Source organism: Lampetra fluviatilis, chromosome 6 (genome assembly GCF_964198595.1).
Source record: "Lampetra fluviatilis chromosome 6, kcLamFluv1.1, whole genome shotgun sequence".
NCBI classification, from domain to species: domain Eukaryota; kingdom Metazoa; phylum Chordata; class Hyperoartia; order Petromyzontiformes; family Petromyzontidae; genus Lampetra; species Lampetra fluviatilis.
The window spans coordinates 3273834-3345922 of NC_136280.1; the positions used below are offsets into that span (position 1 = coordinate 3273834).

The 72089-nt window shown below is 48.5% G+C and overlaps 3 protein-coding genes across 4 annotated transcripts; 2 read left to right on the forward strand and 1 right to left on the reverse strand.

Moving 5' to 3' along the window:
* The first annotated feature begins 16013 nt into the window (after positions 1–16013).
* On the forward strand, positions 16014–22964 carry LOC144933047 (uncharacterized). Its single transcript, XM_078857520.1, has 3 exons — positions 16014–16879; positions 20440–20549; positions 21899–22964. Exons 1-3 carry the CDS (start codon positions 16053–16055, stop codon positions 22117–22119), a joined length of 1158 nt encoding a protein of 385 aa, XP_078713646.1. The 5' UTR covers positions 16014–16052; the 3' UTR covers positions 22120–22964.
* A 351-nt stretch (positions 22965–23315) lies between these two features.
* Positions 23316–35709, reverse strand: GUSB (glucuronidase beta). 2 transcript variants are annotated; one of them, XM_078857519.1, is made up of 12 exons: positions 35258–35709; positions 33874–34020; positions 32787–32968; positions 32027–32169; positions 30980–31179; positions 30191–30343; positions 29719–29897; positions 28013–28159; positions 26514–26598; positions 25850–26026; positions 25026–25161; positions 23316–24444 (listed from the first exon to the last, which is right to left on the reverse strand). In XM_078857519.1, exons 1-12 carry the CDS (start codon positions 35483–35485, stop codon positions 24278–24280), a joined length of 1944 nt encoding a protein of 647 aa, XP_078713645.1. In that variant the 5' UTR covers positions 35486–35709; the 3' UTR covers positions 23316–24277. The 2 variants fall into 2 exon arrangements, with proteins under 2 accessions (XP_078713645.1, XP_078713644.1); XM_078857518.1 differs by having other exon boundaries at positions 33832–34020; positions 35258–35707.
* Positions 35710–55907: 20198 nt separating this feature from the next.
* On the forward strand, positions 55908–67031 carry LOC144932896 (galactosylceramide sulfotransferase-like). The gene is made up of 2 exons (XM_078857284.1): positions 55908–56041; positions 65522–67031. The coding sequence occupies exons 1-2, from the start codon at positions 55908–55910 to the stop codon at positions 67029–67031; spliced, it is 1644 nt and encodes a 547-aa protein (XP_078713410.1).
* The last annotated feature ends 5058 nt before the right edge of the window (positions 67032–72089 follow it).

Here is a 72089-nt window from a genome sequence, read left to right on the forward strand (position 1 = left end):
ACAAGAATAGCTGGCTGGGTCATGTAGCAGTAGACGAAATGTAGCCGAATCTCGCCGGTGAAAGATACCGTAACGACGTATTATTTTTCCGTGGAAAGTCTCACCGAGACTCTCAATATTCTTCGTTCCGTGGGGGGATTGTTGGCCAATTCCAATGAATTCGTGATTCGTGGGAGGAAACCAGAGGAGAGACTCACGCATTTGAGCGGTTATGCAACGGTGGTGGTCGTACATTGAACACAAGCAAACTGGTGGAGGGCTCAAACAATCTCAAACAAAGCTGGCTTTAGCTACCGTGTCCAGATCTGACGAAATCCGGCGTATTCAGGGTGATCTGGTCATCATGTGCACACGTGGGTTTTACGTGGGTTTTACGTGGCAACGGGAGGATGTTAAATCATGTGGTGTCGTGGCAGAAATGGACTTTATCTAATCCATAAAAAATGTACTAGAATAGAAATACTGTATATTTACGTTGTCGGAAAGGGTGTTTCCGATGGGGTTTTAAATAAACGATGACGGTATATACGGTATTAAAAAAAAACACGTGGTACGGTGTATATCTCAAACTAGATTCGAAGCTTTCGTGACTGCAGGAATTACACTTTGGTTCTTTCGGTAAAGTCACGTAGAAAATCAAATCAAATAATAATAGAATCCGACGTTTCGGTTGCAACACAAGCAGCCATCATCAGGTAGGAATTAATGATAAAACACAGACACGGGAACATGTTGATGGTTTCTCGTTGCAACCGAAACGTATTCTATTATTTGATTTTATTTTTTACGTGACTTTACCGAAGAACCAAAAGGTGTAAATCTCTTTAAATGTTAAGTATCCTACACGCAGTGTAATACAATATTTTACAATCACGTGTATCGGTGTGCCCCGCGTTCTACTTGTAGTAATTCTGGGTGGACAGAGACGAGGTTACAAAAATAAACTCGCCCATTATTTTAACTACCGCGCCAAAGGGGCATCTATTCGAACCTGCGATCTCGAATGTAGGGCTGCAAGTCCAGCACTGCATTGATAATTAAAACCATCAACACCGCCACATCATGGTATCATTTGGCACTGGTCGCCATGCCGTCTCGTGACCCAGATAATGTTTGTTAGTACCGCAAACACAACTGCAGGATAAGCCATGAATTGTGGCTATTCATCGAACTCGGGCGTCTTGCCATCGAACGCGCCCGAACGATGGTTTCTGATTAAGATATCTCGCCTAGATATAAATAAAGTTGATCGGGACCATAGCTTCGTCTTATTTTCTATAGTTTTTGTTAAATAACACCCCCTCCCTCCCTCCCAACTACTTTACCCGTACAGGAATAGAGATTTGTAACAAACATATACGTAATGCGTTTTTGCAATCCGTTCCAAATGTAGGTCATTCATTCGTGAGTCTGTGGGCGGCACTTGGAAGGTAACGGAGCGGTGGCGCAGCGGTTAGCGCCACGAACCTGGGCCTCCTCCCCCTAAGTCGACTCAGCCTCAAATGAGTACCCGGTACGGTGTGTGAACATCGCCGGGGGGGGGGGGCGGGGGGAGATGAAGGCGGCCGGAGCGAGGTACTGGCCACCCACCCCCTCGCGTGTCGTTCCGGCCTTCGTAGATGCTCGCTAGCAGCACTTGCCCCAGCAGTCTGTTGAGCCTACACGGGATCCCTTTGCCTTTGGAGCTTGTACTGTGGACGTGGGGTGGGGGTTGTGGGGAGGGGCGAGTTGGAAGTCGGGAGGCGGGGCGAGTTGGAAGTCGAGGGGCGGGGCGAGTTGGAAGTCGAGGGGCGGGGCCAACCCCAAATTGGGCGGCGCTCGCGCGGACGAGTGGGAATGTGGCCCCGAGGGGGGGAGGGAGGGAGTGGTAGAGAGTAGAGGGGGGCGGGGTTACTCGGAAGCCCATTTGAGTAGGCGGGGCCTATCTGGGCGGAGCCAAACGCCTCCGAGCAGCCAATCGACTCGCTTTGCGCAGTCCACACCGCCGCGCCCATTGGTCGAGCCTGTTGCTGGGCAGAGGCGTCCTCGAATTCTCCAGCGCGCTTTCGCCGTGGCCGCGATTCTGATTGGTGGGGTGCACCTCGGTTGCCGGTGGGGAGCCGTCGCGCTATTGGCTGGCGACCGACAGTGCGCGCTACGTAATGCAAAAAGCGGGTTACTGCGGTATATTTTTTTGGTTGTTGTTGTTGCCGGCACTGGTACTACCCTGCATATTTAATGTTATTTACTTGCCTTAGAAGCAACGCACAAGCACACTCGCAATGAATAAAAACGGCACGCGAATGCATTCACGAAACAATGTGTTCCGCGCGCTTTCGCTCGAGCAAAAAGCTTAAGCTGGTTGCCAAGTGTCTATGCCCAATGGTCGAATAATAACTCATGCCCCACTTGTATCTTGACTTAAAGCTTTCGTGACTGCAGGAATTCATATTCTTTGGGTCTTGCGGTAAAGTCACGTAGATAGGTTCAAAGAAAATAAAATAACGACGTTTCGATCACAACACAAGCGGTCGCCACTTGTTTTAGTGGCATTAAAGTTCCCGCCAAAATGTACATGTGCATTTACTATTGTACCTTGTTGCAAACTATTGTACGTGTAACATATATAATCTATCATTCCTGGTCGTACTTTCCCTCAAAATAGGGATGTAAACGTTATTTTGTTCTCCAATTTGTGTGGTTTAGCTTCAGATTTAACTAACAGATAAGCGCAAACCACATTCGTCAATCTATGTCGTCATTCTCTTCATATTTGTTTAAAGAAATAATAAAAACATGTTTGCCACAAGGGATTGGCTCTTTCGAATGCTTTGTCTCCACTACCGCCTGACAACAGCGTTGCTGAACGTTAATAGGTTAGCTGTGGTCGGCCTAATTAGTGCGGATTAACGCACTAATTAGACCAACCACATCTTTATTATTTAATACTGTCGTGATAAGTCGGTAATTCAATAAAACCGGCCTCTGTTGACAAGAAAAGTCAACATATTTTGAGAGTGGTGTGCACAGGACTCATGAACAAAGCCCTAAGGGGAGAATACATTGCAGTATGAGTGATTATTAAAACACGTTTTAATACTTCTCAATAACCCTAAAGTCAACCAAAAGAGCGCTACTATGCCATATAAAGAGTAAATAACTGCACTGTAAAACTATATAAGATTTACAGCTCACACAACACTAATCTCAGATAATTATTTAGCTTGTGGTACAATTTGCTTGGTTGAGAACTCCCGGCCATTTATGTTCATGTGACATTCAACATTTGCCTCAATATGCTGTGCATGAAACATGAATGGCCAGATTTAAATAAAGATAACACGCAATATATATACTGGACTGGAAGCCAATGTTACGTGGCGGACTCTAATATACTTTTTTTAATGCAACTCCATTCCATTTGTTTTGAATGACTAATGCTTTTTTCTATGTATAGAGGGTGTGTGTGGCTACTTGGAAATCGATATTAATGAGGTTTATCAACCCACATTTTAGGTTTATTGGAATGTGTCCCACAAGTTGGATTCAAAAGTAAAGGAGACGGGAAAAAAATGTGCTGTCGGATGTTGGCCACGTGTTAGTGGTTTTCTTTTGCTGTTACAATTTTGTTCCAAAAGTGTGCGTATGGTTACGCTTGGGTTGTTTATTCATAAAGCAGAGGTGGCATTTGTTATTTGCCTATGTGACCAAATCTAAACTAAACCAACATTTTTTTAAATTTTACCAGATAAGGCTCACTAAGCAAAATAGCTCTTTTTCAGAAGCGACCTGGCCACAAACGATAGGTTAACGAAGTGTCATCATGTGAACAATGATACTCTTAAGCGCATGTTTCTAAATGTGGGGAGAACATGCAAACTCCAAATATACAGCAGGCGTTAGGGTCAGGATCGAATCCATGACCTCCTGTATACCTGGCGAGGCAGGTAACATCTCCTAGCCCCCGTGATGATGAAGAGAGAGAGACACCTCCAACTCCGCATATACAGCAGGCGTCAGGGTCGAATCCACGACCTCCTGTATACCAGGCGAGGCAGGTAACATCTCCAAGCCACCGTAAAGGTGCCCAATCTCGTCAGATCTCAATAGCCAAGCAACGGTGAGCCTGGTTAGCACTTGGATATGTGATGACCAAGGTCTTCCAGGTGATTTAGGGCAATCACCGTGGCGAGATGTTAACTACCTCGCCTGGTATACAGAAGTTGTGGGTTGGATCCCGACCCTGACTCCTGTTTATTTGGAGTTTGCATGGTCTTCCCCGTGGTCCCGTGGATTTTTCTCCAGATCCTCCGTTTTTCCCTCCACATTTAGAATTTAGAATCAACATGCGTGAATGGTATTTATCTGCTATAAATTTCCATCATAACCCACTTCGTCGAGCTATTGTTTGTGGTTAGGTCGATTCTGAAAACGAGCTATATAGCTCAGTGGGCCTTACCTGGTGAAATACAATTTTGTTAAGTTTCGTCACCTTCTTGTTTGGGTGGTCAGGTTTTGTCTGGGATTTGGCCAAGCACCTCAGCAATGGGACAGTTGCACTCCTGCTCAAATAATCTGGTGACGAAGTGAGCCTTTCTTACGTAAATGATTGGCATTGCTAATTCATATTCCGGCAATACTATCTTTAAGCCACGTGTCCTAAAATTATCGCATTACCCACCTTTCCATGTTTACCAATAATCTTATGTAATGCACAATTTAATTTAAATCTCTCTTGGATTTAATGTAAGTAAATAAGTGAAAGTCACGTCGGAATGAATAGTAATAAAAAAAATTGACTTCAATGGTCGAATAATAACTCATGCCCCACTTGTATCTTGACTTAAAGCTTTCGTGATTGCAGGAATTCATATTCTTTGGTTCTTTCGGTAAAGTCACGTAGATAGAAAAAATAATAATACAAGTTCAATTAAGAAATAAACTACGACGTGTCGATCACAATACAAGCGATCTTCTTGTGTTGTGATCGAAACGTCGTAGTTTAAAAAAAAAATTTCTACGTGACTTTACCGAAATAACCCAAAACATTAAACCTAGTACTAATAACGCAGCCTAAACTTAGATGAACCGCACACAACTGAAGGACAATGAACCAATAGGTGCAAACACATGAACCGCATTGGCCTCGAGCAATAAATGTGGTTAAAAACAAGCAGCATATGCTGGTGTTGAGCACCGTGGAAGGAGGGATACATTAACAAGAGTAATGGATGTCAGAGGAAAAATACTGTTGTAAAGAAAAACAAATCCATGATCGGTTCGGGAGGAATAAGTGGGTGCAGGAACTGAATACTATTTTAAAATAGCAAATGTAGGCGGTATCGTGGTTGACATCACCACTCGCTTCAAAAAAGGATGCGGATTGTTTTTTTTCAACGAGCAAAAATGATTTATGAATGGAGCGATGGCACCAAATGCCAAGTGTTTTGCGAGTGGCTCTTGGCTGCTGAGAAAGCGTGAGGTGTGGCACTGTGAGGAATTGTGACAGATTGGGGATGCCTTCATCTAGCAGTTGAATGACTGCTACTGCTGTTGGTGAAATACGATCAAACAACCGCCATGACTGACACAGTCTGATGGAGGCCCTCATCTCGCAATGCATTTTCAGAGGAATGTAAATGATTACTAATTATTGAAGATACAATTATGGACAATGAGACAAAGTTAGAAAAATATCCATCCAAGTAAGTTCTTTTTAATTGGGTTTATGTTGCAAGTTTTGTAAAAACATGCAGAGTGAATTATACTGTTTATAGGTGAGTGGAAAAATGGCATTGGAGCGATGATAGTTTTTTCACACGAGATATGACACGCGAAATGAATGTACTGTGGAGATGGAACGGGTTTGACGAGGCCGTACTAGTCTGGGGATAATGAAATCTGCTAGCTCTGCTTTAAGAGCAACGATCACAGAAATAGTAATATCACAAGTATAGTGACGAGAGAGTGTATCGCCACCACTGATTCCATCACCTTGCGAGAGCTAACGTGAAAAATATTAGATAAAACACTAAACACTGCTCTCTCTAAAAACAATGTCATAATAGTCCTGGATTGTTTCAAGAGTGCGTCAGAATGCATTTTTGTTCTTGACTATATTCCCACATCAATGCACCTCGCCTTCACCAACCCACTCTGGTGAAGTATGGTCAAACAGTCCGCGCAGTGTGGGGAGGCCCACATCAGGCGGTGGATTGACAAAATTGCAGTAGGTGAATTGTTCTACCCTTAGTCTAAATATTTCTAAGATAATACTGATGAACAATACTTTGTTAATCCACTGGTTCCATCTCATTGTGGGTTGGTGGACCCACAATGAGATGGTTCCATCTCATTGTGTTCCACCAACCCTACCAGAAAGTCACCAGGCTACAGATGTGTACTCTTTGCACTAAAATCCGCTGGTGGAACAAAATGCATTCCCTTCTGCCACAGTTTGGAGGCTGTATTCACCGCAGGCCATCGGAGACTTCTCCGGTTACGCAGCCGTCGCTTTTTAAAATTCTAACAGCGTACGCCCGCACTGTGAATAACATGTTTTTTGGGCAAAGGTGGGCAGGGAGTGGAAATTTCCAAGTCGACATCAAAAAAAGAGGCGAGCTCTCAAAGAAACCCCGGGGGTCTCATTTTGTTTTTTGTTGTTGTTGTTTTGTGCAGAAAACACTTGCGAATTTAATGCCGAGCCAGTCGTCACGGTTCACATCAGAAGTTTGGCAGCTCGAGGTGGCGATCATGAACATGGACCAAGCAATGATGGATACGAGCCACGGAACCCACACTGCCCGAGCTTGTTTATTCGAATGATTTCATGGTGTGAGGGGACACACGCTAACACGGACAGGCTGACACATCTCACCGAAACGAGGCCCTCTGATATAACAGCAGCAGCTAAGCGAGAGGCCTAATTATCTGGCGAAAATTGATTCCGTGACGCAAATTTCCTAAATCACGAAACGCATTTACAACACACTGATCCGCCGAGGTGCTTTTTTGCTTGCAGGGTTCAGTATTTTAACTCTTACTGTGCGGTAAATGACTTCCAAATCATTCGTCGAGGGGAATTTTCAAATGAAAAATGCTGCGGCAAATTTTGGACGGCGACAATCGATGAACGATGCCCCACTCTTGTGAATAGTGTCACAGGCTATTTAATTTCCAAAGTAATGTAGCAACACATTCATCAACAAGACTGCTCTATAAATAAAAAAAATAGGTGACGTTTCAAGCAATGACCCTTCATAACACATCTCAACATCGCCGAACATTTTTTTCTTTTTAGGGCGGTCTTATTATTTCTGGTTATGCACCCCTGCCAATGCTGCATAGCACACGAAAAAAGCAAATATGTAATGTAATGTAGATTATTACACAGATTTATTTTCTAAAAACAAATTACCGCGTCATATGTATGCCGATGTCAGGGGAAGCTGTATGAAAATACAGTAATGTAATAAATGCCTGTTTACTTTTAATATCCATGTCTCCAACCTTCTAACCGCCTCTCATAAATATACAACGCAGTTCTGTATATTATCAACGTACATTACCGCTTTATTTCTACACTTTATACATTTGATTAAACAATGACGTAAGCGCACGTTCTTCAAATCGAACAACCGTCAGTGGAAGATTAAAATCACGAAGGAACGATCGGCCAACCCATTCGATGGCTTTTCTCTTTTCAACAAAATACGCAATTTTTTTTTTCAGAATCAATATATGTACTGTTTGTGAGCCAACTCAAGTTCAAGTTCATTTATTTGGTGTAGCCCTGTGAGCCATTCGGCTCTTGAATCGGGTGCAACCGCAACAAGCAAAAAAATTAACAAGAAAACATCTTAAAGTGACTATGTGCAAACAGAAAATCCAAGAAAAGACAGCAAAATATTACAGAAAAAGCACCGTACACCAACAGTGTGCAAAAATCCCAGTGGGATGCAAGTCAAACAACAACAACCACAAGACAACTTAGATTAAGGCTATCAGTCTAACTCTGTACTACAACAAACATGGCCAAACCAAAAAACTTTTCGAAAATCACCAAAATAAAGCCATAAAAGCAATGACACAGTGATCATAGGAACTGTGGCCGAATTTTCACAATAAACGACGTAAACAACATGTACTACCAAACTTATGCAGCCATAGCTGGCTGCATGAGTCACTTCACAACATCAGGAGGAACTCGTGGTAAAAGCCAATGAGACGTTGACTATGCCAGTTATGTAGCAATTTTTTGGGTAATCTCGCAATTTTCAGGGCGCCAATAAGGAGGGATAAGTTTATTACATAGGCTTTCGTGACCAATATTCATAATAAAGGTTTTTGGGTTAGATCGCGTAAGTATAAATGTGTTGTAACCCTCCACCACCCGACACAGCTAGGAATATTCTGGAAAATCGCCCGATGATGCTGGATGTAATTACCAGCGAAACGTCGTACTCAAATTGTAAATCATGTGGCTTTACTCTACAACACACCGGTGAGCTGAAGTCATAACTAATTGCTGCGTTTTGTTTACGTTACAACCCTTACTGGCTGCGTCGGGTGGTGGAGTGTTACGACACATTTATACTTCACGCGATCTAACCCAAAAACCTTTATTATGGAAGGAAAAGATGCACTTCCTGGGAACATGAAATACGGTACTCGATTGCGGAGTATGCCTTACTTTGCCATCGGTGCAAAGACGCATCTAATGCTTTCACCAAATCTTCATACCCCCTAAAAAACGATTTCTATGAAACTTACCACGCTGCGCTAACATTGCAAGTGCAAAAAATATGAAGAGTTTTGGGGCTGCTTTATGTAGTTTGTTGTCCTTCCCCCAGCACCTTCGATTAACATGGTTGGCCGTGCAGGGTGCGAAACAAGTTCTACGTACGTGCATGCACCATGAACATACCTTCCACAGAGCATGTTTTAACTTCAAAACAATTCACCCTATGCTGCATACCAGTGCGATCAGCGTGTGAGAATGCGTAAACCTGTGGTGCTCGTATGTCCACATGAAGATTGCATCCATTCTGTGCGTCCGTGAGTGTTTATGTGCTCAGAATTCGTTGTGCTCAACTTAAATGGAGGCCCACTGTACTGCAGTGTAAGCTTCAGACCATGACAAAAAATGGCCTGATTCCAGTAACTATGCCACTTTGGGCCAACTTTGGCATTTGGTGGGAAACGTTGGCCCAACGTTCCATGTTTACTGGAATCTTGAGGAGCGATGCCAAAAGGTCTATGACAGAGTGGAGGGGTACATAAAATGTAACTATAAACTATATACTTTTTACCACCAGGTAAAGGCCACTGAGCTATATAGCTCTTTTCAGAAGCGACCTGGCCACGAACAATCGCCCAACGAAGTGGCTTATCGTGTGGAAATGTATAGCGACCAAATGCTCTAATCGCATGTTTCTAAATGTGGAGGCAAAAACCGGAGGGCCTGGAGAAAAATCCATGCCACCACGGGGAGAGACAGAAAGAGACATGCAAACTCCAAATATACAGCAAGCATCAGGGCCGGGATCGAACCCACGACTTCCATGTATACCAGGCGAGGTAGTTAACATCTCGCCAATGTGACGAGACGGTCCAGAGGTAGGAATCAAACACTTGTGTTGATGCAAGCTGGCTTGGAGACCACAAGGCTATCAGCCGTGTAAAATTAATTATTAACGCAATTCTGTGCAGTTAAGTTGGGATAAGGTTTCCTAGAATGCTTTGTGCAATAACTGGGTTGTAAATGGATCATTACAAACCCCACGGGGCTCTCAGATGCCGAGAGTGGCCACTGTTCTTCAGAAAAAAAATCTCCAGCAACACCCATGCACACATTCTTTATTTAAACCAGGTGAAAACCAGTTGAGAGCAAAAGTCTATTTTTTTCCAAGTGACCCCCGAGGCCACAAAGCAATACAGTGCAAAGTTTCCATGCAAACAAGTCTAATCACAATCAGAAATATAAAATCCAAACAATCAAGAAAAACGCAGTTGATGGTTACAAAAATAAACGTAGCTTAATTTTGAAGAGGATAAAATTGGTGTAATGTGCTATGCAGAAGGGCCACTGCCCAAAACGTTACCGATCATATTTTTGTTTCTTTCTAAGGCCACAATGTGTTGAATTTTTTTTATTTGATAGCATAGGTTAAAGCTCAGACAACTTTAACCTATCTGTTCAGAATAACCAGACAATCGCTAGAGCCCTTTTGCAAAACGTTTCCAGTAGCGATGTGATCTTGAAATATAAAAACACGCTGGGATTCATGTTTGACTATTTAAAGACACCTTGTTACATTTCCAGCACGGGTATATTAAGAATACACTTGCTCATTACGGTACAGGCTAACTGGGAATGAGTATTTCCTTTACATAACAGATATGGGACGCTCCTCCCATGAATGAGGGCCATTTCGGTAAATAATAAGATTTACAGAATTGGGGTCATTATTACATTTGGGAACTTCTTTCGCACCGTACGTAGCCAACCGCGCTAATCGGGAGGTGCCGGGATAACACGCACATTTTGAGACCTCGTATTAAATTGTGTGGATTTAAACGTAGCACATATTAACCGGATGGTAATTCGTTCAGCGGCTCCGTCCCAATATCTTGGGAGGATCGGAGATTGCTCTGCAGCCACTTCCACGCGGTTCGACATCCGTCGCTTCGGCTGGACATATACGTTCCACCAGTCATCGTTGTTTTACGTCTTATTTGGACAACCTCGACCAGCCCCCCCCCCCTCGTCTAACCTTCGACAACAACCTTCGTTCATAATCGGTGATGTTGATACACCGGAGAAGCGTCCAAGTCAGGTGCACATGCACCGGGGGAGGTGAAAATCCCCATGTGTATTTTACGTACATCCTCCACAATGAGGATTTTGTGTTGTGATATCATATCGGTTTGTGTTCAACTGGGACCCAGATTGAAGAGAGGGTCTCCTCGCCAAAACACATCTGGCAGCCCACCTGCACAGAATCTGCTGATGAGACCAACGCTTGTATTCATGCTTGTATTTAACCAATGCTGTTGAAATTATGCACTCCCAGAAGGCCTTGTGGCTGATGAGATTTAAATAAACCCACTTATTTATTTTTTATTGCATGTGAAGGAGACTTATTGTCAACTCATTTGTTTTTCATGATATTCATAATAAACGTTTTTGTTTTTGCTAATCCCTTCCAAAAAGCTGTCTTGGCACAAGTCTCCTGAAGGACGCCACTATCTGTTCTTTTCTTTGCCATCCTTGGAATTCTCAATGGCCATATAGGCTTTGTAGTCACTTATTAGGAATTGTTATCGGCGGTGACCTTAGGCCTTCTTAGTGATAAACAGGTGGACTGATGATGATTATATTTACTTCACTGTATTATTTGTGTGTGGACAGTGATTACTGAAAGGCCAGTGGTGGGTGGAAGTGTTTAACCACCACTGAGTAGCCATTCGTGCTGCTCTGGCGTTACGATTAGCACACTGGACTTGATATACACAGGTCTCCCAGAGCAACAGTTAAAACAATGGTGCTGTTCACGTGCTGTGAAAAAGGGCCGTCTCTCGAAACGTCGCCCATTACACGCTTGCTTTGAACGCCACGGTGTTATTGACGAACGTGTTGAGTCTGTGGTTGTTGGAATTAGTGCTTCTGTCCAATTGCCAGTGCAGAGATATCACCGAGTAATTTGTTTTAGTTGAAACAAATGTGCTCGTTACTTAAAATCCCCCCCCCCGTCCCCGCCTGTGTCCACCCAGCAGTTCAAATGGGTTCACCGCAGTGTGGTTTGGAGAACAAGTGTGGGTCCTCTCCACCTCTTCAAAGACGTCTGGTCAACGTCGAACAGGAGAAATGACCCGCCAGAGGGTCTCTCTGAAACTCCCTGCAGGCGGGGTGGCCACCAACCCCACCCCACACCAGCAAGTGGCGTGAGCAAGCAATTTCAGGGCTGCACCTGAAGCCTTTTGTGCAACCTTTACCTGGTCGTCTGCGACTGCACGCTAGGATTTCACGATGAGCTCAAAGGTGGCTTGGGTGCGGACACCGGCGGCTCCTCTCAGGTGTCACCGTGGCACCTTCTGCGTCGCAATCATCGTTAGCGTCGTCGGCAAAGCCCTCGCCTTCGCGGCGGAGTGCGCGTTTGGCTACGAAACTTCGGACTTTACACCTCAGATTGTGGTCTCAGCCAGAGCCAGACGCTGGGGCATTGGGTTTATTCCTGAGGGACGAATGTGGGGGCTGATACTTTGAGAGGCAGACAAGGGTGGGCTTTTATTTCTTATTCATAATCAGTGGGGGTTTTTTTGCATCGAAAAGCGTAGTTTATGCAAAGTGCATCTCAGCACGTTGCACAATGCGCACACACAACCGCGCCATTGGGCCCTTCTTCGTAGCACATTTCAGTTTTCATAAGCCACAAGTGAGAGATTCCATCCGAAGGCAGTTAAAATCCGGACACTATTGCACAATGGACAAAACCAGCGTTGGGATATGCACGGAAACAATTCCGTTTTGAAAGCGGAAAGTTACTCGGCTAACAAAAAAAACCGTGCAATTTTGGATCAAACCCGGCGATTGCAAAAATGTTTTTTAAAAAGTTAAACACAAAAACGTGATCACACATTGTACAGCACAGACGCTAACACGTTTAGCACGAGGAAACTGTTAGGGTTGCCACATTTTCCACTGTAGACCAAAGCTGGACATATTTCTAAGTCAGCCTATGTCTACAATCATATCTATGCAGTGCGCTGTCGTGATAGTGTTCAATACAATGGAAGATCTCGGTACAATCAACTGTTGCCACCTGAACACAGCAACCAATTGCCCGACCGTCCGGATTTAAATCCGGACAGCTGGCGACTCGAGAGACAAGTAGACACAAGTCGTGGGTTTGATCCTGACCCTGACGCCTGTATATTTGGTATACAGGTCGTGTGTTCGATCCTGACCCTAACGCCTGTATATTTGGTATACAGGAGGTCGTGTGTTCGATCCTGACCCAAACGCCTGTATATTTGGTATACAGGAGGTCGTGTGTTCGATCCTGACTCAGACGCCTGTATATTTGGTATACAGGTTGTGTGTTCGATCCTGACTCTAACGCCTGTATATTTGGCATACAGGAGGTCGTGAGTTCGATCCCGACCATGACGCCTATATATTTGGCATACAGGAGGTCGCGAGTTCGATCCCGACCCTGATGCCTGTATATTTGGCATACAGGAGGTCGTGGGTTCGACCCTGACCCTGGTGCCTGTATATTTGGTATACAGGAGGTCGTGGGTTCGATCCTGACCCTGACGCCTGTATATTTGGTATACAGGACATCGTGGGTTCGATCCTGACCATGTGACACCTGCTGTATATTTGGAGTTTGCATGTTCTCCCCCATATTGAGAAACATGCGCTTAAGATGAGAATAGTTTTTTTCCCCTTTTTTCAGGCAACAAAAAACACCTTTTACAAGGAATCATGTCTGCATTAACCACAATACTTGTGGTCAGAATGCAAACAAAAAAAACATACTCTGATAATTTTTGCATTGTATTTTAAACTGATTGGTCCACACCAGAAACAGCTTTCTTTTGAGCCTCGTCTCAAACGGTGTTAGAGGAGGTCCCATGATGCGCTTAAGAGTATTTAGTTCTCTCCTCCGGGTGGAACAGATGAGCCCCACCAGCTACTGCACTCGCTTTAGGCCGAGTCGGCCTCGGTGATGACATCACGCGAGACGACAGCGCCGCCAAGTGGAAGCAGATTCCATCAAAGCAGTCTTGTAATCGGGTGAGCATGAGCAAAATTAACACGCGTCTTTTCCCATATCTCTATGTCCCTCCAAGCATTTGCTATACATCCCATCAGGCACGCTGTCTTCTGGGTGTGCATTTCAGTGGCGTTGATTCAACGCCAGCAAACCTCTGGATCTATTTTGCACACAGCGGTTTTTTTGTGGAAGATTTGCTGGTTTATCCAGGATGTTTCTGTTGCGCGTCGTCGCTTTAAGGTGTTCTCCGTTCATATTTGGTTAGTTGCGGTTGCACCCGACTCAAGAGCCGCATGGCTCACAGAGCTATACCTAATAAATGAAATTTAAAAAAACTTGAAACTTCATTTCAAATAATGCGATGCGCAAAGCATCTTTTTTTATATGGCTGGACAGATATGGGAAGGAGACGAATTGTCTGCTTGCTAAGTTACTTTATATCCTCCATAAAGACGCTCATGATTTTGTGCTGGGCAGAAATTCGTTCGTGGTTGATGAAATGTCATATCTGCATCCAACGATGGCTGTCACGGACAGAAACGCTTCAGCTAAAAGGGAGAAGCCACCGCAAAGGGATGAAGAAACTGAATTCATTTGGCAATTAAGAGTTGTCGTTGGGAAACATATCAGTACCGGAACAAGGTGAAGAGGGTGCAACTGAGATCAGATGTGGAATAAAGGGGGCATGACCAATGGGCTGCCCTTGTGGGAAGAGAATTCAAGAAGACTTCAAGTCACAAGATTCGCAAAAGTCTCCTGTTCCAATGTATCCCGTCTTCAATCCTCGTACTCTGCCTCGTACCGAGATCACTCCTGACTTGTTATTCCCCTCTTAACCCCTTTCCGCTGTCCTCACACTCCCGTAATCCGACTCCTTTCCCCCTCTCCTCTCGCAATCCGCTTATCCCCATGCCCCACTGTCGATCTCAATGTCTCCGGTCGCTTCCGCCAAAAATCCTCTTTGCTCTTTTCTTCTCTGACGCCCTCTGTCCATCCCCGCCTCCTCCTCCTGCTGCTGCATCGTACCCCGAGCCACCCTGGTCTGCGTTACCACCCCCCTCGTGCCCACCCCGCCCACCCCCCCACCACTCACCGTCCCCCCCCACCACTCACCCCCCCACCACTCACCCCCCCACCACTCACCCCCCCACCACTCACCCCCCCACCACTCACCCCCCCACCACTCACCCCCCCCCACCACTCACCGTCCCCCCCCACCACTCACCGTCCCCCCCCACCACTCACCGTCCCCCCCCACCACTCACCGTCCCCCCCCACCACTCACCGTCCCCCCCCCACCACTCACCCCCCTCACCACTCACCGTCTACCCCCCCGACCAATCACCGTCCCCCTCCCCACCACTCACCGTCCCCCCCCACCACTCACCCCCCCACCACTCACCCCCCCACCACTCACCCCCCCACCACTCACCCCCCCCCACCACTCACCGTCCCCCCCCACCACTCACCGTCCCCCCCCCACCACTCACCCCCCTCACCACTCACCGTCTACCCCCCCGACCAATCACCGTCCCCCTCCCCACCACTCACCGTCCACCCCCCCACTCACCGTCCACTCCCACGACTACTACTTCCTGACGGTAGCCGCTCTGCTCGAGCCACGTGGACCCCCGGCACCCCCCCCACTCGTCTGCCGCCAATGACGTCATGACGCCGAGTGGCGGCCATCTTAGTAAGGGGACTCCCAGTCCACTACCAGCACTGAGAAACAGCACCAATACGCATACTGTACTTATAACAATACTCATACTGTACTTATAACAATACTCATACTGTACTTAGAACAATACTAATACTGTACTTATATAACAATACTAATACTGTACTTATATAACAATACGCATACTGTACTTATAATACTCATACTGTACTTATAACAATACTCATACTGTACTTATATAACAATACTCATACTGTACCAATAACAATACAAATATTGTACTAATAACAATACTAATACTGTACTTATACTAATGTACCGCAAACAATATTTAGACTGTATTGAAAATATTGAAAAAACAGTGCTGAAAACGCTGCGCCGAAAAACAAAAACTGTATCGAAAACAAGACTGTACAATACTTTTTAATATTTTAGACGTGGAGGGAAGGGTACTGTCATCTGATTAATTTTGTTACTTATATTCTCCGTTAAGGACGCTTTAAAACTGGCCTTTACCCCCCCCCCCCCACTAAGTTTTGACTTTGTACCCTGTTTCTGCTTATTTCCTGTTTTTTTCATTACACGGGGCCTCATATTTGTATCTCTGGATGAGTAAACATAATTGTTATTTTTCTGCCATCCCACGGCGAGTTAATCTGCGTTATCCGCCCCTACCCAACGTGGCCGAGACGACTTCACACAGACACAGACCAGACACACACCCCCCACACACACGCACACACATCACCCCCCTGCCACCCGTCAACACCGACTCACAGGCACGCCGGGCTCCTCCGGGTGGGTTCACTCGACACCAGATCATCAACCGCGGTGATCCACAACCCCATAGCACCCAACCACCACCACTTGCCAATCACCACCACCCATCAACTACCACCACTCCTAACCACCACCTACCAACCAACTACCACACACCACAACCAACCACCACCCAACTACCAACCACCACCCAACTACCAACCACCACCACCCATCAACTACCACCACCCATCAACTACCACCCACCACCTACCACACAACTACAATCCACCACAACCACCCACCACCACCCACCTACCAAACACCACCCACCAACACCCACCACCCACCTACCAAACACCACCACCCACCCAACACCCACCACCACCACCCACCACCACACACCAACCACCACCCACCACCAAATGTCTTCTCCTCGCCCGTCCTCGTCTCGCCCCCCACCACCCCGTGGTGGTGGTGGTGGCTCTGGTGGTGGTAGTAGTGGTGGCTCTGGTGGTGTCTGGGAGCTGCGTGTCCGCCTTGCGCTATGCGCGCTGGGGGTGGCGCTGTCGCTACTCGCGCTCCACGTGGAGGCGGCCAAGGAGCGCGACTCGGCCTACGCGGCGTGGTGCGACTTCAGCGACAGCGTCAGCTGCTCAAAGGTCTTCTCCTCCAGGTTACTACGGAATTACATTTGTTTTTATTGTTGTTTTGTTAGCGTTCGATTATGTGGGGATCGATTATTGGGTTTTTTTTGTCATCCGTCGTTTATTGGGCGCACGCGGTGGCTATGAGATGTTGACTACCTCGCCTGGGATGCAGGTGGTCGTGGTTTCCAGCCCGACCCTGACAATGCCTGCTGCTTTATATTTGGAGTTTTCGTGTCTCTCTCTCTCTCATCATCAACATCACGGTGGCTAGGAGATGTTGACTACCTCGCCCGGTGTGCAGGAGGTCGTGGTTTCCAGCTCGACCCTGACACCTGCTGCTGTATATTTGGAGTTTGCGTGTCTCTCTTTCATCATCATCATGGTGGCTATGAGATGTTGACTACCTCGCCTGGTATGCAGGAGGTCGTGGTTTCGAGCCCGACCCTGACAATGCCTGCTGCTGTATATTTGGAGTCTGCGTGTCTCTCTCATCATCACTGTGGCTGTGAGATGTTAACTACCTCGCCTGGTATACAGGAGGTCGTGGTTTCGAGCCCGACCCTGACAATGCCTGCCGCTGTATATTTGGAGTTTGCGTGTCTCTCTCATCATCACGGTGGCTATGAGATGTTGACTACCTGGCATGGTATGCAGGAGGTCGTGGGTTCGAGCCCGACCCTGAATACCTGCCGCTGTAGATTTTGAGTTTGCATGTCTCTCTCTCTCCCCCTGGTCGCGTGGCTTTTCTCCAGGTCCTCTCGGTTTTTCCCTCCACATTTATAACCTGCCGATAAGCCTTCTTGCTCGAGCTATCATTTGTGATAGCCAGGTCAGTGGACCATTACCTGGTAAATGAAAACTAAAATGTGTTTAGTTTCATTCGTATAGTTTTTTTTGCGACTAAGGTGATCACTTTCGATGTGAAGCCAGCACCATCGCTAACGCTCATCGCTTCCCTCTTGCTCTGCAATCGCTACTACTACCACGGCTGCTGCACACGTGCTTACTACACCATATGGTAAACAAACAAGAACCTCAAAGCACGTGTGCATATGCCATGGGTGGAAAAAAAACCTGATTTTTCCAGCGGCAGGCATCGGTTTTTTTCTTTAATACAATTAAACCCGATTTTGTGGAATTAAAACCTGGTTTAATGAATACGAAACTCTGATCCAAGGCTTAGGCTGCTTCCTCGTCGGTGCTGCTATCGTACTCGGGGCCGTCGGGCACGGGGTAGTCGTAGAATGCGGCGGGCAGGTTGGTCGTGATGAACACGAGCTTCTCCACAATCGTGGGCGCCAGTGAGTTCCTTGGCTTGGCATGGATGAAGCCCATCGTTGAGAAGTGCGGTTCTGCAATTAGAGCCAATTAAACCGGATTTCTCCCAATCTCAGATGATCGGGTTTAATATAAAAAGACAAATAAACCCGATTGTAAAAAAACCCGACTGTGCCACCCTTGGCATATGCAGCACCAGCGCCAAGATTGTCTGTGTCGTCTCATCCACAACGCCAACCACCACCACCAACACTGCAGGTCACAACGACACTGACCCACTCATTCACTGAAATACACAGAAAAATATCTCCCCCCTCTCCCATATATACCTGAGATTTTTGGGGCAAAGTGTCAGAGGGCACCTATAAAGGCCGCCGGCACGGTACACAAGAGGGGGGGGGGGTGGGTGGCACCACGCCCGACCGCCTTTGTCTCCCCGGTGGCGATGTTTACACACTGCACCAGGTACTCGTTTGAGGCTGAGTCGACCTGGGGGAGGCTCAGGGCCGGTTAAGATAACACTGTGTAACAAAACATTTTTTTTTGTTCCTGGGTAGTAAGTGTTATTTTGTAATTGCTTATGCCTCAAAAGTACAGGAAATGGCTATTATTCCCCACAAACTTTGCTTTTGTGACCAGGACAGTGATATTTTTAAATGTGCCTATTGTCAATGAGAAACGTGGTGTGCATTTGTGTATTTCATTCACATAAAGTCCTGGTCACAAAAGCAAAGTTTGTGGGGAATAAGAGCCATTTTCTATACTTTTTTTTTAGGCATAAGCAATTATAAAATAACACTACCCAGGAACAAAACTCGTGTTACATAGTGTTACATAGTGTAATCGTCACTGGCGTTTAGCCGTGAGCGGGAATCGAACTTGGGTGGCGGGGTTCGTAGCGGAGCGCGCTAACTGCGAAACCACCGCTCTGCTTGATTCACTCACTAACTCACCCACCCACCATACACCAGGTCCCAACAGCACACCGCTCTGCTTGATTCACTCACTCACCATACACCAGGTCCCAACAGCACACCGACTCGCTTCACTGGCCACAACTGCAGGTCACCACTTCTAATTTCTGCTTCTTCGCTCGCAACTCCACCACTTTTGAAATTCCCTTCCATTCATCTCTTCTCTCCCAAGTTTGCAGAACTTGTTTTCTCCCTCAATTCAAGAAACGCGTTTAGCTATTATCTCTTACACCGCTTGATAACTTATTGCGACGATGAGTTAAGGGGGTAGAGAGTTTACAGGTCCCGTGCGTGCCATTGCTGCCGGCAGGTCCACCACCACCAGAGGGAGCTCTAGAGACGATGTTTGTGGTCTTAATAATAGGCGTTTTCCCTCTTTTTTCTGGAAACAAAACGGAAACCTTTTTACAAAGATTCATGTCTGCATTAGCTACAATACTTGCAGTCAAAATGCAAACACAAACAGCCCTCATTACGTTGATAGTGCATTGTCTTTGAGCTGTACGCCTTTTGACGTCCTCTGGTCGAGCACCAATTGGGTCGAGGCTCAAAAGAAAGTCGTCCCTTGGTGTGGACCAATCAGTTTCAAGGACAATACATATATTATCATAGTGTTTTTGTTTGCATTTTGACTGCAAGTATTGTGGTTAATGCAGACATGAATCCTTGTTAAAAGGTTTCAGTTTTGTTGCCAGAAAAAAGTGGAAAAACCCTATTATATTTTGGTACTAGCAAAGGAAGTCTAATGTTGTGATCTTAACTTTTCCGAATTGGGCCAGACGTCTTTGAAGAGGTGGGGGGAATGCAGCTCCCACAATTTAACCCGTCACAAGCGATCTGTCTGTCGACACAACTGGAGAGCGCTCAACGATACCGGCTGGGGGGTTGTTAAATTAAACTTGATAAAGGGAGCATGCCCTTGCCGTACCGGGAGATCGAATTAAACTAACGACCCCTGGATTGCATGTTCAACCTAACTATTACACCGTGACAGTATTGGATGAGTGGTCGATTATTTGCATCGTCGGTTTGAGGTGGTGAATGTGCATCCATCCGTCAATTAATCTCCTGGTATCACCCATGGTCCCGGGCAATTATTACTCCAACTGGGACAGCACTATCATTGCCCGCCCCCCTGTCCTCTGGGCCCAAGCCGACTGCGTCCATGTCTTCATCCATAGGGGTGGTGTCATCATCTGTGACTGGTAGCCACAAGCCAGGGGTGTCGGTTGTAAAAAAAATATTGTCCGGGTAACTGGTAGACAGGAGTAGGTGGCACGTGGCAAGTAGTAATGCTGTTGTTTGATCGCTCCATCTTGTATGTGCTTGTCAAGGTGGGGACGTGGATTCGGTCTTGTGGCTCCGCTGTTCGGACAGAGCAGCCTGCTCAACCAGCCCAACAGTGTCTTCGGGGTCATCTTCTACTCCCTGCAAGTCCTGCTGGGTGTGTGCAACAACAAGCAACAACTAAACGGCTGTTCTCCATGAATTAATTTCACACCGAATATATATTTTTGTTCGTATTGCTCGTAGACTTAAGCATAGGTGGCATGTGAATTATAGCCACGGGCATTGCAATAGGTATACTGGATGTGGTGTGCTTGGTGCAGAAATATTTTACGGGGCTGTTGACCTGGTGGCCACTCAGCTGAACTGAAGCCGTGGTTAGGGCACAACTTTCAGATGGTGGCGTAGCTATCAAGGGTGCAGGCAGCGCAACTGCACTGAGGGCACAGGTGATAAGCTGTGAATATGGAGAGGTGGAAGGGGGGGTGGGAGGTATTGGATTGTGGGGGGGGGTGGCATTTCGTTATCTGCAGAGGCCCATTCCAAACCATGCTGTGTCATTGAAATTGAGAGTTCACATTGTAGATAATCTGAAATGGACTCTTAGCCGTTCCAACTTGTGTTTGCTCGCAACATTCCACACTGCCACGTTTGCGCGTTGTAGCTCAGTCGTTCCACTAAAAAGTTCACGAGTTAAAATTCTGGTTGGGGGTTAGCACATTCTATCGTCCCACTGGTGATGATAAAATAAGTACAACATTTTTGGATATTTTAGTTTTCTTTTCCATAGAATGGCCCTGCCCATGATGATGTGGAATTGCAACCACTGGCTCTGCACCACCAACGCGCACTGACGCATTGCTAGGTGGAGCACACACTTTGACTGTGCAGTCTGGTGATGTGAAGTGATGATCAATCAGTCACATTAATAAAACGTTGAACTTGATGATTCCGAATGTGTTCCACTTTTGTGTGGGTTTTATTTGGGTATTCCCCATTTACTCCCATTCAAAAATACAAAATGGTCAGATATCTCCATCAGGACCTCCCAAAAAAGCTGTGGTCTGCAAACTGTTCCTGCCACTCTGATTAACAGTCATGGAATGATGGATAGATTGATAACATTGCGTGGTTGAATTCAGTATTTTTAAGGCATAATTTATCGCTGTTTTCCAGGTTGCTGGCATGTGAATAGTAAGCCACAGGCAGGGATACTGGTTACTGACCCTTAGAAACTTGGCTGATATTAAGCTCTGTTTTTGTGACATGCCGTATGTGATAGGTTTTTATCAATCCTGCAGCCACTGTAGGTGCTACATTCACCAGTGATATAGAAACGATTCGCAATCGAATCGTGACCCAAAATTACAACATGTTATGACATCGCAAGAGGAGTGAATCATTCCCTGCCTAAAAAAATTAACATTTTCCTCCAGACCCCTCTTGTTATCCTAAACGATCCAACACCTGGCGAACTTCACCTAAGTTCGTTTTTCCGCGTTGCAGGCATCTCACATCCGAGCCGTGCGGGCAACCTCGTGCTGCTGGGGACCTCACTGGTGTCGGTGGCCGGAAGCTTTTACCTCGCCTTCATCCTCTTCGGCGTGCTGCATGACTTCTGCATCATTTGCGTCTCCACGTACGCCATCAACTTCCTGCTGACGGCCGTCAACGTCGCGCGCATGCGGAGTGGCTCGGCGCGAAAAGCCGCGCACAAGCGCGACTGATCGCTCCGCAAAACGATCCCGCCGTCCAAAATGATTCCACGCGGGCCGCTGCACCGTAAATGCAGAGGTCGTCTTGTGATGTCACCACGTGCGACGGAGATGGTTTTGCGTCTGCTGGAGGCGGGGGTGTGTTGCACTTGTACCAGCGGCAGTCGTTCTTGACAGCCGCATGAAAGCAACTGGTGCTTTGGCTCGCCCCCCTCCCCCCCGACGTGTTTACCAAGTCGTACGGCGCGTTTGTGCGGCACGATGTCCAACGTTTCGTTCCGCGTGCTTGGGATCTTCAAGTTGTGGAGCGGAATGAACGTCGGACGTCACGTCGCATAACCCGAACACGAATCGGGGAGAGCTGTGCAGCAACAACCGTGAAAACCTTCGCGAAATGGAGCGATGTCAAATCTGATAGGAACTACATGGCGATTGTTGTGTACGAATGGCAAAACTGTTAATTGTTATTTAATTGTTGTTGTTGCTATTACTTTAAGTTTATAAGAGAATCGCGGAGGGCGTCATACTTGACCGTTGATAAAAAATGAAGTCGCAGGTAAAAACATTTTGGCAGTAATGAGATGTTGTGGAAGCAAACCAAGAGATTGCAGGAGCGATTTTCAGTGAAGTTAATCCTCATGTTACATATCTGCCAAATTAATGTTACTCTCTGCACCATCCATTCCTGGACCTATACAGCAAAAATCAGGTTACTTTGTCTTGAAGCTTTTTTTTCTTCCAGATGTGGGCATGGTCAGCTCGAGTGTGTGTGCCGTTTTTACACAGGTCAGTCAAAATATCTTTGGGAAATATTATTGGTCATTGGGGTACCAACACGTCACCTTTACAGGACAATTGTTACAGTCGCAGCCAACAAAAAAAACCTGCCCGAGCCATACGAGAGATAAAATGGTGTATGTGAAATGACACGAGGGCCAAAAGCAAAGATGATGTAATGAAAAATGTTTATTTTGTAGGTTAACAATGACTAAATGAACTTCCCATTTTGTTACACAATTGCACATTCTGTCTCTAAAATGTGATTGTTACGTATCAAGATTGTTACAAGTTTTTGAACAAACGTCAAAGGCTGTTGAGAATAATTCCTAAGAAATTATGTCAATGTTTCATAAATTAAAAAAAATACAATTCTTTAACATTGCAGCATATTTTTTTCAACCGAAACATTTATAAATTCCATTTATTCCTAAGCGCTTGAGGTTGAAATAAATCATTTACAAAACAATGGTTGCTCACAACTGTGAAAGGAATGTGCTCAGCAACTTTGGGAGTCCTGACACACAAAAAACTTGTGCCAAGCCGCGCTGTGGACGGTGGGGTCAATGGATCACTTTTTTGATCAATTATTCGACTCTACAAACACTAAGCCTCGCCCATCGCAGCGGTACGCGTGAAAAACAAGAGGCGAGACGTTTATTTCTCCCAACTGTTGTCGTGTTATCCGATTTAAGTCGAACAATCGTACTGATAATCGGTAGAGAAATCGATTGCTTAAATAATCGGAAAGCCCAGCTCTGGTGTGAAGTCACTGCGAAGAAAACATGCCTCTTAAGTGGCGCTGGTCATATCTTGTAGATGATTAGAATTTGTTACAAAACAGAATATTTTTCAGATGTGATATTCACTGTCACAGTTATTAAATATAAATCAGAATCCTCGAAGCTGTTGATCCAATAAAAATTAAGCTGTCGATTCCCTCGTTCTCAATAACTTCAAATCGTCAATGACAATTGGTTTTTAATCCTTCAAAATCACTGAGAAAATATATCTTTGATAAGTGAAGATTACTTTGACTAAGGCACTGGTAGTAGTTGTCGGTGAATTATTTTAATCAGTGGCTCTTAACAAAAATGACATCCATATAGTCCCATTCACCAACAATGAAAAAAGTGAATAAAAAAACAGCTGCGAATACCTCTCCTACACCAACCAGACAGACTGCATGAATGGAGACTTTCAAATTATTTGTTCCACATTGAAGTCTGAGTGTTCGCAGAGTTGGGGTAGGGTTTCCCGGCATCTTCAGCGGCCGCGCCTCATTACCCCTTGGGTGCCAGCAATAGCGTGAGAAGCGAGATTGCAAGATCGAGCACGTGTTAATTTCCACCTAGCCCCCAAGCCCCCAATCCTTCTCCCCACCCCCCTCCCGCTAGTGGTACGATGTGCTCAGAATGGACGACATTCCGTATCCGGTCACGTGCGGCACCGTCACGTTCGCCAGCTTCCAGTATCGCTCGCGGAGGAGGAAGGCCGCCGACTTGGGCTGTCGCTGGCGCGTGAAGATTCCCTTTCTGTTGCCGACGACGCGCGTGATGCCTGCTCGCCGCGGTCACGTGGGAGGTGCGACGATCAACTTGACGACGTCGCACAGAGACAGAGATCCCCCGTGTAGCCAAGTGCTGTAAGCGGGCACGGCTCATGTGGGGGCTACGTAAAACTTAACTATTTTGTTTACCGGGTGAAGCCCAGAGGTATTAGCTCTTTTTCAGAGGCGATCTGGCAACACGTAGCTTATCGAAGTGACTTATCGCTTGGGGAATTTATAGTAGCCGAATAATCTGAACGCACATTTCCAAATGTGGAGGGCAAAACCGGAGGACCTGGAGAAAAATCCACACACCCACAGGGATAACAACGCAAACTCCAAATATACAGGCTTCAGGGTCAGGATCGAACACGCGACCTCCTGCATACCAAGCGAGGGAGATAACATCTTGCTTTCGCAGTGCAGATGTTTACGAACCGTGCTAATAACCGGTTCAGATATTTGCCACTAGTTTCGAAGCAATGCCACCACTCCACCACCAGTCATAAGTGACAAAATATTCACAGGCATGCATAAGGAGTGGCAAGATGTGCAAAACTCGCAAACGTGACTGAGGTATACAAGAACACACCTTGCTGCGTTGCGAAGTCTGCAAAGTTCCAGATCATCTCGCCGATGAAGTATGCGTCACGTTTCTCGTCAAAAACTTCAAAGTAACTCTTCATGACGGCTTCCTGGTACTCCTCTGTAAACATCAAAGGGGGGTCCTGGGAAAGTGAATGGGTCAGAGATCAATGCTTTGAGTGGATGGTTTTAATAATGAAGCTGTCCTGTGTGAGTTTTAAGTAGGCCATGTAAAAATCCATCTCTGGTATGAATCGAATTGAATATTGTTTTGGTCTCTATTATTGATAATTGTTTTTTTACCCTTTTATCTGGCAACAAAACTGACACCTTTTTAACAAGGAGTCATGTTTGCATTGACCACAATACCTGCAGTCGGAATGCAAAAAAAACCATAACTCTGATAATGTATGCACTGTCCTTGAAATTGATTGATCCACACCCGAGACAGCTTTCCTTAGAGCCTAATCTCTCATGGTGTTGGACCAGATGACGCCAAAAGGCGCAGGTGTCAGTTTTGTTGCCAGATAAAAGGGTAAAAAACCAATTATCATATTTTGCTACTGGAAAATGAGGTTCCAATGGTGTCGATTGTTATTGTTTCTCGTTCTGTTTCGATTGCATCTCGTTTGCACTGGTCTCTCACTCCGACCTATTCGTACAATTTGCTTGTCCGTTGTCTTTTTCATTTAAGAATCGATTGCGCGGCTGCAGGATTTACGCAAGCCACCAAATCACAAGCACGTGAATGAACGAACGCTCTTGTATGGCATTCGAGAAGCGGCGTGGCATGGTGTGGCGGAGGGGAGCGGGAGCGGGCGCCGGCCTCACCGAGTGCAGGCCGGGGATGGTGTCGGCTCCGTACTCGGTCTGCAGCACGGGCTTGCCGTGCTTGGCGTGCCAGCCGTCCAGCGCGTAGCGCAGCTGCGGCACGATCACCTCCAGGTGGCCTGCGTCGTGGTACCACGAGTAGTACGCGTTGAGGCACACCACGTCCGTGTACTGCGCCTGGCGCCGTGAACGGTCGTGGTGGTGGGCAGCGCACGGCGCACGAGTTAAGGTGGCACTGGGCTGTGAAGCTGTCGGGACCCGAGTTTGATTCCCGGTCTTGGCAAACATCTGTGGCGAGCGACGTCTGAACTGGCGATTCCCCCTCAAGGGCAGTATCAGTGATGAATATGTTCATCGGTCCCGGGCCTCTCATAAGTTGACTCATGCTTAAATGAGTACCTGGTGCGGTATATAAATATCGTCACTGGGGGGACAAAGGTGGCCAAGAATAATATCAGCTACACAAACTCCTTGTGTGCCGTGTTGGCCAAAGTAGGTACATTCCACTCCAGGACTGCCCTTCCTTTGAATGGGTGTGTTTCTCTGTGTGTGTATATATGTAAATATGTCTCTATCCCAGGTCACTCTGTTGCAAATGAGACGAATACTCGTCTCTTGGGGCCTCGCCTGGTTAAAAGCAAAAAAAAATAACTTGAACTCTTACCGCCTTGTCAGTTTGGAAGCTCTGGTTAATGACGTAGGTGACTGGGCGAGTTGGGTCCAGATGCCGCGTATGTTCGATAACAGTCCTGAAAGACAACGTTTTTACAACGGGAGAACAGTAAACTACTCAAGTTTCAAGTTTATTTATTAGGTATAGCCCTGTGAGCCATTCGGCTCTTGAATCGGGTGCAACCGCAACAAACAAAAAACAAAAACATGAACAAGAAAACATCTTAAAGTGACTATGTGCAAACTGAAAATCCAGGAAAAAAACAGCAAAACAATTCCAGAAAAAAGCACCATACACCAATGTCGGCACCTTTACATTGTTCCATTTTCAAGTACATCATAGAACAGCACACACAATTGTCATTACAATCAAAACAAGCATGCCATCAGCCACTGCCAAGCATCCAAAAATAAATAAAATACCTAAATAATTGTTCTATCATTACCCTGGAGAACCTGGATCTCGACCATTTTCACGAGGGTTCTGCCGAGTAAGTTTGGAGCAAATTGATTACCATTTAACACGTGTTTTGCCATTTAAATTTCCAGAGAGATATGTTTCACTGTTAGATAAGCAAGTGGGCTCGTGCAGGACGCGTCACTAGAATACGTGACGACCAGTCATGACCAGCGATGGAGTGGCAGCCAAAGGGGGGAAAACACGCCCGACATGTCCACTGTGGAGTTGGAGCAACAAACTATTCACTATTTTTATGTTACCCGGTAACGCCCACGGAGCTATCTAGCTATTTTGTTTTTAAGCGACCTGGCCACAAATGATAGCGCAACGAAGTGACTTATCCTCATGCTAACATTTATAGGAGCCAACGCTCTTAAGGCATGTGGATTCTAAATGTGGATGGAAAAACCGGAAGACCCGGAAAAAAATCCACGCGACCACAGGGGGGAGAACATGCAAACCCCAAATATACAGCAGGCGTCAGGGTCAGGATTGAACCCACACCCTCCTGTATACTAGGCGAGGTAGTTAACATCTTGCCACCGTGGTGCCCTGAGATCAGCCGAGATCAGATCATGAATACGTGCTGGACGGATTGTTGTATCGCGTGGTTAATGAGGGACATGAAGGATGGCAATGGCTCGGGTGAGGCCTTCAGCCGTGGACTGATAACAGCCAAGGTTTAGGATTTTGTAACAGAGCTCACAAAAGGAAACTGTGAATCAATTCAAGTATATAGAATTTTGGAAATGTTGTAGAAACGCATTAAGATGAGGTGCTTTCATTATTTCAAAAGGGTACAGGGAACAGATGTATATTTTCCCATTGAAGCCTTGTTTTTTCCCAGCACCTCAGTCGTGAATTTAATTAAAACCAAAATCATTGCCTTAAATATGGCTAACGGTAACAATGATGACAATTCCGATGATGATGACAACGAGATATTTGCCCTAATTTAGATTTCTTGTCGAGATGTTTGGCAAATTCCTCACACGCCGAAACACAAACTGACTGAAAGGGAGAGCACACACTTGAAGTAGGGCTCTGCGACGGACAGCTGAGAGGCGGGCTCGTTGGCGACGGACCACATGACCACGGAGGGGCGGTTCTTGTCTCTCCTCACGAGCTCTCCCATCACCGCCAGGTGGTGCTCCAGCGACGCGTTCCCAAAGTTGGCGCTGTGTGTGGAAGGGCGTGGGGCAGACACGTGACAGCTACGGCAAAAAAAAAAAATTCTGGCCTGGACTTTTGCAGATGATTTAGACTAATTTCAGGGTGCTGATTCCAAATCTGATCTCAGATTTCCTCTATCATATCTCATTTTTATGCTATCGGCATACCCCATTTTCATTGATTTTACCCGAAATTAACTCTGTCACTTATGATTGCAAGTTGTTCCGAGTCAGTGACTGCTTTAGTGTTAAAATATGGTGTTGTATTTTTAGGATAGTGTGTTTATAATATAATTTTATGCAGATATCCACATTTATTTAATATTTTTCTTCTGCAGTTTTTATTGAAAATGCGATATTTGATATCTCAAATACCTGATGTGATAGACAAAAACTGATGTCAGATTTGGAATCAGCGCCCCAAAATTACCTTAAAACCGTTGGAATACCTTATGCCAGAAAAAGTGTGTTGACCAGTGTAATAGCAGTAGTAGTTATCAACTTAACACGTAGGATTTTGCAGCCAATGTTAGGATTCACAAATAGATTTTTGGGATTTAAGCCGTTCTGACATGCTGGATTTTATTCTCACTTCCTGGATTTTCCTGCAGATGCTTGGTGCAGTTTCAAGTGAAACGTATTTAATTGCAAAATTTTGTTGTGAGAATCGGTCAACTTACCGGTGAGCTGAAACAATAACTGGCACGTTAAACGCTTGTACAAGTGACAATTTAATTTGTTGGCTGTCTGGTGGTGAAGGGTCCTGCGACAGAAATTTGACCAAAACAGTATAAATAGGCACACCACACTTAGTCACGGTGGCGAGCTGTTAACTACCTCACCTAGTAAACAGGAACTTGTGGGTTCGATCCCGACCCAGACGCCTGTATATTTGGAGCTTGCATGTCTCTCCCCGTGGTCGAGTGGATTTTTCTCTGGGTGCTCCGATCTGCTATAAAATTCCACGTGATAAGCCACTTCGTTGAGCTATCATTTATGGGCAGGTCACTTCTGAAAACAGCTATATAGCTCAGTAGGTCTTACCTAGTAAAATAAAATAAAATGTTTTTAGTTTAGTAATTGATCGGCAGGTTGCGTGTGGTGGAGCAACGCATGGGAATACTAACCTCTGGCCAAGACATCTGGCTAGCGTGGAAGAGTAGGCCAAATACCATCAATAGCTCCATCTAGTGGAAGCCCTTGTACCAGCCGTGGCACGAGCAGATGATAGCAGGGTTGCATCTCCACCTTAAATACTCGTTGATGTACCCATTCAGGCATTTATTGATTGACGGACTACAATGATTGATAACAGTAAAACCTTGGATTGCGAGTAACTTGGTCTGTGAGTGTTTTGCAAGACGAGCAAAAAATGTAAATAAATATGAATTTGATAAACGATCGAAGTTTTGCAATACGAGTAGTACGTATACGCTTTGTCTGCCGAGCGTCATGTGATCACAACTGATATACGAGTGCTTTGGATTACAAGCACGTTTCCGGAACGAATTATGCTCGCAATCCAAGGTTTTACTGTATACCGATTGACTGATGCGCAGACTCACGGTTGGGTGATGCCCACGCCCGGACACTCATCGATGATGACGATGCCGAGACGGTCGCACGCGTCCATCAGCTCCTCGGCATACGGGTAGTGGCTCGTGCGGAATGAATTGGCGCCCAGCCACCGGATCAGGTTCAGGTCCTTGGCCAAGATCGCCCAGTCGAAGCCTCGGCCGCGAATCTGCCGACAAAAAAAAATCTCAATCAAAAACAACTTCCAACTCACTTTTCTGAACAGTTTGAATTATATACTTTTCCCCTGGGTATTACAAGCATGTATCCCTTTTTGCACATTTTTGGAAATTACCATTATTCTGAACTTTGTCAAAAGCAAGTACACTTTTGAAAAATATTCTTGTTGAGATATGTTGGTATATTACTTTTCATATTAACATTTTTCAAGGTAGGTTGAACACGTTTGTGCAGTATCTCTGTCAGCGACAGGGGGGAGTGAGGAGGAGGAGGGCTGCTCACGTCGCTGTCCTCGTGCTTGCCAAATCCACGGAAGTAGAAGGGCTCTCCGTTGATGAGAAACTGCGTGGAGGTGACGCGCACGGTGCGGATGCCCACGGGGAGGTTGTACCAGTCCTCGCGCCGCTCCCCTCTCACCAGCGACTTGGCGTGGACCTGCATCGCAAGCCCTCCGCAAAGTCAGCTGTGCGACCGTCCGTGCCCTCCCCCTGTGTGCACGTGTTTTCACCGAGTAATTCAGTTTGCCTAGCCTGCGTAGAATTAAAATGTAATAAACAAAATGAAAGGGTAAAACTTTGCCACGCGGGACCATATTGGAAACTAGTCTTGAGAATCGGTGAAAAACAAATGGGGCAGGAAGAAAGCACCAATGCCAGCGGCTCCCAAATTCTGATACATGTGCTACCGGAAAGCGAGCAGTCTGTTTGCATTAGTGTGCACATCCGTATATGCATCGGTGTACGTACATTTCCATGTTTCTCATTGGTACCATACAACGTATAACGACGCAATGTCCAATCCACAAATAGGAAAGGAAACATCACAGCGATACTCCCCGCTACTCCTGACACGTTTGTTTGGTTTGACCACCTAGATGTGAAATTGTAGTTGTTGGTCTGCATCTATATCAGTCATACGAAGAATATTTATGTTACATATTGAAACTGAAATTGTAACCTCTGCCTTGTTGAATACTGACATCATTGACATCGTTGAGTGCAGATTTTTTTCACGCACCCCACAACAACACATGTGCCGTGCGCCGTGCACACTCTCTCTTCTCTCTCTCACCTGCAGCGTGTACAGGTAGCCCGCCTCGGGGCGCATCGTGAGCGGCCACCACAGCTTGGGCCGTGCCACCTTGAGCGTGCCGACGCCGTCACTGCAGTTCGCCTCCCCCTTCGCCACCTCGTGGCCCTCGCGGTCGCTCAGCGACACCACCAGCTGGCACTCGTCCGCGCCCACCACCGACACGTTGTAGTTCACCACGCCTTGGTCGAAACCAAGAGCAGCGCAAGGTGGCATCAATGCCGCAGCCCCGCAATTACATCCTCAGGTCGTCCCTGCTGGCGAAAAGGGCCACCACTCTAGGACACTCTAAAGCGCCCGGTCAGGAGGGTGTGTTTTGGCCTACTCTTCCACGCTGGCCAGACGTTTTGGAAGAAGTGGGGAGTACCTACACTTTACCCCACCACACGCGACCTGCCAAATGAATGTGGTGTACCCATTAATACTGTTGGAAGGCCAGGAGGATTTTAAAAAAGAAATCCCATTATTTCAACTGCTGCACTGGGAGATTGAACCGGTGCTCTCTGAATAACAAAGTGCACATAATAGTTAAATATTGCAATTTTCATTGAATAAGTGTCGCTTAAGATAAAATCACCTGGACCAATCTCGTCGGATCTCAGGAGCCAATCAGAGTTTAGCCTGGAGAGCGCTCGGATAGGTAACTACCCTTCACAAATAGGTCATCGTGGGGCTTGCTGGGTTACGTGGCAAGATGTTAACTACCTCGTCTGGTATACAGGAGGTTGTGGGTTCGATCCCGACCCTCAAGCCTCTATATTTGGAGTTTGCATGTTTCTCTCCCCGTGGTCGCGTGGATTTTTCTCCGGGTTCTCCAGTTTTTCCCGCTACATTTCGAAACGTGCGTTTAAAGTATTTGGCTGCCACTTAACATTTCCACGTGATAAGCCACTTTGTTGAGCGCTTTTTGAAAAAGAGCTACATGGCTCAGTGGGCCTTACCTGGTAAAATAAAAATAATTTAGATTATAGAGTATGTAGTGGCCAGCCAAGGGCGATGCACAAACTCTAGCATATGCTGAGTCCACACCCAGGTCGTCGTGGAAGTCGGTGAGTACGGTGATGTCGTCGATGAAGGCGTCCGGCGTGGAGCAGAGCAGCACTGGGCGGTGGATGCCAGCGTAGTTGAAGAAGTCAAACTGGATGTTTTGAACAAAGTATCCTCGTGGGTACCTGTGTGCAATAGCAACGATCGAAATTGCGTCGTAAAAAAATCGAGCGGGGGGGGGGTGGGGGGCCAGAGATGCTAAATTCTGAAAGGATGACATGTATGGTCCTTTTCTCAATCCACTGCTGGATGATGAGGGCCTCCCCACACCAAAATTATAACTCTAAACCCAAAACCCCAACCTATGACGCCTAATCCCTATCCCAAACCCTAACTCAAACCCTACACGAAAACTGCAGAATCCACGTTTCTTCATATTTTATCAACTCAAAGATAAAGAAGTGGGAACTGAAAATAAACCGCTGTTTAGTAAACTCAAATCAAAGATTAGACACAATCCTAATGGATATTTACAGAAAATTGTGTGGGGACGAGAGCATCAGAGATACGGCTTATTTTCCTATGTCTGCAGTGAACAGTAGTCACCCAGACGCTGCGTTACAAAGTGGGTAAGGCAGACAAGGGGGCCCCCCATTTCATTCCTTGCATTAGGACCTATGGCACCACCCTACACCAATGGAAACCTGGTGAGTGGCACGCCAAATGAGCGGGTTGATTCGACCTTGCAGATGATGCCACAGAGAAAACATGCTCAAGCGTGGACTCCAACGGGTGGTGGCACCTGAGCGTGTCCCGCATGTACTCGATGCTGCCGGGTGGCAGCGTGCTGGGTGTCAGGGTGTTGTTGACGGCCACGGTGATGCGGCATGGCGTGGAGGCCGGAGAGCGCACGATGGCCGTTATGTCGGCCTCGAACGGGAGGTGGCCGCCTTCGTGCCGTGTCACTTCCTTTCCATTTACCCACTGTCAAGAAAAAATAAAGGAATATACAAAATCATTGTTCAGCTGTCAAAGACCGCGAGGGACAAGTGACGTTTAGCGAGTGCCTATTAATGTTGGGACGGTGGGCGTACGAAGGAACGATGTGGCTCATTTAACTTAAGAGTTGATCTAGGAAGCCCCAGAACAGGTTTACAAATGACTTGTCACTGATGTTAGCCGTGGCCAGAAACCAAACCCAGACTGCACAACACTTAAGAAAAAAAAACATGCACACATTTACATAAAGCAAATGTGCATATTAATTAATTCAAGCCATTGCTTCTAAGAGCGTACTTATAATAGTATCTCATTATTGACATACAGCGATCCAACAATCTAGAGGGAATGAAAGGGGCCCATCCCACGGGTGGCTCTGTGCTGTCATCTCACCAGGACTGTTATCAACACAACTTAATCAAATACGCAGTGGACATAATGTTACTCCATCCCATTCTCCAGGAAGTGGCGCCAAGTGAAAGCAAACTAAGAAAAAGCTTAGGGGTCCAAACAGCTCATGGGCCTCGAGATTAAACTCAAAATGAAATCCGAACGCAACATGCTAATTAACAAAAAAGCAATTACTCGCTCATCTTCTGCATCTCTCTTCTCTCAGATCACTACAGTAGCATCTCTATAGACATCTATCTGTTGTCGACATCTTCCCCCGCTCCTCCCTTTAGCACGGTTGGCTATGCACGGTGAAAAAGAAGTTCAACATACATACATACATCTCACTTGGATACTATGAATTGAAAGAGGGAGGGAGCCCCCCCGACCCCCAAAAACAAACTGCCTTAGGGACCCCAATTTGCTCGCACCACCACTGCCGCCAAGGGGCAACCCACCACGATGGCATTGTAGTGCACGCTGCCGAATCGCAGCATCACCCTGCGGTTGGCGTTCTCGGCGACCCACGACGAGGGCACCCACGCGTGCCGCTCGTACCACACCCAGCCCACGAAGTCGCGCAGCGCCGCCTCCTGCGTCACGTCGTTGTAGCTCGAAGGCACGGGCATCTCCAGCACCGGGCCCGTCTTGTCGAGGGGGCAACAAGTGAAGGCGAGGGAGAGTAAGGAAACAAAGGGGGAGGGGGCAATGAACTCACGTCAGTTTAACATGTAGGCTTTCGCGACCGATATAATCCATGTTTCTTTTGGGTTAGATTGCCCAAATATAAATGTCGTTAAACCCGCTACCACCCAACACTGCCAATTAGAAAGGTTTACATTTTGACTTAAAGCTTTCGTGACTGCAGGAATTCATATTCTTGGGTCTTATTTTCTTTGAACCGATCTACGTGACTTTACCGAAAGACCCAAGAATCAGTAAGGTTTGTCACGTAAACAGAACATGCCAATTAGTTACTAGTACAGCACACCGGTGCGTTGGAGAGCAAATCCACAACATTTACAATCTAAGTACGACGTTTCGTGAGTAATTACAACTAGCTTCATCAGGCGGACTGCCGGATTTGTGGAGAAATCCTCCCGTTTCGTCATCCCTCACCGTTCTGCGATGCACATACCTCCTCCAAGCATGTTCACGCACTTTACAACTTTTGTCAGCGTCAGCGTTACATTCCACATGTCGTAACTGGTAATACGCATTGATTTATTATTATTATTATTTTGGCAAATTAGGAAGGTGCTTTCCATCTCGCTCCATCTTCAGCAGCCCGCATTGATCAATGGGTAAAACTCAGGCCACTGGGTCGACAGCACTGTGGGCTCTTGCGTGCGCTCTTACACTCACATGTAACGCTCTTACACACGTGACGCTCTTATACACACGTGACGCTCTTACACACACATGTCACCCTCTTACACACATGTAACCCTCTTACACACATGTAACCCTCTTACACACATGTAACCCTCTTACACACATGTAACCCTCTTACACACGTGTAACTTTCTTACACACGTGTAACCCTCTTACACACATGTAACCCTCTTACACACATGTAACCCTCTTACACACGTGTAACCCTCTTACCCACGTGTAACGCTCTTCCTTTCGATATTAGGAAGCCTCTGTAGCTACGCAAGTTTAAATCTAGACTGAAACCCGATTTCTTTAAAACTGCTTCTTGTGTTTAGTCGCTCGTTCTTCCGCCGCACCTCCGATTAGCACGGTTGGCTACGTATGGTGCGAAAGAAGTTCAACGTATTGGTGGTGCCTACAAGCGAGACCATCGTGCATGAGATAAAACAATTGACAATAGCGAATGTTGCAATTGAACAAAGCAAAAAACTAAAATCTACGCCTCACCTCCACCAGTCCTTTCTCGGCCCATCCCCGCGTGAACCCTTCGTCTCTGCCCGGCGAATCGTCCGCCCGGAAAGCCCAGAAGCCTCCCAGCTCCTTCAGCTCGCGGGACCGAGACTCACGGGGGTAAAGAACCCCGCTGCCCGGCCCGGTCTCTGCCGTCATCCCCGCAGCCAGCCCGGCGAGTCGGACTAGGAAAAGCGTAAGGCTTGGGGCCCGCGGTCGGGACATTTCTTCACTAAAACGGGGTTTTGTTCTTCCTCCTTCTCCTCTGTGGTTGAGCGCTTAGCTCAACTGCCGAGTAGTTGTTGTTGAAATCTTAGCAGGTTATCGCGTGTGCAGTCGAGCAACGTTAGTTTGTTGCGCTGTTATGAGGTGAAAAAAACGAGGGGAAAATCTAATTTGAAAAGCCGGGTCGCAGTGGAGAGCGGGCGTGGCGACGTCACGTCCGGTCACGTGCCCTCCTAGACACGTCACGTGTTAAAAACAACACGTGATGCGGCGGCGGAGGAGGCCACGTGCATCAATCAGAATGAGGAATGCCGTCCCCTACTTACGAACGAGTTAGGTTCTAGGTAAAAAATAAAATAAAAAATTACTAAAAGTAATAATAGAAATAAAATAAAATAATAATATTATTTATTTTTTTATTATTTTATTTTTTACCTACGTGACTTTACCTTGCAGTCACGAAAGCTTCAAATCTAGAATTAGGTTCCAGAGGTCTGTTTGTAAGTCGATTTGTTCTTAAGTCCCAACTTTAACTCCTGTCGATTCTAAACGTGTTGTACGGCACGTACACTAAACACGAGGAATGGCTTTAAAAGTTGTGTAATCTCATCATGGGAACTCCTTTGCCAGTACCAAAATATGGGAATAGGTTTTCCCCTTTTTTCTGGCATCAGAGTGCAGCGCCACATTAAATACGCACTACAATGACAATAGTTTAAAGCGATTTGAAGCATGTTTTATTTTGGGGGGGGAGGGGGGCAGAGCTTTGTGACTGTCATGCCGCCGCCACGAAGCCGTTCAGCAGGCGCCCCATCTAAGACCTCGCCACCACCAAGCGACGGAGCCGACCCCGCGTCCCCCTCACCTCACCTCGCACGAACACACCCGCACGCATTCCCCCCCCCCCCATAGAGCTCGTGGGGAGGTCACCTGGCCGACCGGTTTTTATCCGAGAAGCCCTTATCGGGATTAAACTTTCACGGTTTCCGGCGATCAGGGAATTGGACGACCTCCCCCGTGCTACGTGGCGCCGCGGCGCTGCGACCAGCCTTAATATGGTGGGGTCGCGGCATGGGGCATTCGGCCACCGCGGTGGAGGCGCATTTTCCCCCCACACACACCCCCACGGGTCGACGAGACAGGCGGAGGAGGGAGGGGACAGCATGAATAGCGGGACCGCATGGACTCTTGCGCATAGTCATGGAGGGTTGGGAACATTATGCTTGAGCGCACAGGCCCCATTGTTAGGAAGGGTAAGGGAGTAATTAGGATGTACGCCGCCAACGCCGCTCACTGATTAGCATATCAAAAGCGCCGGAACCGCCGTGCGCGGGCTCGAGGTGCACGAGCCCATTGTTCAGCGCAGCCTCCCTTTGATGTAGGGAGGATAAATAGTGGGGCAAAAAGGGAAAATCGCTCTCTTGCTCCGAGAAGCCAACGTCCAGGACGGCCCCAGCTCTGCCCTCCGGACGTCCGTGCGACGTGTCGAGGCGAGCAGCGAGGAAAACCCACGGAACGTCGAGTGCCTCAAACCGTGAGTAAGGAGGTAAAAGTGTTTCGTGAACGATAAATAGGGAATAGGTTCCGGGTTAGTAGAGTAGGCAGCCTCGTCGATTCATACTGACTCAACAACCAGTCCCACGTAGTAGACAATAAATCATTAATAGCTGATCGTGGCCTCGTGTGATCTCGTGTTATAAGGGTGAACGCGTGTGGTACTGTGTATGCGTAAGCTCGCGGCGTGCGTAATCAGCGTACCCCCGGTGCGCGATCATAACGTGAGCGGCGAGGGTTGAGTGAGTGCCGCGCAGAGCTGTGTGTGGGTGTGCGCGTGCGTAATTAAACATGCCTACTACGCGGACCCGCGGGGGAGGGGAATCCTGGAGCGACGGCTCTCACCCCATGGGTGAAGAACGCAGCAGCGGTTCGCCTAGCAGCGAGGGGGCGAGTAATGAGGTTAACCCGGCCGTTAGGGGTACCGAGGGAGGGATCGCGGGGGCTAGCGACCCTCACATATTGGTGTCAGAAACGGGACGATCCCCCGCACCCCCAAGGGAAAGAGGCCCCCCAACCCAGGTTAAAATCAAATGCACATTTACGGGCAAAGGAATTCCATCATGGAAATCGTTTGCCCGCAGCATCAGGGGGGCTAAAAAGATTAATGGGTGGTCGGATGAGGAGGCGTTGCAGCAGTTAGAGATACATTTAGATGGACGGGCAGCTGACTTTGTGGAAGCTTTGCCCGCAAGCGCACAAACTCAGTGGGAAAAATTAATGTGCGAACTCGAACGGCGCTTCGGCGCCTATGACGAGGAGGATGCGCAGGCGGCCTTAGAGGCACGCCGCCGCCAGCCCGGCGAGGATCTGCGAGATTACGCCGAGGATGTACGCATGTTGACCCAGCTCGCGTACCCAGAGTACGAGGCCAAAATAATTGAGGGCCTCGCCGCCGGTAAAATCCAACGATATTTGGCACGCACCCCGTGGTGGCAGCCAAATATAGACGGTGCACGCCTCTCCTTTAACACCCTCGTCGAGCGCGCGCGCAAATGCGAGAAACTCTCGGGTGAGCGCGCGCAGCCTCGAGGGAGGGGACGAGAGTGCGCCGTGGCGAGCCTACTCTCCGACGAGGAGGAAGAGATCGCCATCGCAGTAAGGGGACGGGCAAGGGAGCCCCAGAGACCCAGCGAGACCACCCCAGGGTGGGTAGCCGGGTTACAGGCTGGCATAGGAGATATACGCGAGGAAGCGAATAAAAATATGACCAAGCTGCAGTCCTCCGTAGAGACCATCCGATCCGAAATGGGGGACCTACGCGCCACGGTAGGGGGGTTATCTGGAAGGGTGGCCCGACTAGAGGCGGAGGGTGGACAGCGGCGTAATGGGGGGGGAGGGAGTGGGCAGGGGGCCCACTACGGAGCCGCCCCCCCTCCCCGGGCATGTTATATGTGCGATCGCCGAGGGCATCTAGTGAGAGACTGTCCTGAAATCACCCGAGCTCGGCAGGCGCGGGGGTTAAACTCCAACGCCTCCTAGTGAGCGGACCAACTAGGGGTGCAATCGACGCGGTCCCAATACAAATAGACGATAATGAGAATAATGGCGAGCGAGTGATCTCCACACAGGTTCCAGCAACAACGCCCACGGAAACGGTGACTCCTGGCGACTGGCTGCGGGAGCTGGTGGCGGGGATCACGGGGGCCACGTCGCTGGTGGAAGGGGATGTAAACGGAGTGCGTACCCGAATCCTGCTGGACACGGGGGCGGTGGCCTCGCTCGTGAGCGCAGCGCACTGCAGCGCGATCGGGGTCGACGTGCGTCACCTGCAGGCCCCGGACCGCGCGCTGCACACGGCGAGCGGAGCCGGAATGGGGCTGCTAGGGAGAGCCACCCTAGAGGTCCGCATAGGCAGCCAGGTGTGCACCCAGGAGTTCTACGTGTCGAGTGCGTTGTGTCACGAGTGTATCGCAGGTACCGACCTCCTAGAACGGTTGGGACTCAACGTGCAACCCCGCCAGCGATGCGCCACCATGGAGAGCAACGGCGAGCGGATACCGTTCCTGGGACGAGAACCAACGCGCCTCCGCTTTGCACCTGTGGCCGCTATCCTGGCGACGGCAGTCACCATCGGCCCGCTCACCGAGATGCTGGTGCCGGTGGCAACATCCCCCACCGACCCCGCGCTCCGACCATCAGGGGAGGTAATGCTAACTCCTCACCCGGAGTTGGCAAAACGGTATGGGGTTGTGGGATCCGCCACGTTGGTAAACGCAGATGGGGACCGATTGTTTATGCGGATGTTTAACCCCCACAGTACCCCAGCGATACTGCGGCGACGCACCCCGATAGCCACCGTACACCCCCTGCACGCACGCCACTCTGACGACTCGGTGTTCGCACTCTGGGCTGAGGACCCCGGTCGTCCTGAGGGTGACCAGGACCTGGCCTGGCGAGTCGGTCCGACTCCCCGAGCCGAGGTCATTCCCCTGCTCGACGCGTTACATGTACCATGGGCGGATTTACCTAAGGGAGAGGCCGATCGGCTGCGCGAGTTACTGCGGGAGTATGCCGACGTATTCAGTGAACACGACTCGGACGTGGGTCGGACCGATCTTGTTAAGCACCAAATTGACACCGGTGCAGCCCGACCCATCAAACTCCCTGCGTACCGAGTGGGCGCACCCGAACGCGCCCAAATCAAAGAGGCAGTTGGGGACATGCTTCGCGATAACATAATTCAGCCCTCGGCGAGCCCCTGGTCAGCCCCAGTGGTGCTAGTAACGAAAAAGGATGGGTCAACCCGGTTCTGCGTCGATTACCGTAAACTAAATGCAGTCACGCTCGGCGATGCCTTCCCCATACCCCGCATCGACGACACCTTCGACAGCCTCGCCGGAGCGCGATATTTTTCCACCCTCGATCTCGCGTCCGGGTACTGGCAGGTGGAGATGGCGGAGGAGGATCGGCCGAAAACCGCATTCACCACCCCGATGGGACTATTCGAGTTTCGAGTACTCCCGTTCGGACTCACCAATGCGCCTGCGACGTTCCAGCGGCTGATGGAGTTGGTGATGCGGGGCTTGCAATGGGAACAGTGCCTGATTTACTTGGACGATGTGATAGTGTTCAGTAGATCTTTGTCTGAGCATTGGTCCAGGCTACGAGAGGTGTTCCAGCGATTGCGAGCGGCTCATCTCAAGCTCAAGCCACGTAAGTGTTACATCGCACAACGCGAGGTGGGGTACCTCGGGCATCGCGTCAGCGAGGCAGGCGTGCACACTGATCCGGAGAAGGTACGCGCCGTAGTGGAGTGGCCACGGCCAAGGAATCTGACGGAGATCAGATCATTTTTGGGGCTCGCCACCTATTATCGTCGATTTGTAAAGGGATTCAGCGAGATTGCACGCCCCCTCACCCAACTCACCTCCCCTAAGCACCCCTACCAGTGGACGGGGGCCTGCCAGACGGCCTTCACCACTCTCAAAGACCACCTCACCCACGCCCCCACCCTCGCTTTCCCCGATTTTACCACCGATTTTATTTTGGACACCGACGCCTGCAGCAGCGGGCTGGGCGCGGTGTTGTCACAGGTACAGGATGGGACGGAACGAGTCATCGCGTACGCCAGCCGGACCTTGAGTGGGGCCGAGCTGAACTATTGCGTGACCCGCCAAGAGTTGTACGCCGTGATTTTCGCATGTAAGCAGTTCCGGCCGTATTTGTACGGCAGGAAATGTCGCGTACGCACTGACCATTATGCTCTGCAGTTCCTTCTCACATTCAAGGAGCCGCGGGGGCAGATGGCCCGGTGGTTGGCGCAGTTGCAGGAGTACAACCTGCAAATCGAGTATCGGGCTGGCCGGACGCATGCAAACGCGGACGCCTTGTCGAGGCGACCCACGGTGGACGCTGAGACAAGGGCGGAGGAGGCCTGCCCGTGCTTCACGGGGGGACGCTGCCGGCAGGCAACGGACCCCCGAGCGGCCGCGGCCACTGACCCCCCCCCAGCGAGAGAGAGTGCAGTGTGCGCCACAGAGGCCCTCACAGGTGGCACCGAGGATCCCGTCGACCGCACGGCAAGCGCGGGACCCGCGTCTCGGGACCCGATCGGACGGATCCAGGAGGACGTCGGCTGCGCCTTCCCGGGCCTGAACGACGAGCAGCTGAGACAGACCCAGCAGCGAGATCCCGATCTGGCGGCAGTGGAGGCGGCACTGCGGGAGGAAAAGAGCGCCCTGCCAGGACCCTGGAGCGGTTTGTATGCCCGGTTGTGTGTGCAGAACGGAGTGGTACGGGAGTTAACCGAGGCCGGCCAGCCGGGGTGCATCTGTGTTCCTGCCCAGGTGCGACCCCAGCTGCTTCGGCTGGTGCATGACCACCCACTCGGGGGCCACGATGGGGAACGACGCACTCGAGAGACCCTGCGTCGCCAGTATCTCTGGCCCAAATTGGCACAAGACGTGGCGGCCTGGGTACAGGGCTGCCGCGCCTGTCAGCAGTGCGGGCCGAAACCGGCACGATACCAGGTACCCCTAAGGCCGTTCCGCGTCAGCCGCACGAATCAGCTGGTCGGGATTGACCTACAGGGGCCATTCCCGCGATCCCATCGAGGCAACCGATATATCCTAGTCGCAGTAGAGTATTTCACCCGCTACCCCGTGGCAGTGGCCATCCCTGATAAAACGGCCTTGGTGGTGGCCCGGGCATTCGTGGAACACTACGTACTTAAGCACGGGATCCCAGAACGAGTCCTCACCGACCAGGGTAGCGAGTTCGAGGCCGAGTTGTTCCAGGCACTGTGCCGAGAGTTCGGAATCCAGAAGGACCGAACCACAGCGTACCACCCCCAAGCGAACGGTATGGTGGAGCGCATGAATCAGACCCTAGCGGGGAAACTCAAACGTATGGCGGCCGCAAATCAACGGGATTGGGACGAACACCTCCCCTACGCCCTTTTCGCCTACGCCACCACCGTACACACGTCGACGGGACAAACCCCGTTTTTAATGATGTTCGGCCGTGAGTCTCGTTTACCCGCAGATCTGCTATTCGGCGTCCCTTCCCCCCAGCCGGAGGAAGGAAGCCGCCCCGTGGAACACCTGTTGGAGACCCTGCGAGAAGCCCGAGGTCGAGCATACCCGCAAGGGGAAGCCGCGCATCGGCGGCAGGAACAGGGCACCCGACCCCGCATGGAACCCCCCTTATTCCTGACAGGCGCTAAGGTGTGGCTACACACCCCTCGCGTCGGGGCCGGGCAGGTGGGGAAACTGACGACCTACTGGCGGGGACCCTGGACCGTGGTGCGACAGATCTCCCCCTGGACGGTACTAATTTATGGCGGGGAGAGGGATCGAGAGACGGTGGTCAACGTCCGCCGCTTAAAACCGTGGAAAGCGGCCCCGGCGAGAGAGAACCCCGTCACTCGAAGGCCCCGTAATCCCGGAGTACCCGCACCCCTCGTGTTGGGGGGCCTCGCACCCTACATGGGCCCCGCCGGGCCCCCGAGACGCCCCGACCCCGCCAGGGGACGGCGCGGACGACGGCCCCTAAACCCCTCCGCTTCTGAGTTTGTACCCCAGCCCGCAGGTACCGAGGTACAGGGAGAGCCGCTGGAGTGGAGGAGGAGGCCGCCGCAGGAGCTGCAGAGGACGGAGCCACCCACCCCGAGACCAGCCACGAGGGCCGGACGGACCCCCCGGATCCCGCAGCGTTTCCTCGTGGGCGCGGCTCAAGCAAGGTGCTCCAGTCAACCCGGGACGGGGACCAGCACCTCGGGGGGCTATGTCATGCCGCCGCCACGAAGCCGTTCAGCAGGCGCCCCATCTAAGACCTCGCCACCACCAAGCGACGGAGCCGACCCCGCGTCCCCCTCACCTCACCTCGCACGAACACACCCGCACGCATTCCCCCCCCCCCCATAGAGCTCGTGGGGAGGTCACCTGGCCGACCGGTTTTTATCCGAGAAGCCCTTATCGGGATTAAACTTTCACGGTTTCCGGCGATCAGGGAATTGGACGACCTCCCCCGTGCTACGTGGCGCCGCGGCGCTGCGACCAGCCTTAATATGGTGGGGTCGCGGCATGGGGCATTCGGCCACCGCGGTGGAGGCGCATTTTCCCCCCACACACACCCCCACGGGTCGACGAGACAGGCGGAGGAGGGAGGGGACAGCATGAATAGCGGGACCGCATGGACTCTTGCGCATAGTCATGGAGGGTTGGGAACATTATGCTTGAGCGCACAGGCCCCATTGTTAGGAAGGGTAAGGGAGTAATTAGGATGTACGCCGCCAACGCCGCTCACTGATTAGCATATCAAAAGCGCCGGAACCGCCGTGCGCGGGCTCGAGGTGCACGAGCCCATTGTTCAGCGCAGCCTCCCTTTGATGTAGGGAGGATAAATAGTGGGGCAAAAAGGGAAAATCGCTCTCTTGCTCCGAGAAGCCAACGTCCAGGACGGCCCCAGCTCTGCCCTCCGGACGTCCGTGCGACGTGTCGAGGCGAGCAGCGAGGAAAACCCACGGAACGTCGAGTGCCTCAAACCGTGAGTAAGGAGGTAAAAGTGTTTCGTGAACGATAAATAGGGAATAGGTTCCGGGTTAGTAGAGTAGGCAGCCTCGTCGATTCATACTGACTCAACAACCAGTCCCACGTAGTAGACAATAAATCATTAATAGCTGATCGTGGCCTCGTGTGATCTCGTGTTATAAGGGTGAACGCGTGTGGTACTGTGTATGCGTAAGCTCGCGGCGTGCGTAATCAGCGTACCCCCGGTGCGCGATCATAACGTGAGCGGCGAGGGTTGAGTGAGTGCCGCGCAGAGCTGTGTGTGGGTGTGCGCGTGCGTAATTAAACATGCCTACTACGCGGACCCGCGGGGGAGGGGAATCCTGGAGCGACGGCTCTCACCCCATGGGTGAAGAACGCAGCAGCGGTTCGCCTAGCAGCGAGGGGGCGAGTAATGAGGTTAACCCGGCCGTTAGGGGTACCGAGGGAGGGATCGCGGGGGCTAGCGACCCTCACATGACGTCATATTTGAGGGGGGTCTGACTTTTTGTGACGTCGTGTGACGAAGGGGGGGTGGGGTCAAAAATCGTCCAAAATCGCGTGACGTCATTTATGGACGGCCCCATATGCATTGTCTTTGAAACTGATTGGTCCACACCAGAGACAGTTTTCTTTCGAGCCTAGTCTCAAACGGTGTTAGACCTTTAGGCATCCGTATCTCTCGTCCCGTTTACGCCTCCCACCTTTTGCCCATGCTTCTCTCATCGCGCCGCGTCTATAATTTCTCATCCTCATCTCCTCTGCCATCTCACCAAAACTTTACATATCGAAAGGGGTAGTGACGGAAGGGTGGGTGGCCAACATCATGGCTGCTGTGGCACCACCACCACCACCACCGCGGCCAGCAGACGGTGCGCTGTGCATCATTGATGGTAGTGGCGGTGATGATGATGATGATGAAGGGGACACTGCGGTGAGCGGCACAGGACGGTGGGGAGAGATTGAGGACGAACAAAGCAATGCCGAGCGATCGTCGCGTCCCGCAGGGCAAGTGGAGACCACGGCAGTGACATTTAACGCCACTCCGTTAAATGTTAATGCGGTTGTTTTTTGCTCTGTCCCCCCCCCCCCATTCATGCCCTGATTCAATCGCTTGTCGAAAAGTAAAGCGGGCTGCACGGGCAGGACGCGTCGCAAGAACGGGATGATAATTGATGATGGTCGAGAAAAATAAAACGGGAGTAAATTATAAATGTTGTGGATTTACTCTCCAAACTCACCGGTGGGCTGAAGTAGTAACTAATTGATCTTGATTTGAAGCTTTCGTGACTGCAGGAATCCATACTCTTTGGTTCTTTCGGTAAAGTCACGTAGGTAGAACAAATAATAGATCACGATGTTTCGATCGCCACACAAGCAATCGTCTTCAGGTGACTTTACCGAAAGAACCAAAGAGTATAGTAACTAATTGGCGCGTTTTGTTGACGTGACAAATCCATTACTGATTGGCCGTGTCGGGTGGTGGAGGGTTACGACACATTTCTACTTACGCGATCTAACCCAAAAACCTTTATTATGAATGATATCGGTCGCGAAAGCCTACGACGTGTTAGAAGTGGCAGCAGAGAAATAGAGACAGCAGTGGCATAACTAGCGTGGGGGCAGGGAGTGCCTTGTCCTCCCCCTGCAACTGGTGACCGAAGCTACGAGGTGGGACCCCCTTGGTAAAACCACCATGAGATCTGTTTTATTTTTTAACAACTGTGTAAAAGAACAAAAACTTATTTAAAACGCGGTTTACGTTTCTTTTTTTTGTATGAAAATGCTTTCACAAAGAACTCCATTACCGGGGTGTTTATGTCGTGAGATTCGCGTCGATAAGAATTATGTTGCAGAGATGTAGCTACGGGGCTGTAGCGGTTGCATTTTGCGAAGACGGAGCGCCCCTACAGCGTTACATGTTCGAGACCGTGAGCCTAATGATGTGATTTTGGCAAGAGGAGCCGCGAAAAGTAATAACCCTAGGTGCGACCGTGCGAGACAAATAAAACATTGGGGGCCCCACCTGACCGATTGCCCCACTCCACTACGCCACTCGATGGAACCCGTCTGCGACATTGTCCACCTGCGATATGGAGCGATGCAATCAGCTCGTGCGCAGGTGATGGGATGGATTCATACGTCGCAGGATCTCGTGAGAGATGGCATGGTGTGGGGAGGCCCTCGTCCAGCAGTGCATTAACCATAGCCGATACTGTCGATGACCCAAATACGTCCATGTGTAAGCCAACACGAATCAACATTAGTTTGAGATGGGAGGGAGGGCACCTGAACAAGTATGGAAAAATATCACCCACTCTCACACTTCCACAAATGATGCTTGTGGGTAGCAACACAAGCACGCTGACTCAGACATTTATTGTCCTGCCGCCTCCCAGCACGCTTAACACTCCTGTTCGTCTCTTTCTCCCGCAAAGGAAAGATAAACAATTGATGTGGTCGGCTGACCTGGAGACCACAACACTAAACCGGCTGTGCCTAATCCTGGGTTCGAATCCTGGTTCCGAAATATGTTGTTCTCTTTCGATTTAAAGCTTTCGTGACTGCAGGGATTCATCTTCTTGGTTCTTTCGGTAAAGTCACGTAGAAGGGAAATAATAAAATAATAAAAATAAAAAATAATAAAATTTCGATGTAAAGCTTTCGTGACTGCAGGGATTCATCTTCTTGGTTCTTTCGGTAAAGTCACGTAGAAGGGTAATAATAAAATAATAAAAATAATAAATAATAAAATTTCGATGTAAAGCTTTCGTGACTGCAGGGATTCATCTTCTTGGTTCTTTCGGTAAAGTCATCACGTAGAAGGGAAATAATAAAATAATAAAAATAAAAAATAATACAATTTCGATGTAAAGCTTTCGTGACTGCAGGGATTCATCTTCTTGGTTCTTTCGGTAAAGTCATCACGTAGAAGGGAAATAAAAAAATAAAAAAATAAAACATTATAAAATAATTATCACGACGTTTCGGCCACAACGCAAGCAGCCGTCCTCAGGTGAAGAACAGGTCTGTTCCGACGCAAGCAGCCGTCCTCAGGTGAAGAACAGGCCTGTTCCGACAGACCTGTTCTTCACCTGAGGACGGCTGCTTGCGTTGTGGCCGAAACGTCGTGAGAATTATTTGATTATGTTTTATTTTTATTCTTTTATTATTTCCCTTCTACGTGACTTTACCGAAAGAACCAAGAAGATGAAAGATAAACAATTGATGTGGTCGGCTGACCTAGAGGCCACAACACTAAACCGGCTGTCGCCTAATCCTGGGTTCGAATCCTGGTTCCGAAATATGTTGTTCTCTCTCTATGTGTTTCTGTCTCACCGGGTGACTTGCTTCATGTAACTCCATGTCTGCCTCTCTCTCTCTGTCTTTCTCCTTGTCTCTGTGTCTTGGTCACATGTCTGTGTCTGCTCTGTCTTTGTGTCTTTGTCTTGGGTCTCTTCCCCCCTGTCTACCTTTCCCATACTTTGCACTCCGATCGTGTTTTTTTATTGTTTGGTGTTGCAACGCTCTGACCCGAATACTGGACGTCTGTAAAAAAAAGAGCTTTATAGCTCATCGGATTCCTCCAGTATCAATACATATTCTAATTCTGTCTTATGTGACTGCACCGCCGTGGTGATCGCCATGCCGCTATCAACACAGCGCCACTCGCTTCACCTTGAGCACCGCTGTGCACGTGCGCTTGCATTGATACATTCACATCCACCTGCTGTCCCAACCCCGTAAACATTCGAGCTTACACGATGGCAGCAACCGTTGTCCACACGCAAACGCCTCTCGTGTCATATCATACAGCAATCGTGTCTCGCTCACGATAAAACAAACAAAGATATATTCCTGATTTTGATTTGTTATTTGAAGTACTCTGTGCTGCACCTTACGGATTGTAAGACGCACGCATCTTTTCACCGTGTGGTTGAAAGCGTAAGTTGAGGGTACGTATTATAATCTGGTAGGTGTGTGTGCGTGTGCGTGCGTCACCAGATTAGTATAACTTTTTTTGACACCGGGCACAAGTTTGGGGGGTGCGTCTAACTTACCCTGGGCGTATTATATGACACTCGGAATATGCGATGTGCTCGCATTCCATTGCTAAATCGTACCTTGAATTGTATTTGTTTTTCATGATTTCCCGGGCGTTGTTGCTCTGAATCATTTACACCTCGGTCATTAACGCAGCCTTGTAAGAAATATAAATATATCCATACAATATGCTAAGGTCACGCGAAACCATTTTCATTAAATTAGGCTTCCGAAGCGTGCACAACACACACATGCATAATGCATGCCTGCATCTGCAATTACCCGGATAACTTATTCATTAACCCGTGCCATGCCGGCGGTGATACCAAATGGCACTGCGGTGGGCTGCACGGTGGGGTGTGTTGGGGGGGTCTCACCTTGCGCGGTGCCTTAGCATCGCCAGCGTGCCGACCCAAAGCCACGACCAAATTGACCAACTGATGGTCAGTGTCATTAATTGTGGGGTGGGAAGCCCAGGACCAGTTCAGATATCACACTGGCCAATTATGATGACCGTGGCTGCGAGTCGCGGGGTTCATCGCGCACGTGAGCGAACCACTGCACCACCGCACACCCCACAAGTTCAGCAAAATAATTGAACAATTACCCAGGTCACGCTGTCGGGACGATGTCGCTCGGCTGGCCTGGGAACGCCTGGGAATCTCCCAGGAAGAGCTAGAGTCTGTCGCCAGGAAAAGGGAGGTCTGGACCACCTTCACCGCGACCCTCACCAGGACCAGCGGACTGAGAAACGAAGGAAGGATTAAATACTAGATTTGAAGCTTTCGTGACTGCAAGGATTCATATTTTTGGGTTTTTTCCGTAAAGTCACGTAGGTAAAAAATTAAAATTTATAAAAGTAAAATAAAATACTTGATACAGAAAGCGTGCTGTGACGGTTTCACCTGAAGACGGAAGCTTGTGTTGCCTCCAAAACGTCGTGATTTTTTTAATTTTATTTTACTTTTATTAATTTGAATTTATTTTTTTACCTACGTGACTTTACCGAAAAAACCCAAGAATATGAAGGATTAAATAGTCATAATCGTCCTAGGCCATGTTTTGTCCACTGTTCTATTCAAGATCATCGTCATCATCATCATCATCTCTTGTGGTGCTGGGATCCCACAAGCCATCTCACTCCTGCACGCGAACTGATGTTGATGGGGACCCGAGATGGTGTTCAGATATCACTCACCGCTGATGTTAACCGTGGCCGGGAATCGAACTCAGGTCGCCAGGTACATAGAATTACCGTGCCACCGCTACACCCTCCGTTTTATTTTGATGCGGCGAAATCCACCTCTGAGGGCTAAACATCGCTTTGGTTGAATTGCCACGTGACAAACACATCGACGACAAGGCACTCGCCGGGAGATGCTCATTTTGCTCTGATGATGACGACGATGATGACACTCAAATACGCAATGAACAAATGATGATGATGATGAACACTGGATGAAAATCGAATGACCAATGGATATAAATGATGATGACAGTGAATAATGAGGAGCAAATGAATAATGCTGATCAGTGGAAGAAAACCCAAATGAACGATGGATGATGCTGACTATGACAATCGTGATTTCTAAAATTAGATTAACCCCAAATTCACAATGGCAGATGACGACAATAACGACAATAGCAACGACTGATAATGGATCTTCGAACTCGGCTGGAATTTGACCTCGCCAACGCCCCCGCGCGAGTGGCACCACGTCGCGTTCCTCTCTCATCCGGAGCTGGAGGCATCGGCAACGCGCTTGCAATAACGGAATAAAGGTACAGCCTTGGCACGCCTCGATCGTTGAAACTGTGGGTGAACGTGGGCTCCGTTTAGAGAGAGCGAGAGAGAGAAATCCTTAAACGGGGGTGGGGGGGAGGCACATAAAGCAATTCATTGAAAAAAATGATGAACGAGGCAAAGTTTCGACTACACCGAGCATCTTCTGGTTTCCTCTGATTGTTAAAAAAAGAGAGAGAGAGCTCTGGCCAGAATTTTCTTTGTCATCCCTGGTTAGGACGCATTGGAGGGGGATCACGTATACAGCGCGCTTGTAATTCGTGCCAGGGGTTGGTGGAGGAGGGGAGGGAGTGGCTCACACTGGCACCGCTTGAAACGGTGATCTTTGGACGATATAAAAAAAAAGCCCATCGTGACATCACCTCTGTGTAGACCCACGCACGCATGGCATGGTTAGGGGGGGCAGTGGGGAGCGGTGGTGCAAGTGGTTAGCGCGCACTGCACTAAGAACCCGACGAACTGTTGGATTCCCGCTCGCGACCAACAACAGCGGCGAATATTTTAACCGGTGATGGGCCTCACTTAGGTCGACTCATTCTCAAGCCAGTGCCTGGTGTGGTGTGTGAATATCGGCACTGGGGAGACAAAGGCGGCCGAGCGTGGTGTTGACCACCCGCCCCCGCTTGTGCCGTTCTGGCCTTCATAGGTGCTCGTTAACGGCAGTGCCGGATCATCTTAGTAGCAAAAGTAGCTACATATGCTATGGGCACCGCACTTTCAAGGACCCCACGCTAAATGCTTTTAAGCTATCAATTCCGGTTCAGTAAATCTGCACTTGCTCTATATTATAGTACTATACTGCCTTCGACTTTTATGAACGACTGGGTGTTTAAGGTTAGCGATTTGTCGTATTATCTGTCTGTATAGCAAATGAAAAAAAAACCAATTACTTTACTGTGCAAGTTAAACATTTGTGTTTTTATATTTACGTGTTTTTATTTTATTTAGGGCCGCTTTATAGCATATGCTACAGGCCCCGCACTAACTTAATCCGGCACTGGTTAACGGCACTTGCCCCAACGGTCTGTTGAAGGCTACACGGGGGATCTTTGTCGGTGGTTGGGGGAGTGGTGATTGGGTGGCGGTGTCAGACATCAGGGGCGCAGGCACGCGGAGGGGACTGGCACGAAGTGGCATTGGCCCTTATACAAAACACACACAGTGCGTCAGAGGTAAAAGCGAATGTAAGCAGAAAAATGTGGACATAACACCTCCTTCCCATATTTGGCTTTGCACAAAAAAAGTTCAAGTTTTTTTTTTTACATCCCATCGTGCCGCACGGCCTTCAATGCATTCCGCAAAAAAATTTTATTTAACATCAGCAAACTCGGGACCGCTTTTGGCATTCATTTTCTCATCAGCAGTGTCAGACTTTGTTAAACATACGTTGTTGGATTACCAGATGTTTGTTATTGGCATTAACACTCCGTATACGCTGTGGGACCCCGTTCAATGCAACAACAACAACAAAAAGAGTTTGTGTCACGTGTCCGTGAGATCTGTCACCTGTTCACATATTGCAGCCTGGACTGAAATGGCACAAATGTACAAGAAATAGTTCAGCTCATTCGAATACTGTAAATCTTAAATCAGTTCTAGAATCGTGAGATTATGGCATGGGGAGGCCTTCTTGCAGCAGTGGAACGACCACGTTTTGTTGGTGATGAATCCACATTTTTTACGGGATTAATTTGTATTGCATCGTCAGCCGTTCATTTGCTCATTTTATACTGAAGCACACAGTGCGCCATTCAATGTGGGCAGCTCAAACGCCAAAGCGCGCCACATCACGCCGAACAGATGAGCTCTTTGGCCCGTGTTGCCAAAAGAACGTCCCAATTTCCAATCTCAGACATCTGTCCTTCCTCGATCCCTGTCAGTGTTGTCAGATTCATCGTCAACAGGGATTTAACCGCAGTCGCAGTTGTCCGGAAATTAGCTCCGGACAATATTGCCGCTCTTAATGGGACCGCGACACTGCGATCATTCGACCGGAATGAAATATTGCGCAAGAAGGTTCGCCGCTATTTCAATTTCACCGATTCCCCGAATGCCTTCTCACTACCACCGAAGAATCCAACACTTTGTGTCTGCCAATCCCCGCTCACAGTTCCAAGCAGATTCGATTCCTGCATTGTCGGTCAGATTTTGACGGTGTCTCCGTTTATATCCCGTGATCCCGTGATCACACCATCTTCTCCGTCACCATTCCAACCGACGCCTTGGCTGGTGGATTCAAAGGTGCTGTGGAACTAACCAGGAGACCAATGTTAGTTTTTGAGACGTAATTTGAACACGTAGTAGAGATGTCGCGACCAATATCATCCACAGTACAGGGTGTTTTTTGTGGTTAGATCGCGTAAATATATACACGTGTCGTTAAACCCGCAACCACTCGACACAGCCAATTAGTAAGGGTTGTCGCCTGATGAAGCTGGTTGTAATTACTGGCGAAACGTTGTACTAAAATTGTAAATGTTGTGGCTTGGCTCTCCAACACACCGGTGTGCTGTACTAGTGACGAATTGGCCACGTTTTGTTTACGTGACAACCCTTACTAGTTGGCTGTGTCGGGTGGTGGCTGGTTTAATGACACATTTATATATTTACGCGATATAACCAATAAAACCTGCATTATCGAGACATCATATTGACTGTTAAAGAGAGGTACAGGTGGATGTGAACGGGACGTGTCACTCACTGGACGTGATCATGGCCTGTGGTCGAGACTAACGACGGAGTGTGTGTATGTATGTGTGTATGTATGTATGTGTGTATGTATGTGTATATGTATGTGTGTATGTATGTGTGTATGTGTGTATGTATGTGTGTATGTGTGTGTGTGTATGTATGTGTGTGTATGTATGTATGTATGTGTGTATGTATGTGTGGATGTGTGTGTATGTATGTATGTGTGTATGTATGTGTGTATGTATGCATGTGTGTATGTATGTATGTGTGTATGTGTGTGTGTATATATGTATGTGTGTATGTATGTGTGTATGTATGTATGTGTGTATGTATGTGTGGATGTGTGTGGATGTATGTATGTGTGTATGTATGTATGTGTGTATGTGTGTGTGTATGTATGTATGTGTGTATGTATGTATGTGTGTATGTATGTGTGTATGTATGTATGTGTGTGTATATGTATGTGTGTATGTATGTGTGTATGTATGTATGTGTTTATGTATGTATGTGTGGATGTGTGTGGATGTATGTATGTGTGTATGTATGTATGTGTGTATGTGTGTGTGTATGTATGTATGTGTGTATGTATGTGTGTGTGGGGAGCGGTAGTGTAGCGGTTAGCGCGCTGCACTACGAACTTGGCGACCCGGGTTCGATTCCCGCTCACGGTAAACACCAGTGACGATTATCTGAACCGGTCCTGGGCCTCCCCTAGGTCGACTCAGCCTCAAATGAGTACCTGGTGCGGTGTGTAAACATCGCCGCTAGGGAGACAAAGGCGGTCGGGCGTGGTGCTGGCCACCCACCCCCTCGTGTACCGTTCCGGCCTTCATAGGTGCTCGCTAACAGCACTTGCCCCTACAGTCTGTTAAGGCTATATAGGGGATCTTTATTTTTGTGTGTATGTATGTATGCACGTTGAACTTCTTTTGCTCCGCACGTAGCCAGCTGTAGTAATCGGAGGTGCAAGGCAGCCAAAGGGAACGAACACGCCCGGGAGAGTGACGTTCACACGTGGAGATGGAGCGACAAAATCGGCTCGCGCGACAGGAGCGAGATGGTTTGTTGCATCGCAAGACCGTCAGAGATAATGACCCGTTGGTCGATACCTTAATCCAGCAGTGGATAGATCATGACCGCTGATGATACAGTGAATATAAATGGTATTGTACTGAAATGATCGTCCCAGAAAAATCAGTTGTTGTCGTGTGCGGAGTGCGTGAGCTGGTTAATCACACCACGTGTGAATATTGTGGTGTGGGAATGAGAGCCAGAGGCATTATTATTTTATTATTATTATTATTCTTTTAAAGCGAAGAATAACAACCAACCTTCAGTTGCAAAAAATAATTATTTTTCCAAATTGTGAAAGCGCCCTTCTTTCGAGCAGCCAAGGACACGCGTCGCTTTATATTCGGGTCACTTCTTACCCACGTGCAGAGGCTACATTTGTTACCAGATATGTATCAGAATCAGAATATTTAGTTATACTGGAGGAATCCTATGAGCTATAAAGCTCTTTTTTCACAGATGTCCACGATACAAAAACACAATGGTAGTGCAAAATACAAGAAAGATAAACATATCACCCAAACACGTACAAATTAAACTTAACAATCCCCATCCTACTAGGCAAAGCCCACTGAGGTATTAACTTGTTTTTCAAAAGCGACCTGGCCACAAATGATAACTCATTAAAGTCGCCCATCATTTGGACATTTGTAGCGCAAACATAATCTAAATAATCTCAATGTGGAGCGAAAAACCAGAGGACCCGGAGAAAAAATCCACGCGGCCACGGCGAAAATCTACAGGCGTCAGGATCGCGATCGAACCCTCGACCTCCTGCATAGCAGGCGATGAAGATGACATCTCACCACCGTGGCACCCCTTAAATAAATAAAAGTTAAAATTGCGTCCTCAATTTGTGGGGTTTTTTTACCGTCGCTGAGCACAAAAAAACGTCAAGTGGCCAGCAACAGACAGCACGACTGAAGTGGAACATTAGGTGAGAGTTTAACAGGTTTCTCGAGTTGAACAAGGTTATCAGAACTTGGGGGAAATAGTGCGGAGGGCCACGTGAAGTGTCGATGGCTCGCTGACAGGAGGTCACGGGACAGACCCAGGTAATATGCGCACAAAGATTCCCCGCATAACCTTAACAGACTGTTGGGGCGGGTGGTGTTAGTGAGCACGCATCAAGACCAGAACAGCTCACGAGAGGGTGGGGTTGCCGGCCGCCTTTGTCTCCCCAGGGGCGATGCTTTGCTCGGGGAGGCTCAGGACTGGCTCAGATCAAGGTCACTGGCCGTGAAAATCGTCACTCGGGTCGCCGGGTTTGTAGAGCAGCGCGCAAACCGCTAGACTACCGCTCCCCAAATATGCATACGTATACAAAAACAAATATCCACCGTGTAGCCTTAACAGCCTTTTGGGGCAAGTGCTGTTAGCGAGCACCTCTGCAGGCCAAATACCAACATCTCAGGCCAAATACACCCCTGCTCCGTATTGCCTTAAAATAGACTGCAGGGGCAATGGGTGTTCGCGAGCACCTATGAAGGGCCAAAGACACCCCTATATATTCTAGATTTGAAGCTTTCGTGACTGCAAGGATTCATACTCTTAGGTTTTTTCGGTAAAGTCACGTAGGTAAAATTAATGATTTTGTTTATATTATCATTTTTATTATTTATTTGTATTTTTACCTACGTGACTTTACCGAAAAAACCTAAGAGTACACCCCGTATAGCCTTAAAATAGACTGAAGGGGGCACGTGTTGTGAGCGAGCACATTGAAGCCCGCACACAAACACACGCGTCGAGACCAACCCCAACCACCTCTCTCACTTCAATCCCTGCCCACCCCCGCCCAGAGAGATGGAGGAGGAGGAGGAAGGTCGAGGAGGAGGAGGTGGTGACTGTTACTGACGCAGCAGCAGCAGCCACCAACATGCCTGGCGAGGCTGCTCGCTCCGTCCACCCACGCGTGTTTTGGGGCACCTCGTCTCTCCCTACCCGTGTGTAGCCGGCCGCACCATTGTGACCGAGTTCTTGTTGTTCGGGTGTTGGTGGAACAAGGTGCTTGCCGTTAGCGAGCGCCTATTAAGGCCGCCTGCTATAGGGTGTACGAGAGAGGGGGGTGCTAGGGGTAGCAGTATAGAGAGCAATTCCGAAAACACGCGTGCACACTTTAACACGTAGGCTTTCGCGACCAATATTGTTCATAATCAACGATTTTTGTGTTATGCACACATAACACAATTTCACACACACATTCACAGTTACACACGCGCACACTTTGACCCACCTAATTTCACACACGTACACGCGATCGCACGTAATTTCATCACCACAAAAGTTGCATACTTTCACGAACAACGGCACACACATCATTTTCCACGTTTTTCTAGGAGTCAATTTAACAATCATTGTAACACACACACACACTCACATACAAGTGTACACACGCAGTTCGCACGCACGCCACGCCGCGCGCGCAGTCACACAGACAAAGATCACCCGTGTAGCCTTAACAGGTGCTGTTGTTAGTCCTTAGCGAACCACCTATTAAGGTACGGCCACGGAGGTTAATTGTTGGTGTGGCCGGTACCACGGCTGGCCGAAACCCGCACACAAAAAAACAAAGATCCCCCGTATAGCCTTAACAGCCTGTTGGGGAAAAGCGCTGTTAGCGAACATAAAAACGGGCCAACTCACACAGGCACACGTACACACACACACCCACGCAGCCCACATGCAATCTTCCCGTGCTAATATAACCGAATACTCGGGACGCACACAGACACACGCACACGGAGGAGGGCAGTGAGTGGCAGGGATGTGGGGCTATCGTTTGATTAGGGGCTCCGTACACAGGTGGCTGCTGGTCGGAGCCGTTGTCGGTACCCTCGGCTACCTGTACAGCAGCAGCGGCAGCAGGGACAGAGGACTGGAGAATCACACAGATACCAGGTGAGTGCCGTGTGCGTGTGTGCGCGGTATGTGAAGATCGGCCTCTGTGCAGGAGGAGGAGGAGGATGGTGCGGGACGCTACTTGGCAATTGGAGGCTGTCGCCCTCCAACAAAAGCGGAGGAGGGCAGAGGAGCGACGCTCACAACAACGAGCGGAGTGCCGGGCGGATAAAGCGCATTGTAGGGAGCTCGTGTGGTGGTGCATCCGCCAGTCATCTCAGTCGGTCGACCCATGGCACCTCGGTCTGCCCCGTGACCTCCTGCCATCAGCGAGCCTTCCACACTTCGCGTGGCCTCAATGTGCACCTAGCCTGGTACAAGCCCCGTGTTGACGTCAGCACCACTTAGTGGCGAACGGCAGCTGTGATGTGGGGAGCGGTGGCGCTACGAACCGGACCACCGAGTTCGATACCCGGCCACTACCAATAACAGTGGCAGCGAATATTTGAACTGGTCCTGGGGCCTCCCGTAGGTCGACTCAGCCTTACATGGGCACTTGTTGCGGTACTGTGTGCATGCATCGGCATTGGGGAGACAAAGGCGGCCTCCCCGCCCGCTCGTAAGCGCCGTGCCGGCCTTCATAGGTGGCTATAGGGCTGAACGATTTGGGGAAAATATCTAACTGCGATTTTTCTAACAAATATTTGCGATTTGATTTGCAATTACATTTTTAAAAGTCAGGCTTCAGTTCAATATTCACCGTGTAATAGATTTAAAACACGTGATGGAGCATTAGCACATGATACCATAAAAATATGAACTGCTCTATATATTCTAATGCAAGGATGAGCACTTAAAAGATATGAATTGCTTCCAACATGTATTTATTAAAATGTTTTAATTGAAATAGAACAATGAAACATAGAACAATTGTTAAGTTAAATAAAGAAAGTTTTAATAATAAAAAAGAAAACTCCAATAGGACAAATCGACAAAATATCGCAGCCTTTGCGATTTGCTAATCGCATTGTTTCAAATAGCGATTTCGATTTGAAATCGATTAATCGTTCAGCCCGATAGGTGGTGCTACTCGCAGTCTGTTAAGGGCGATGCATGATACACGGGTGGGGGGTTGGGGGTACCGGTGTCTTTATGCATGTTATACATCCATGGCATGCGTTGTTTAGGTATTAATAGTACTCATGAAGAATGGTCATTTAGTGCATGTGGTATTGGTACTGTCTAAAGCACAGCAAGTTGGTACAGTAGGGGGCACAGGTGGTGCATCAGCCAGTCATCTAGTTCATCTCGGTCAGTCGACCCGTGGCACCTGCTGGGTCTGCCCCGTGACCTCCTGCCAGCGGGCGTTCGACACTTCACGTGACCTCAAGGTGCACATGGCCTGGCACAAGCGTCGTGGTGACGTCACCGCCACTTAGTGGCGAATGGCGGTTGTTATTGTTGTCTACAGAGTTCGGTAGTCGTCTCAGAGTAGAGGAGGGTGGGTGATATTGCTGCTGTTGCTGCTTGCTGCTATGGTGTCTCATTTCAAATTGAATAATTTTGAAAGACAATTTTTGGAATATTTTTTTACTTCTTTTAAAGTGTTCAATTGTACGAACGTGAACCATGGCGTATAATGGCGTCACTGGATCTTGAACCTTCAAAACTTGTCAGCAGTTGACACGAGGGTGCCCGTTTCTGAAATGTCTGCCTCTGTTCCATCCAGCAGTGTAAATGGGTACACCACCACCACAGTTAAGGGCCCAACGGTGGCGAGATGTTAACTACCTCGTCCTTGTATACAGGAGGACGTAGGTTCGATCCTGAACCCTGACGCCAATCCCTCTACATTTAGAAACATGTGTTAAGAGTACTTGACCTGCCGTATATTTCCACATTAAAACATCATAAAATACACTCAGTCACTTCCTGCATACATATAAAAAAAAAGCATTGTAACCCATCACAATCCAGTACAAGAATCTAAGATTGCATATTTTTACTCATCAAAAATTGTAAAACATTTTAATGAAAAAGGTTGAACAAAAAAAATCGTGGCAACGCATGCTTGTGATTATGCCGAGGGATATAACGACAAACAACCTCTCTCTATGTCTAAATCACGTGACTTCTGTGTGACCAACCCCTGTGAAAACAGACGCCGTTCCATGTGGGAACGTTGAGGCCTTTATATTTTAACCTCTTCCTCCCCTCCCGGCTTTCCTGGCCCTTTGGGTCTCGTTTTTTTTTAACCCCATTCCTTTTCCACTTATTTTCCGTTTTTTTGCGATTTTATCTCTTTCCTTTCCCATTATTTTTATGTTTTCGTACATATTGTATCCTTGACTCTACTCCCCTTGCCGTGGTGGTGTGCCACAGGTAAAACGCCGCTGGCGGTGTAGGTCAATCAGTTTCAAAGACATTGCACATATTACCAGAGCACTTTGTTTGCATATTTTTTTCACAAGTGTGTGTTTAGCGCAGAATGGTCCCTCGCGAAAATGACTCTAAGTGGCATTTAAACATCTTAACACAACTGCTGTTTTATTAGCCAGATGGGGTAAACTCTCTTCTTATTTACATAGTTTTTTAACACTGGCCAAAAGGTCCCGTAGACCAGGGGTCCCCAACCGCCTGGCCGTGGACCGGTGACTGGTCCGTGGCCTGTTAGGAACCAAGCCGCACAGCAGGAGGTGAGTGGTCTCAGTCACAGTTTTGGTTCGCCCACAAGCAGCTAACCCCTAGCCAACATGAGTCAAAAACAAACGTCGCTGGAGATCTTCTTTGAAAAGGGGGAAAGACCCAATGATGACCCCCCCCCCCCCCACTGGTCCGTGAAAAAATTTGTCTTCCAAGAAACCGGTCCCCAACCTTTTTGGCAGACAACAAAAACAAGAATGCGCAAGTTACAGACTTCACGTGGACTGTTAATAAAAGTAGCTGGGCTTGCATTGCTGTTGTGACATGCGGAACCCACCCATACTGGACATCTCTGATAAAGTGTTTTTTTTATAGCTCATCGGATTTTCCTCCTCCCAGTACAAATAATGATTCCGAGTCTGATTCTGCGTTATGCACGGCTTGAAGGAAGTGATGGCCGGTGGCTGCGACTAAAAGTGGCGAGCCAAGGGGGGAACAACCGTGGAGATGGAACGGTGAAATCATTGATCCTCGTGCTCGGTTGGATCGAATACATCGCAGCGACGTGCGGCGGGAAGGGGGGGGGTGTGACTCCTTGAAGAGGCCTTCATCTAGCAGTGGATTGATCATGGCTGCTGGTGATGGTGAATAATACAAACGCAAATTCTTTATTTTCTATTATTTACGTAAAGTATTTATTGAACGTTGATTTTAAAAAGATGGTTAATTTCGTGTATGGCGCACTCAGATTCCTGGATGAATTGCGCCTTATAAATGTCAATTATTATTATTATTTTTAAAAATGTAAGGCGAGCGTTATTAGTTCATAGCGTGAGTATGTTCATTAGCTCTGGGCCGTATAACGCTTAGAATATTTACTAAAAAATGCATTTATATAAGGGCCACAACCAAAGATCCCTCACACCATCAAATGTAACGTCACTCCAACGGGTCACCGCAGCATCTCACAAAGCACGGTTGGATACGCCGTCAATGACTTCTAAATTCCTTTCACCCAAAAAAGTCCTCTGGCCCTTTACAAAAAAGTTAGACCGACCCCCACGACGATAGAAAACCATAACCCGCTGAGATACACAATAAAGAAAGCTGAAGAAATAAAATAAACCCGCCCCCCCGCTCAGGTTTTATCGTTTTTTATTGTCACCTTATCTCTCCGATGTGGATTTTGAGTCGTACCGGGCATTGTTGTAAAAACTTACAGTGAATCGACAAGAACCGACAGGTCTCCTAGATGAAGTGGGTAGTTCCATCAGCATCCCCTTGGGGCCTCGAGGGAATCGTCCACTCGCACCCCAGAGTCATTCAGACGGCTGCTTGAGTCTGAATGACGCTGTCTTTCCGACAGACCTGTTCTCCACCTGAGGACGGCTGCTTGCGTTGTGGCCGAAACGTCGTGAGAATTATTTTATTATGTTTTATTTTTATTATTGTATTACTTCCCTTCTACGTGACTTTACCGAAAGAACCAAGAAGATGGCCACGTTCTGTTTACGTGCCTACCCTTACTAGTTGGCTGTGCCGGGTGGTGGCGGGTTTCAACGACACATTTACGCGATCTAACCCAAAAACACCTCTATTATGCAAAATCTGCCTCGACACTTTGTCGACAGCAAACGCAGAGAAGCGCGGCTTTCGCAGCTCAACGTGCAAGGAACGTGGGGGGGACGACGACGACGACGCGCAACTTGGATTGCAACGGTGGCCCCACGCCACCGTCTCTCGTTCTCGCCGGTGACGTGGCGAGCGAGTTGCACGGGCCGAAGAGAGCGGAGTGGAGCAAATCGACTGTCGTGCTGTTCTTTCTACGCCCTCGTCCTTGCTCCGCCAACGTCGCAACGACCCGCCGGGGCCTGGTGTCCAGTCGTCCAACATCGGGGGTTAATTAAAAAAAATCTTGTAGATCCGCACATATCAGTGCTGTCGTGGGAGGCTATTCGACGGAGGACATCCGTCCCTTGAGTTCGCGTTCATTTTATGGCAGCACGTGTTTTAACGCGAATTATTTTATGACCTTTATAAAATAAAAAAAATAAACCAAAGGCCACGCATTTACGATGCTTTTTGCTGCGTTTTAAACGTTTTACACGTTTTATACATTAAACGAGTTTGCGATTCTTGTACGCTCATTATCTAAAAAAAGAATGTTGTTGGAAAAGTGAAACTTAAAGATTGGATTAAATAACAGGGTACTCTACAATCTTGATTTGAAGCTTTCATGACTGCAGCAATCCATAATCGCTGGTTCTTTCGGTAAAGTCACGTAGGTAGAAAATTTAATAAAACAAATCACGACGTTTCGATCGCAACACAAGCGGCCTGATCAGGCCTGACGACGACTGTTTGTGTTGCGATTGAAACGTCGCGATTTGTTTTATTTTATTTCTAACTACGTGACTTTACCGAAAGAACCAAAGAGTATGGGTACTCTACACCCCAATGTCTTTCTTTAAAACGTTTTTGTTTGTTAACCAGCCGTACCAAAAACTATTTATCCGATACGACCGACCGCTTGTGGGAACCGACTCAACGACGTGGCCCAGAGGGGAGGAGGGGGTCAGGTAGCAGGATGGGGTCGCTTCTTGCAGAAATTCGTGGTGGCGCGTTCCACAAACGAGAATTATAACCAGAAAATTCGCGGTGAGTTTCAACCGTCCCGTGGACGTCATTCGGAAAAGAGAGAGCGGGCCAACTGTGGCGGAGTCATGGTGCAGATTTAAAAAGAAAATCGGATGACTCGCACATTACTCGATTGGGGTAATAAACCACGCAGCAGCAGCAGCAGCAAAATCAACTCCCCCACTCGCACTACAACCACGCTAAAACGACTATAAATTCTACCCGCCTGTGAAACACAGCGGCTTCGTGACAGCCTTGCACTATAAGAATGGCAAGAACGCCAAATGTACCAATGATGGTGACGGTAATGTGGTGACGAGTCATATTAATTTGTATAACAAAAAATATGGTTTTGTGTGGTGGGATAATTTGTCAATAAATAGATATATTTACCAAGATGACATACTTTCGTTTTACCGTCAAACAAACACTCGAAATAAATAAATAATTAGAGTAACTGCCTATAGCACAGACTCTAAAACATATTTATTTTTACGTCAATATTTCACCTGAACAAACACACTGAGATGGAACATGTAGTTTGCAAGGGTGTCCAGGGTGTTAGCTGACACACACAGCAAACACGAATGACACGTGTACACCAACATTGTAAACATGCTTACTGAGGCTAAGGTGTTAAGTGTACTACTTTAGAAGTAGAGTCTAGAGAACTATTCGTAATGTGTAACAATTACGCCACCTTTGTGTATCCAGGAGAGCCTCAGTGAGTCCCAAGCCTCTTCCTCAAGAGGGCCCTCAAAGTTAATTCACCACGTCCCCTAAATTCATGGACAAAAACTGTGTAAATTTGTATTCCTGTTTGGGAATGGGATACGTTTTTTTGTAAAAAAAATTAAGGGCCTGCGCATCTGGAGGCCGCATGCGACTCTTTCAGGATTGCTCTGTGGCGTTATTCACGTTGCATTGGCGGCTCTTGAAATATTGAGCTGATGAGCGAATTCGAGCAAAACATTTCTACTCTATGGGTTTTTCGGTAAAGTCACGTAGTTAATTTTTTAAAATTAAAATAAATGAAAAAAACAACTAAATTAAATTACGACGTTTCGGAGGCAACACAAGCTTCCGTTTTCAGGTCCCAGTAATTTTGCTGTGACGGTTCCATCTGAAGACGGAAGCTTGTGTTGCCTCCGAAACGTCGTTATTTAATTTATATGTTTTTTCATTTATTTTTTTTAACTACGTGACTTTACCGAAAGGACCAAAGAGTATGGATCCTTGCAGTCACGAAAACTTCAAATCTAGAATTATCCGATGTTTGGCTCCCAGCCACGGCTAACATCAGTATCGGAAACTGGTCTTGAGCGCCATTCGCTAATCCACACCGGCCAGTGTGATAAAGTACGATCAAACCATGTCCACGACGTCGTGTGATGGAGGGGCCTTCAAAGTCCTTGCTGTTGTTTTTATCCTTCCCCCGCACCTCCGCTTGGCACGGCTGGCTACGTGCAGTGCGAAAGAAGTTCAGCGTACGCACAAAGTCAAGTTTATTTTGTTTGACCAGCTGGCGAGAACGCACGGGATCGGGATGAGTCTCATTTGCAAGAGTGGCCTGGGTTACCAGTAGCATGACGAAAGCCGACCTAATAAAATAAAGTACAGCAGTTAAGCAAATATAAATCAGCACAAAGCCAACAGCGCCGTCACGGGAGGAAAATCGAAAATATTGCAAAAAGCGTAACTCGATGTCAGATGCTTGTTGAACTCATCATTTGCGCAATGACAAAATTAAGTGACAGAAGCATGGCACGTCATTAGGATGATGAATATGTAAGCAGAGAAGGATGTTCATGATTAATGTTTTTGGGTTAGACGGCGTGAAGTATAAATGTGTCGTAACCCTCCACCACCCGACGCAGCGAGTAAGGAGTTTGTCGCGTCAACAAAACGCGCCAATTAGTTGCGACTTCAGCTCCACGGTGTGCTGCAGAGTAAATCCACAAACGCGTGGATTTCATATTGGTCGCGAAAGCCGACGCGTTCGAAGAAAATGATGTACGTCAAATGCAAATTGCACTTCATACAACAGGGCACTAAGTGAATACATTCTGATAATTGGTTCTTTACCCTTCTATCTGGCAACAAAACTGACACCTTTTTACAAGGAGTCATGTTTGCATAGACTATGCAAACATGACTCCTTGTAAAAAGGTGTCAGATAGAAGGGTAAAGAACCAATTATCATATTTTTACTGGCAAATGAGGTTCCCATTGAATACATTCTGTTGACATTTTACTCCAATGAATGAGCGACTTTCTCTTATCGGCGGGTGACTTTTTGCGGGGAAGAGTCGTGGCGGGGGTGGTGGTGGTGGGGTGTAGCAGCCACCTCCTCCACGACATCTTAGGGGCCGTCCATAAATGACGTCACGCGATTTTGGACGATTTTTGACTCCCCCCCCCCCCGCTTCGTCACACGGCGTCACAAAAAGTCAGACCCCCCCTCAAATATGGTAGTATATGATGGGTTTGTTTAATCTAAGAAAGCTGAATGAGGAGTGTCAGCGTCTTTGGCCAATTCCGTATTGTAAAATAAAAAGGTGAACGGTGGCAGCCCTGCAATTGCTTAAACTAAAGACTATGTTTAATGTTACCAGGTAAGGCCCCACTCAGCTATATACCGATGTTTAAGAAGCGACCGGGCCACAAATGATAGCTCAACCAAGTGGCTTATCGTGTGGCAATGTATAGCAGCAGCCAAATACACTGAACGCGTTATGTTGATTCTACCTACACTGCCTAATATACCAACCTACAACTCTGTCCCTCATTCACATGCCTTCCTAGCTACGCCGCTACCTACCTCCCTACCTACCTATCTCCCTGCCTACCTCCCTCAACCACCTACCTGCCTTAACTACCTGCCTCACTGCCTCCCTCCCTCACTACTTCCCATCACTCCCTCACGACCTCAATCCCTCACCACCTATCTCCCTGCCTACATCCCTCACTACCCACCTCCCTACCCTACCCGTCTACCCGTCTCCCTGCTGCCTCCCTACACTTTTCCCAGAGGTAACACGGCAACCGTTCCACGTTTTCCCCGTGATGTTGACCGAGCGATTTGCGCCGATAGCGGGAGGAGGCCCGGCGTGTGAGTGGAGGTGCGCGTGCGTAAGTGTGTCTACACACGTGCACACACGTGCACGTGCATGTGTGTGGGGAGCGGCGGTGCAGCGGTTAGCACGCCGCGCCACAAACCCGGCAGACCCGAGTTCGATTCCCGCTCAAGGCCGACGCCGACGACGATTATTTGAGCCGGTCCTGGGCCTCCCCCAGGTCGCCTCGGCCTCAAATGAGTACCTGGTGATGGTGTGTAGTAAACATCGCCACTCGGGAGACTAAGGCGGCCGGGCGTGGTGCTGGCCACCCACCTCCCTTGTGTGCCACAGTGCCGGCCTTCATCGGTGCTCGCGATCTGCCAGTTGCGGGCGAGTTCGCTCCACCGGCCGAGCCGCGGTGTCTTTGGGACCTTTTTTCCAGCATCAAAATGAAGCCAGAAAAATAATTAGATTTTCCTTCATCTGGCAATAAAACTGACGCCTATCGCAAGGCGTCATCACGATCCCTTGTGAGCGGTGTTTTAAAATGATGGACCCGATTTGAAATCACTTTATCTCTGCAACCACGAACCGCCCATGAATGAAACTCTTACCACTTGAAAGGGCGGGGCATAGAGAGGGCGGGGCATAGAGAGGGCGGGGCATAGAGAGGGCGGGGCATAGAGAGGGCGTGGCATAGCGTTTCAAATGATTACCGCTGGATGCCTCTCCCAGCGCACAAACAGCCCCTAGCCTCAGTCATTCGCAAAACACACTGCCTCAACGTTGGATAGGTCGCACGGGACCCCAAGACTTGGCGCGACACTCTTGGCCCCCAAGATCCCCAGACATCACCACACCCTGTGACTTTTTCTTGTGGGGATACGTCAAAGACCGTGGTGTTTTTGTGCCACCATTAGCGACTAATCTGGATGAACTCAAAAACAGAATCACGGCAGCGGTGACTTCAGTGGAAGAAGACACTTTGAGAGGCGTTTGGGACGAATTCAACTATCGTCCCGATGTTGTCCGTACAGGAGGTGGAGGGCACATAGAGCATTTATAAAATGGCTAGTAAAACTTGATAACTCATTAAACCGTTTGTAACTTTTTGTGTAATTGTAACATGTTGCCATCGTGAAATATACTGTTTTAAAACACCCTGGTATAACCGTGGCCGCGCGCGCGTTCACGTTCGCAGGACGGCACCGCCTGTCTCGTGCTCGGCGCAGCCGGCCGCGGGAGGGCCGCACGGCGGCACGAGTCGGCGTCCCCCTCTCGACGGAGGGCGGCAGCAGCAGCGGCATCAAGACGGCGGATCCCGCGGGTCGTGCGCGCCGCGGGACGGCATCGTGTTCCTGAAGACGCACAAGACGGCGAGCAGCACCGTGCTCAACATCCTCTTCCGCCTGGGCGAGAAGCGCCGCCTGCGCTTCGCCTTTCCCAACGGCAAGAACGACTTCGACTATCCCTCGCCGTTCTCCCGCTACCGCGTGGCGGGCTACTCGCCGGGCCGCTGCTACGACGTCGTTTGCAGCCACATGCGCTTCAGCCGTGCCGAGCTGGCGCCCCTGCTGCCGCCCGACGCCGCCTTCTTCACCATCATGCGCGACCCGGCGCGCGTCTTCGAGTCGTCGTTCCACTACTACCGCGCCGTCGTGCCCAGCTCGTGGAGGGTCCGGGGCGACGACCCCTTGCGGGAGTTCCTGCGCGATCCCCGTGGCTACTACGACCCGGCGAGCGTCAACTCGCACTACCTCAAGAACCTGCAGGCCTTCGACATGGGCTTCGACAACAACGCGGTGCTGTCGCGGGACGACGGCGGTGGCGGTGGCGGCGCGGTTGGCGATCGGCAGGAGGAGGAGGAGGACATTGTCCGGCGCATGATCCGGGAGGCAGAGGACACCTTCTCGCTCGTCATGATCTCGGAGCACTTTGACGAGTCGCTTGTTCTGCTCAAGGAGCTGCTGTGCCTGGACGAAGAGGACATCACCTACTTCAGGCTCAACGCGCGCTCCACGTCCACGGCGAGCCGAGGAGAGGGAGGAGGAGGTGGTGGCGCTGCTGGTGGTGGTGGAGGCGGTGCCAGCGGAGGTGCTTCTCGCGGAACCGGTGGAAGACACACTCCTGGCGCTGGAGGAAGTCGCACCGGCGAAGGCGACGGGGGACGTGGGACCGAAGCGGATACCGGAGGCGACGATGGGAGAAGCGACGGCCTTGGCCGTAACCCCGGAGGAAATGACGGCGCTGATGAAGCCGCTGGAGCCTCGGCGGCGGCGGCGACGGCGGACGCGCCGCGCATGGACCCGGACACGTACCGCCGCGCACGCCGCTGGAACCGCCTCGACTCGCTCCTCTACGAGCACTTCAACCGCAGCCTGTGGCGCGAGGTGGCGCGCTTCGGCGAGGGGCGAATGCGCGCCGCCGTGGCGTCGCTGCGCCGACGCAACGCTGCGCTTGCGCTCGAGTGCACCGAGGAAGGGGGTGCCGTCGACGCGTCGGCGGTGCGCGACCCGGCCCTCAGGCCGTGGAGGCCGATCGGCTCGCAGCCCATCATGGGCTACAACCTGAGGCGCGGCATCCCGCGGGGCGCGACGCGGCGGGCGTGCCGCCGCATGCTCACGCCCGAGCTGCAGTACATGAGCGAGCTGGGGGCCAACCTGTGGATCACCAAGCTGTGGGTGCGGCTCACGCAGCTGCTGCAGTGGTGACGGGGACGCGCACGCGGCCGGTGCTGTGGTGGTCAGCGCTACGCCGCGCTACGAACCTGGCCACCCGGGTTCGATTCCCGCTCACGGCCAACACCCAGTGACGATTATCTGAATCGAGGTCGAATCAGCCTCAAATGAGCACCTGGTGCGATGTGTAAACATCGCCACTGGGGAGACAAAGGCGGTCGGGCGTGGTGTTGGCCACCCACTCCCTCGTGTGCCTTCCTGGCCTTCATCGGTGTTCGCTAACAGCACTTGCCCCAACAGTCTGTTAAGGCTACACGGGGGCATGTTTGCCTTTGTTTGTGTGTGTGTGTGCGTGCGCGTGAGCGTGGCAATTTCCCGCACCTCTTCGATCTGCACGGTTGGTTTTGTGCCGTGTGAAAGAAGTTCAACGTACATACAAGGAGAAGCGGAGTCGGTTCGTAAAGGTCTGACCGCCCCGAGGCAAAGGAGGATCAAGAAACTTGACAATGGGGCGGTCCCCGAAATTTCAGGGCCCACGTCAGAGAGTGGTCCCTGTAAGCAGACATGACAGAACTAGAGTAGACTCTCGATTTATCCGCGCGCGGTTTATTCGATTTGCGGATTAACCGAGCACCTGAGAGTTTAACATAAATTAATAGCTCGTGGATTTTCCCTTAAGCCCAAATTAATAACCTAAAAACAGTTAGACATTGTCATTCTTGGAAATGTGTATTACAAGTCACGTCCTTAAATCGAACACATTTTTGGCCCGGTTAATCCGAAATACACGTGATCGCCTGTACAGTACAGAAGTTGCATATATTTACAACAGTGGGCAGAGTTTGATTGATTTTGATTGGCGTGGCTCTGCTATCATCCTCTTAGTGAGCAAAGTCTTCTGCATAGGCAAATGTGGTTTTTGGCGTAGAGATCCGCGGAAAATGGTTATATTTTTTAATTATCCGCGGCCGTCCTCCCCGTCTTCAGCGCGGATAATCGAGAGTCTATTGTACTTCTAAGATCACTTCATGGTGAGGTTCGGTCAAATAACTCACAATGGCTAATGCAGCAATGTTTAATATTTTTTACAATTTGTGGTCAAATGTGGATAGTTCTATTAGCACGGTTGGCTACATATGGTGCGAAAGAGCTGCGACATACGTCTGGCCAGCATGGCAGAGTAGGCCAGACAATCAGGGGCTTTGTAGATACCAATGATGTATGGTCATATGAAGCAAGTTATATTGTCGATGACTATGTAGAATTTAGGCACCTAACAATGCAATGACTCACCGATTAGTACGGTTGGCTACATACAGTGGGAGATAAGTTCAACATACATAGTCTAAGATTGATTATTACACTCATGATATGTGCATCGCATTGTGCATGTAGGACCCACTTACTTGCAATTAATACAACTTACAATCAAACGCTATGCTCGTGATACATTTAGGCTAATGCAGTGGACAAAAATTAGTTCGTATTACAGAGACTCCTCTATTTACGAGCATTCGACTTACGAACTTTCAGAGATACGAACAAACCTGTCGGTATGCCCAGTTTCTTGTTCAGACCGAGAGTCGTTAAGTTCAACCGCCGCGCAATAGATGGCGGTGGTGGCATCGACATCTGCAGAACGCGAAGAACCAGTGGCATCTACATCTGCAGAACGTGAAGAACCAGTGGCATCTACATCTACAGAACGTGAAGAACCAGTGGCATCTACATCTGCAGAACGTGAAGAACCAGTGGCATCTACATCTGCAGAACGTGAAGAACCAGTGGCATCTACATCTGCAGAAAGTGAAGAACCAGTGGCATCTACATCTGCAGAAAGTGAAGAACCAGTGGCATCTACATCTGCAGAATGTGAAGAACCAGTGGCATCTACATCTACAGGAGATTATTCAACTTTTAAAGCCATTCCCCGTGTTTAGTGTATGTGCCGTACAACACGTTTTGCCTCGACAGGAGTAAAGTTGGACTTATGAACAAATCGACTTACGACGAACAGACCTCTGGAACCTAACTCGTTCGTAAGTAGAGGAATCCGTGTATTATTTATGACCTTTTCCCCCAGGCAATGGTCATTTTAAAATATCTCGATTTAAAGCTTTCGTGACTGCAGGGATTCATCTTCTTGGTTCTTTCGGTAAAGTCACGTAGAATGGAAATAATAAAATAATAAAAATTAAGCATAATCAAGTAATTCTCACGACGTTTCGGCCACAACGCAAGCAGCCGTCCTCAGGTGGAGAACAGGTCTGTCGAGAAGACGTTTCAGACTCTGTATTCTCGACAGACCTGTTTTCCACCTGAGGACGGCTGCTTGCGTTGTGGCCGAAACGTCGTGAGAATTATTTTATCATGTTTCATTTTTATTATTTTATTATTTCCATTCTACGTGACTTTACCGAAAGAACCAAGAAGATTTAAAATATCCGTTTGTCGGATGTCACACCGAGCGAATGAACGTTCGCCGTCTCGCCATCCATCCTATGACACGACGATGACGACTATCGCCATCGTCGTTGACCGGTGCGTCGGGGGGCGCTTCCCCGCTGATGGCTGAGCAGCCAACCTGGCCTTCGCAGCGGCCAGAATCCCGTCACTACTCGGGACATCATAGACTTCTCTGGGCGCCGCAGTGGCGAGATGTTAACTATATTCTTAGGTTTTTTCGGTAAAGTCACGTAGGTAAAAAATTAAAATTAATAAAAGTAAAATAAAACTTAAATAAAAATCACGACGTTTCGGAGGCAACACAAGCTTCCGTCTTCAGGTGGAACCGTCACAGCACGACTGCTGCATGAAGTAAGAGAAATTCCAAGAAAACAGTCCTTGTATATATACTGGTTGAGGGTGGGAGGAGCCATTGTGAGGTTCGGTGCGGCTGAAGCACGCTGCAAGGAATGCGCCTTTGTTGTGTAGACTCGTTGAAATGGGAGGTTCCAAGAGTTGTTAAGGTGCGGCTGATGTAAAGGTGCGGTTGCTGTAAATTCAAATCTAGAGATGTTAACTACCTCGCCTGGTATACAGGAGGTCGTGGGTTCGAACCCGAACCTGACGCATGCTGTACATTTGGAGTTTGCATGTCTCTGTCTCTTCCCGTGGTCACGTGGATTTTTCTCCGGGTCCTCCGGTTGTTTTCCTCCCACATTTAGAATCAACGTCACGCATTTAAGACTATTTGGCTGCGATTAATTTCCACGCGATGAAAACGCCACTTTGTTGAGCTTGATAACATTTATGAAGGCCAGGTCGCTTCTAAAAAATTAACCCGTAAAAACAAAGTTTTTCACTATAAATCCTTTATATGCGTGGCGGCTAGAGTCTTCTCGTCCTCTGGCTTGAGATGGCTGCCACCTATGGGTCAGATGATTGTATTAAGCAATTGGTAATTAAATATTTAATTTGTTTTCCCTAAAAAGTGTAAAATTTTGGGAATTTTTTTTCACGAACATTAATTGTCTCGCACAACGAGTCTGTGTGGAAAATGTCAGCTCGATTGGATCACGGGAAGTGGGTTAAAAAACGACCGAAAGATTTGCACGGTCGTAAGCAAGCAAGCAAGCACGCAAGCAAGCAAGCACGCAAGCAAGCAAGCGAACTTAATATAAAGGATTTAAAAACAGCTACATCGCTATGGGGCCTTACCCGGTAAAATAAAAAATAGCTTATTGTATTTTAATAGTTTTTGTAAGTTTAGATGACGATGGCTCATGTCGCCTGAGCCTGGCACCAAGGCTCTCCTCCACTATCTGCACTCCTTTATGTACGCCGTCTCAGCGATGGACGTTCCTGGCTTTCTGCTCCCAGTTCGCCGTGGGGAGGGCAACAAGTTTGATGTGCAGCTTGTTTAACCACGTAGGCTTTCGCGACCAGTATCCGTAATGAAGGTTTTCTTTTGGGTTAGATCACGTAGATATGAATATAGGACCGAAACGGGAAAACTTCTTTCACAGTTCTGGCAAAACCGTCTGATAAAGCTGGTTGTAATCACCGGCGAAACGCCGTAGTCAAAGTGTAAATGTTGTGGGTTTACTCTCCAACACACCGGTGAAATAGTAACTAATTGACACGTTTTGTTTACGTATTTTTTTACTTAATTGGCTTTGTCGGGTGGTGGAGGGTTAACGACACATTTATATTTCCGCGGTCTAACCCAAAACAACCTTTACCATGCGTAGCCGGTCCTTGCGACAAATATTTACTCGAGCAAGGCAGGTGGGAAAAGTGCTGCCCCCTAGTGTGCGAATCAGAACCGTCTTAAGAAGGGATTTCAGATGTAGTTCTGTGATGCCAATTCCACGGACCGCTTTCTAGCAACACGAAGAGTCGGCACCGATCTGCAGGAGTTCTACATGGGTTTTTGGTCTCGTGAAACTACGACCGACAGCAAAATCGGGATACAATTGGGGAAGGAACAAAACCATTCCAGTTTCTTTATTTTGCACGTCAGTGGCTCAGAAAAGAGGTATCGTTGAGAGAGTTGGACACGTAGGCTTTCGTGAGCAATTTTATCCATAAGAAAAGTTTTTTTTGGGGCTATATCGCACAAATATGAATATGAATGTGTCGTTAAACCCGCCACCAAATGTGTACTCTCCAACACACCGGTGTGCTGTACTCGTAACTAATTGGCATGTTTACGTGACAAACCTTCCTACTTTGCTGTGTCGGGTGGTGGCGGAATTAACAACACATTTATATTTACGCGATCTAACCCAAACAAAAACGTCATGAAGGAGTGTTGAGACAGTACACCAAGTAGATTGCTCACGCTTATTTGCGCATCTTTCATCTTCACACGTATGGTTTGCATTTCTCTCCTGTTTCGTCCCCAGTTGAAAGTGACTCGAGTAGAAATCAACATTCCCCGCAAATGCATCGTGAAAAACAGTCTGAGGTCAAAGAAAGCTACAAGAGTGAAGCGAGCCCTTCGTGTCATGCAGTCCACGGCCACGTGACGCCCACCACTTCGAAAAGTGACCCCGACACAACATTTATCAATCACCGCGAGCATAATAGCCACGCTAATCTGGTACTAGAGAGGGAATATTTTGAAGCTGGCAAGAACAAGCACTG

What these genes read in the sequence shown, in the direction of transcription:
- LOC144933047 (XM_078857520.1), top strand. Translation starts at nt 16,053, where the DNA reads ATGAGTAAACATAATTGTTATTTTTCTGCCATCCCACGGCGAGTTAAT. An exon ending in TCAAAGGTCTTCTCCTCCAG is followed by an intron (nt 16,880 to 20,439) that starts GTTACTACGGAA and finishes GTGCTTGTCAAG; the next exon opens with GTGGGGACGTGGATTCGGTC. An exon ending in CTCCCTGCAAGTCCTGCTGG is followed by an intron (nt 20,550 to 21,898) that starts GTGTGTGCAACA and finishes TCCGCGTTGCAG; the next exon opens with GCATCTCACATCCGAGCCGT.
- GUSB (XM_078857518.1), bottom strand. Translation starts at nt 35,485, where the DNA reads ATGTCCCGACCGCGGGCCCCAAGCCTTACGCTTTTCCTAGTCCGACTC. An exon ending in TGCACTACAATGCCATCGTG is followed by an intron (nt 32,969 to 33,831) that starts GTGGGTTGCCCC and finishes TTTTCTTGACAG; the next exon opens with TGGGTAAATGGAAAGGAAGT. An exon ending in GTCGCAGAGCCCTACTTCAA is followed by an intron (nt 26,599 to 28,012) that starts GTGTGTGCTCTC and finishes GTTGTCTTTCAG; the next exon opens with GACTGTTATCGAACATACGC.
- LOC144932896 (XM_078857284.1), top strand. Translation starts at nt 55,908, where the DNA reads ATGTGGGGCTATCGTTTGATTAGGGGCTCCGTACACAGGTGGCTGCTG. An exon ending in GAGAATCACACAGATACCAG is followed by an intron (nt 56,042 to 65,521) that starts GTGAGTGCCGTG and finishes TCACGTTCGCAG; the next exon opens with GACGGCACCGCCTGTCTCGT.